The 72,089-nt window shown below is 41.5% G+C and overlaps 1 protein-coding gene across 2 annotated transcripts; it reads right to left on the bottom strand.

Annotated features, from left to right (window-relative positions):
- Positions 1-28,444: 28,444 nt before the first annotated feature.
- Positions 28,445-59,168, bottom strand: rspo1 (R-spondin 1). Of its 2 annotated transcripts, none has more exons than XM_064945437.1 (6): positions 58,716-59,168; positions 44,882-45,604; positions 42,221-42,412; positions 36,410-36,553; positions 35,026-35,232; positions 28,445-30,250 (listed from the first exon to the last, which is right to left on the bottom strand). In XM_064945437.1, exons 2-6 carry the CDS (start codon positions 44,979-44,981, stop codon positions 29,973-29,975), a joined length of 921 nt encoding a protein of 306 aa, XP_064801509.1. In that variant the 5' UTR covers positions 44,982-45,604; positions 58,716-59,168; the 3' UTR covers positions 28,445-29,972. The 2 variants fall into 2 exon arrangements, with proteins under 2 accessions (XP_064801509.1, XP_064801510.1); XM_064945438.1 differs by having other exon boundaries at positions 44,882-45,601.
- Positions 59,169-72,089: the final 12,921 nt, after the last annotated feature.

Genomic DNA, 72,089 nt, shown 5'->3' with positions numbered 1-72,089 from the left:
TGAAGAATGCAAATGTTTAACATATGAGAGGAAGACGGAACAATTACAAATACTCAGATTCCATAATCAATGTGTTTCAATTACTCACAGACCGAGTATAGGAGCTTTCAGATAATGGCATCAGAACGTTTGAATACTGTTTCAGTAACTGTTCACACGTGTTGCTTTGTTACCGTCCCATCCCACTGCATTTCATACATTATGCAGACTTCTAAGTATGCAATAGCCTGGTCTCAGAGCTGTTTATACTGTCTTGGCCACGTCTATGGTGATTGTCACGCGAGTTGACAACACCGCACAAACAGATCTGGGACTAGGCTATGTATGCATGATTTTCCAAGTCAATGCTCTACACAATAAAAACACATGTGTCTAATTAGTACCAGATAGGAGTTATTTGGCTTGTAACCATAGTGGAACCCTTTTTGGTGCTATATAGAACACTTTTTTGAAGGTTCAATAAAGAACCATGCTCATTAGGTTCTGAAGGGAACCTGTATGGTGCTATAAAGACCCCTTTCCTAAGGTTCTATAAAGAACCATTAAAAAAAAGCTTCTGTATAGCATGACAAAATGGTTCTGCTAAGGTTATAACTTCTTTTGTATGGTTCTTAATAGAACCTTTATGGAGAATGGTTCTATAAGGAACCTTTCTCAATCTGAAATCATTTTTGAAGAACAGTACAGGGTTTCTTATTCTGGTCAGCCATATAATACTGTTAAAATCCCATAGGGGTGTTAATATTGTGTTAATTGACAAGTTGAGTCAAGTGAACTACCTCTGAACAGCTGGGGGTCGCTGACAAGAGAATTGAGAACCACTGACTGATTTAGTCAACCGTTCATACGGAAGTCCTTTACAAGACACCATCACTGTTTGGTCATAGTCATATATCATTTTAATGGCATAACATAACACATTTGATCAACTGGAATGACACTCTCACTCACGATTGCACAAAAAGACCTATGAGCCAACCATGCCCCCAAATATTCAAATGAGCCACCTCCCCTACATTTGAATTATCACCAAAAAAGCAAAGAATCCTTTTGTGAACTCAAAAAGTGAATGACTCAAAGGGTTCTTTGTGTCATTATGGTTCCACAAAGAACTCTTGAGGAACCCTTATTTTCTTGTGTATTAGGGTTTTTAGCCACATACAAAGCTAACTATGCTCATTTTCTTGTATTACTACCAAATCCCCAGTTTACCCATAATGTCTTTGATCTCTCCAGTATTCAGTTTCCTCAACAACAAAAAATGCTTACATCAAATTAAGGCCAGCGAGACTTTGAACATGAAACATTATCAACCTGAAACAATTTTGGGGAGGGTGTTGGATTGGTCTGTGGTCTTCACACCTTTTGACTTTTTCCATATTTTGTTGTGATACAGCCTGCATTGAAAAAGGCTTACATTGAGATTTTGTGTTACTGGCCTACACACACAATACCCCATAATGTCAACGTGCAGTTATGTTTTCAGAAATGCTTACAAATTAATTCAAAATGAAAAGCTGAAATGTCTCGAGTCAATACGTGTTCAACCCCTTTGTTATGGCAAGCCTAAATATGTTCAGGAGTAAAACTGTGCTTAACAAGTCACATAATAAGTTGCTTGGACTCACTCTGTGTGCAATAATAGTGTTTAAACATGTTTTATGACTACCTCATCACTGTACCCCACAGTCGAGGTCCCTCAGTCGTGCAGTGAATTTCAAACACAAATTCAACCACAAAGACCAGGGATGATCTTCAATGTCTCGCAAAGAAGGGCACCTATTGGTAGATGGGTAAAAAAAAAAAAGATAAAAGCAGACATTGAATATCCCTTTGAACATGTTGAAGTTATTAATTACACTTTGGATGGTGTATCAGTACACCCAGTCACTACAAAGATACAGGCGTCCTTCCTAACTCAGTTGCCAGAGAGGAAGGAAACCACTCAGGGATTTCACCGTGTGACCAATAGCGACTTTAAAACAGTTACAGATCAATGGATGTGATAGGAGAAAACTGAGGATAGATCAACAACATTGCATTTACTCTACCATACTAACCTAAATGGCAAAGTGAAAAGAATGAAGCATGTACAGAACAAAAAATATTTTGAAACATGCATCCTGTTTGCAATAATACACTAAAGTAAAATTGCCAAAAATGTGGCAAAGAAATTAACTTCATGACATGAATACAAAGTGTTATGTTTGGGGAAAATTGAACACATCACTGAGTACCACTCTTCATATTTTCAATCACGGTGGTGGCTACATCATGTTATGGGTATGTCTGTCATTGTCAAGGACTAGGGAGTTTTTTAGGATATAAAGAAAAGCAATAGAGCCAAGCACAGGCAAAATCATAGAGGAAAACCTGGTTCAGTCTGCTTTCCACCAGACACTGGGAGATGAATTCAGCTTTCAGCAGTTCAATAACCTAAACACAACACCAAATATACACTGGAGTTGCTGACCAAGAAAACATTGAATGTTCCTGAGGGAAGATTGTTGTCTGGCAACAATCAACAACCAATTTGGCAGAGCTTGAAGATTTCTGAAAAGAATAATGGGCAAATGTTGCACATTCCAGGTGTGGAAAGCTCTTAGAGACGTGCCCAGAAAGACCCACTGCCGTAATCACTGTCAAAGGGGATTCTAACATGTATTGACTCAGGGGTGTGAATACTTATTTAAATGAGATATGTCTGTGTTTCATTTTCAATGCATTTGCTAAAATTTCAATAAACATGTTTCCACTTATGTGGTATTGTGTGCAGATGGGTGAGAGAGAAAACCTATTTAATCCATTTTGAATTCAGGCTCTAACACAACAAAATTTGGAATAAGTCAAGGGGTATGAATACTTTCTGAAGGCGCTATAAACCTATATCTCATTTTCGAGGCATGAAAGAACATTAGGTCCAAGAGTAACAGTGTTTCTTCGAGTGCCTGTGACACAAATTAAGACATTTTTAATAACCTTTATTTAACCAGGGGAACCCATTGACACCAGGGTGTCATTTCCAATGGTGCCCTGAGAAGAACAGTTCAAGCAATGTAAGCAACAATTCAAGCAGGATCATTACAAAATTACAGTTACAACATATTAAATAAATCACGTTACACTCCAAAGGGTATTAGAAACAAATATATACAATCAATGAAAACACACATTTAAAAAAAATCTGATCCCTAAATTCACCTTTTGTGACCAAAGAATCAAGATTTAGAGTGACCTGTAGGACCGAGGAGCATAGTAACTGAAAGCAGTTTTCCCTAAATCAGAGGAGACCTGCAGACCCTCTAGAACTAACCAGTCTTGAGAGCGAGTCTTATAGTTGCTAGGTTTTCAATTTAAAAGTGAGGTGAGGTAGTATGGGAGTTTCTGGAGAAGTGCTTTACTGAACATATAAATAATAGCCAACGTTGGGTAGTCAGAGACTACCAGCCAACAGAACTAGATGAAACAATGATGCATATGGAAATTATCACCAGTGATAAAGAGCAAAGCTGAGTAGTAGACTGAATCTATAGGCTTTTAACATAGAGGCTGTCGTGTGCATGTAGATTGAGTCGCAATAGTCATTTACTGGCAGGAGTGTTGCTTGAACAATCAGGAGACAGGATGTATTTCTATACTGAAAACCAATCTTTACTCATAACTTTTTAGTCAGCTTATTGATGTGTGTTTTCAAGTACAGCTTATTGTCAATCCAAATACCTAGATAATTTTAATGGGGGACTAGCTCAATTTAGGGTCTTCTCAAGGCACAGATATGCACGCAGGTCTTTAGGATCAATTTTACGAGACATCTAGAGGTTTTCAGAGAAACCAAAATGATTCATGTAAAAAGTGAACAATAAATGGCCTAGACTGAGCTCCATCAGCAGATATACATTGAGTTCTGTCGTACAGGTCATTTTTTAACCAGACGCAGGCTGCTTGGTCTAGAAATACGTAGCAAGAGTGTACGATCAACCGTATCAAATACTTTCTACAGATCAATATAAAAGGGCAGCGCAATGCTGGTGTTTTTAACTACCTTATGTCATTTATGACTAGAGAAGCAGCTGAGATGGGGCTGTGTCCGAGCCTAAAGGCCTGACTGTTGAGAGTTCAGAATAGAGTTAAGTTTAAAAAAAAGAAAAAAAAAGACTGCAGCTGAAAATTTACCAAGAGTTCTAATATTTTCGCTAGACTTGAACGTTTTGAGATTGGGAGATAATTATTAAGATCACAGGGATGACCGCCTTTATGGATCAAAACAAGGGCCGACCTCCACACCTTGGGTATTATTCCTAAGGTGTGGAGGTCGGCCCTGGTTTTGATCCATAAAGGCGGTGATCCCTGTGATCTTAATGATTATCGTAGAAGACACAGGTCAAGCAAGTCTGCCTCAGTGGGCTTTTTAACATCAACGACAAAGAGAGTGTCCAGAACTTCCCTAGTCGTGACTTGCCAAAGAGAGAACAGTGGGTCACCATTTACAGTAGCAGGTAAGTCTTTGTTTGAACAGGGGTGCATAAGAGATGTGTTTCTGTCATGAAGTCTTTTCAGAGTTGTCCTTATTGCTGCTATTTCCCCTTTCAAAATAAATGGCCTGCTGCAATAAATTGTTGGTTGAATGCGTCAGTTATTTCAGTTTATCCTTTTATAGTACTGGAGTTAAATAGAACCTCCTTGGGCAGAGAGGTGTGGCTGCTTCTTTTTAGTGATTTAATATCCTTCCAAAACTTTGCGGATCACCACAAGGCTCAGAAATGGGATTAATGAAAGAGTGTGACTTAGCCCTTTTTATCGAAGTAGTACATTTGTTTCTAAGACATACTGTTTAAGGAGATAAAAATGTAGGTACATTTGACCGCTAACCAGGTGACACAACGGGGTCACACACGGAGGATTAAATTCAATTAAATGTTATTCAGTCCGATGATTCTATGAAATCTCCTTGTTAGCAGGATCTGATGTAGGTAAATGAGAGCTAGACAGGCACTGCATCTGTGTAATGCCGAGGAACTTAAAACTCCTGACTCTCTCTACAGCGGTCCAGTTGATGTGGATTGGGCTGTGTTCCCTCCTCTGCTTCCTGAAGTCAAAAATCAACTCCTTTGTTTTGCTGATGTTGAGGGAGAGGTTGTCATCCTGGCACCACAATGCCAGTTCACTTACCTTCTCCCTATAGGCTGGCTCATCGTTGTTGGTTATCAGCCTACAGCTGTGGTGTCGTCAGCAAACTTGATGATTGAGTTGGTGTCGTGCAAAACTAAGCTGTCGTAGGTGAACAGGGAGTACAGCAGAGGGCTTAGGACGCACCCCTGGGGGGCCACTGTGTTAAGAGTCAGTGTGGAGGAGGTGCTGTTGCCAATCCTCAGAGCCTGTGGGTCTGCCCGTCTGGAAGTCCAGGATCCAGTTGCTCTGAGCTTGGTGACGAGCTTGGAGGGAACAATAGCGTTGAATGCTGAACTGTAGTCAATGAATAGCATTCTCACATAGGTGTTCCTCTTGTCCAGATGTGTTAGGGCCGTGTGAAAAGCAATGGAAATGGAATCTTCCGTGGATCTGTTGGAGTGGTAGGCAAATTGGATTTGGTCCAGTGTGCTGGCTTTGATGTGGGCCATGACCAGCCTCTCAAAGTACTTCATGATGACAGAGGTGAGTGTGGCGGGGCGATGGTGTCATCAAACACAGAGAATAATCCATCACATGGTGACCTGGTGAGAAGTCACCCTGAAGTATGATCAAGTCTCAGTGTTGTCATGTTGCTAAACAGGGGGCCAACACCAGATCTTCCACAGATGGAAAGAACAAGATGCATATTACTGGTACTTCATCTCCCCCTGCCATTCTGTTTACCTTCTTGTGTGAGGGGTAGAAATGGTGAAGGAACCAGACTACCAAAAAGCACAGCAGGTGGTGATATGGACATGAAAAAAGCTCATTAGTTAATGAAAATCAGGTGGTCAATACAGTTGCATGGTCATCAATATGAATCTCAGAACAACAAAAAGGTTCACAAAAATGTTTATTATATTCTGCCTACCCAGGGTGAGTTCTGCATTACTGACCATGTAATCTGTTTGTTGAAATGATAGACTGAACAATGTATGTCATAAATATTCTGCACAAATATGTCTTTATACTGTGTAATTCAAGTTTACCAGCATTTATCGTAGCAACCATTGAGTAACAATTCGTAGTGACTGTAATGATTCCATGTGGTGTGGGACACTCTAGTGGTTAACTGTAACTTTACACCCATGACAGTAGGACTTCCCTGACAGAGCCATACTGTAATATCACAGAGAGAACAATGACCGTGTGTGAAGCATCCACTTGGCGTTTCCACTCACTGTTTTCTATTGATAGGTCTTTGTATATATCCAGAAAAAAAATATGCTGATTCATGATTTTGACTGGCTGAGAAATGCTGCCAGCCTGTCTGTCTCATCCCTACTCCAGACACGTTCATTACTATGGAACACCTGGAGATCGGATTGAAATATTGAAACAATGTTGCAAATATCGGAGAGCCACAGAGAACACCAGTACCCGCATGCACCTGAAAAACAAAGCAATGAGTTCTCTCAACAGCTGACTGACAACAGAAAACAATGCTAAATCAACGGATAAATCTTATGTGTTGGAATAAAGGCTTTTTTTTACCAAGGGCGCACCGGCAAACAAACAGTGAAAATGAGGAAGTACAAAGTAAATCTTTGCGTTAAGGAGCTCGGCTGAGGCCAAATTTTCACCACTACTGGATGAGAAGCAGCACACAGAAAGAAATGGTTTAAACCACGACAGAGAGGTGGCGGTGTTTCATTGGATGGTTTTACTTAAATATTTACCTCTGTAAAACATATTTACCACTGCATTTTAAACAAATGGGAGAACGGTTAAATTAGCACTATTTAGAGACACCCCCAAAGTTAGACTTTTGTTGCATGTAGGGGAGCTAATTTCTCATTCAGGGGAGCTGAACCCTCCTGGCTCCCCTGTAATTCGCACCATGAATGCTCCTGTGAAACGAGGCCCGCCACATGCATTTATGAAAGCAATTGTTTCCAAAGCTCAAATTATATCTCACTCTTTTTACAGTTCTACTGGATCATGTTAATAAATGTTATGTTTATTGTAGTTTGAACTACTGTGGGCTCGTCACTCTGTTGTGTGTGATATGCGCTGCTCGTTGATAACAACTCTCTTTCCTGCTACAGGCAGTTGGTTGCCTAGTGATGGCAGCATTGTAACTTCGATGTTAATAGTTGGCAACGATGTTTCGTTTCCAAGTGCTACTGACTGAGCCCAACTGAAATGCACCAATTGCACATGATACAGATCATTACTATACTCTAGTTTATCAATCCATTCCAAATCTTTATATACCGAACAAAAATAAAAACGCAACATGTAAGGTGTTGATCCCATGTTTCAAAAGCTTATTTTTCTAAAATCTTGTGGACAAATTTGTTTATATCCCCGTTTGTGAGCATTTCCTCATTTGCCAAGATAATCCATCCACTTGACAGGTGTAGCATATCAAGCAGCGGATTAAACAGCATGATCATTACACAGGTGCACCTTGTGCTGAGGACAATAAAAGGACACTCTAAAATGTGCGGTTTTGTCACACAACACAAATGCTACAGATATCTCAGATATCTACAGATATCTCATACAATTGGCATGCTGACTGCAGGAATGACCACCAGATCTGTTGCCACGCAAGCCCAGGACCTCCACATCAGGTTTCTTCACCTGTGGGATCGTCTGAGACCAGCCACCCGGACAGCTGATGAAACTGGGGATGTACAGCCAAAGAATTTCTGCACAAACTGTCAGAAACCGTTTCAGGGAAGCTCATCTGCATGCTCGTCTTCCTTACCAGGGTCTTGACCTGACTGCAGTTTGCAGTTCGGCGTTGTAACCAACATCAGTGGACAAATGCTCACATTCGATGGCTACTGGCATGCTGGAGAAGTGTGCTCTTCACGGATGAATGGCGTATGGTGTCTTGCGGGCGAGTGGTTTGCTGCTGTCAACGTTGTGAACAGAGTGCCCCATGTTGGCAGTGGGGTTATGTTATGGGCAGACATAAGCTACAGACAACGAACACAGTTGCATTTTATTGATGGCAAATTGAATGCACAGAGATACCATAATGACAACCTAAGGCCCATTGTCGTGCCATTCATCTGCTGCCATCCCATGTTTCAGCATGATAATGCAGGCCCCATGTCTGTACACAATTCCTGGAAGCTGAAAATGCCTCAGTTCTTCCTTGGCCTCCATACTCACCAGACATGTCACCCATTGAGCATTTTTTGGATGCTCTGGATCGACATGTACGACAGTGTGTTCCAGTTCCCATCAATATCCAGCAACTTGAATAGGAGTGGGACAACATTCCACAGGCCACAATCAACAGTCTGTTCAACTCTATGTGAAGGAGATGTGTCGCACTGAATGAGGCAAACACCAGATACTCTGGTTTTCTGGGCGACACCCCTACCATTTTTTAAGGTATATGTGATCAACAGATGCATACTATACATGACAAAATATGTTCATCTTGTCTAGGGCGGCAGCAGAACTGCTTGGACCAGACCTGACAAACACAATAATTTGCCTCTAATTTACTTGTGTTTGCAGTGGACCTTGGCCTTCTCAAAGTGGGCCACTGCTGTTGGGAAGTCAAAACTGTCCAACTCCTTAGAGCAGCTTGCGATGTGCATCGACCTCATTACTTTGTCCTCAAGAAGGAGCGATCTTGTGGCCACCTTTACTCTGTTTTGGAGAAAGAATCCCTTCATGATGGGCACACTGTATATGGGGATAATCAAAACAATCTTTGCCAATTTTGCACAATCGGGGTACACTTAGCTGAAGTCCCTTATGAGGACCTCAAGTCTTTTACATGAGTAAAAATAGAAACACACCGACACTATTTTAGAAGCACTTCAAGGATTTATTAGCCTATGAAGTATATTTTCCTTTGAAGTTTAAGCCCATCGACTGGTATATCCATCAATGAATAAAAAGCCATTTTGAAATAGATTATTTCTCTCTCTCTGACAATTTGGCCAGCAACTATTGTATTTAGCGGTTTTTCCTATTTTGTTGTGGGGTTTGGATCTACTAAGCTAACATATGGAATTGTTTTAAGATGGTCATACTAAGGATCATTTAGCTATTTGATTTGGAGTTTTAGGACCCCTTAAGCTATCCCCCCAAAAATAAAACAATTATTTGACGAAACCTTGAATTTGACCCATAGAAAAACATTGAATAACAGGTTCGTACATGGATAAACAGATAGTAAAAGTGTGTGTGCGTGCTAGACAGATCGGATGTACCAGCTTGTGGAGAACACCATTGTGAACACCATCTGGAGTACACCATCGTGAACACCACCGTGTTCATGTAGAGTCTCATCGTTCCAGACAAGGGCACACTCCAACACTAAGACATAATTTACAAACTTATTATTTGTGTTTAGTGATCAGAGGCAGTAGGGATGACGTGTTATATTGATATGTGTGTGATTTGGACCATAATTCTGTCCTGCCTGAGCATTCAAAATGTAACGAGTGCCTTTTGGTATCAGGGAAAATGTATGGTAGTAAAAAGTACATATTCTTTAGGAATGTAGTGGAATTGTAGTGGTCTGGGTGTAGCTGGTGCAGAGGAGTCAGGCGCAGGACAGCAGAGATGAGTAACACAACTCACTTTACTCAAATATTCCAATAGCATGTCGTAATACCGAGCCCACAATAATGGACCGAACATACATAAAACAATCACGCACAAAAACCATGGGGAAAACAGAGGGTTAACTAATGAACATGTAATTGGGGAATTGAAACCAGGTGTGTAAAACAAAGACAAAACAAATGGAAAATGAAAAGTGGATCAGCAATGGCTAGAAGGCCAGTGACGTTGACCACCGAACGCCGCCCAAACAAGGAGAGGCACGACTTCGGCGGATGTCGTGACAGTACCCCCCTTGACGCACGGCTCCAGCAGCACATCGACACCGACCTCGGGACGACCCGGAGGACGAGGCGCAGGGCGATCCGGATGGAAACAGGGAAACTCCCGCATCAACGAAGGGTCCAAAACGTCCTCCACCAGCACCCAGCATCTCTCCTCCGGACCGTACTGAAGGCACCTCGCCCGACGCCTCGAGTCCTGTATGGCTCGAACAGCATACGCCGGGGCCCCCTCGATGCCCAGAGGGGGCGGAGGAACCTCCCGCACCTCAGACTCCTGGAGTAGACCAGCCACCACCGGCCTGATGAGAGACACATGGAACGAGGGGTTAATACAGTAATCTGGGGGAAGTTGTAACCTGTAATAGAATAGAAATAGAATTTGATTTCTGCAGGGCCACGGACATCTACTCTCATGAAACACTTGGGGGATTTTAAAGTCAATCCTATAGTCGACTAGTAGCCAGTGGAGTTCAGCAAGGATGTTAGGCGTCGTCACGCATGCGGCACTTTGGGGTGGACCCACCTGTCTCAATCAATGAGAGATTTGAAATAGACAAGATTGCGGCATACACATTGTTGGATTACATCATGGATTTATTTATCTATTAATAACGGAGCTTTTTGCAGAAGCCTTGAGAAGAAAAGTTATCCGTATAAATCCATTATATTTTGTAACCCTACACTCATTAAAAACCCACCACCCTATTACAATTTTTAAACCTATCGGATCCTATACCAGGCCAATGGCCTGGGAGAATGGAACACCACCTCTCAACACTCCCTATAACTCTTCTGCAGTAAAATCTCGTAAACCCAAGTACCATAACAGCTATTTTCTGTGACTTACATTCCATACCTGCAGTACTGTTGATAACCGTAGCAATGAACGCTAACCTTTGTACTGGCACAATTCTATTATTCACCAGGTGCCTCTTTGGATCCCTCCCCATTATCACATCTTACTCTACTTTTTTCACTGCCTCAGCATATGACACCTTCTGTACAACTTTAACCCTGGAATCCTCAACGTGCCTCTCTTGTACCGGACACTTCTGATCCCCAGCAACATGGGCACCCCTACAATTAACACATACGGCTTCTTTCACCGATACTACACATTCCTTTGTCTCATGCACTTCTCTCATCTAGGAACCTCTGTCCTACAGAAGCTGCCTCATGCCAATAAGCTTGGCACCTGAAACAACCTAATGGGTTCGGCACAAAAGCCTGTAAGGCATAACTGATATATCCCAACATTACCTTTTCGGGTAAAGACTCAACATCAAAACTCAATAGGATAGACAGTGACTCTTCAGTTTCACTACGCTCACCATCTTGTCTGCGTCGCAAATGATCACAAATCCACTTTGGGTTACTTTCACCGATTCATCAGCACTCAACAGCACCTGAAACGACATATGGATCAGCCAAAAGGAAGGGGTCCACCTTCTCCAAAAATGTCACTCCCACTGGACCAGAACCATCCGCCTCATGACTACCGTTATGAGGCTCGGGCTCAGTAGCCCGAGCCACACCTTCCTTCCTAAGTAATTAATCCTCACCATCATCCAATTCACCTTCAGAGCTACTGGAGTACTGCTCACCCCACTTGTACTTGATGCCCCTCACACACCCACCTCCCTCGGAACTATATTTTTTTCTCAACCATTGCAGCCAGCCGGCCTTTAACCTCGAGCATATCGTCTGAGCCTTCCAACTTATTTTTCTACTTTCGCCCCATCTTTCAGATAGTATTTTCAAAGCTAACATAAAATAGCAAACACTAAATGTTGTTCTTATTATCTGATAAACATTTGCAACCCTCCTTGAGCTGGCTTGTTTCTCCTGCCTCCCCTTGAATTCCCACCCCCCTTGACCAAGACGTTTTGCTCAGATGGGCAGGGCCTCATTTATAAACCATGTGCTCATGTACATAATATACTCCACAATATGTGAGCTCTAGTTTTGAACAAGAGCTGCTGCTCACCAATTTGATAGCGCAAACGTAGACACTCCCAAAATATCAGCTAGGTGGGTGTAGGCTATCGCCAGTTAACACTTGATGTGCTTGAATCTAGGCAATAATTAATGCACGCAAATTACAAATGCAATTTTTCATAGATTTCTTTATTTCAATTTTTTATTTTATTCTTCATGATTGGCTGGTCCCTCTTTTGACGACCCCGACATGACTCCAAGGGCCCTCAATTGCAATGCCCTTGTGAATATGGCCTTTTGGCCACTAGAGGCCTCAGGCGTTCACTTCCCCATATTGCAGGGTGATGACGCAAAGTCACATGGAGCACAACAGTATGGGTCCTATGTACAGCAGCCTATAGACCAACAGCACTGGGAATTGGGTAGGCTCAGAGATCTGTATGTAATGACGAGATGCTTATGTCTCCACCCTAATAATGGGAGTCATTGTCTCACGAGCAGGTGACAAGCATAGGTCCAAAATAAGCTCATAGAAACGCATTGGGCTTATTTTGGAACGATTTTGGCAAGAGTGAAACCTCTCTCTTCCTCTCTTGAAGGCTATAGCACAGATAATAGGCCTACAGTAGGCGACTCTAGGCAATGCCAACGTTTTGTTTTGTATGATTATTGCAATTATGCCAAGGCCTATGCATTATAATGTCTTCTGTGTGCAATGAATTGATTATTCAATTGACAACCAACAGGGGGTGCTATAGGCCTGTGTAATTTCAATCATTTATGCCAGGTCATCAAAGTGATACAATTGGGGATGTTTTCTAGTCAGTTTTTCTGAATATAACTCGCTTGCCTATAACTAACCTGGATACAGATTATTTATCTATCATAATGTTACTATAATTGGGTTTCCTATGCCTAATTCAGAGGCAAACATTACTTCTTCAATATACAGGTAACTGCCAAAATAAAGAAAATTAGTAAACAAGGGATACGAAGAATATTGAAAGCTGGTGCTTCCACACAGGTGTGGTTCCTGAGTTAATTAAGTAATTAACATTCCATCATGCTTGGTAGCTGTTTTATTTTTTTTTTATTTTTTATAATCAATCTCTGTAGCGGGAGCAGCTGTTTTTTTACATCTTGTGTATATTTATTCTGAACACATGTCTGTTTGTTGGCAATGTCAATAGCAAGGCTTTCCTTGGCATAACGTTGTGATAACCATGTTATTCTCTCTCGGACAAGGTGAGTTTTATCAATATATTTGCCTTGATAACATAACATATACAACCTCTCTCTCAATGGGATCAAGACAAAGGAGATGATTGTGGACTACAGGAAAAGGAAGGCCGAGCACGCCCCCATTCCCATCAACGGGGCTGTAGTGGAGCAGGTTGAGAGCTTCAAGTTCCTTGGTGTCCACATCACCAACAAACTATCATGGTCCAAACACACCATCACAGTCGTGAAGAGAGACGGACAAAGCCTATTCCCCCACAGGAGACTGAAAAGATGTATCATGGGTCCTCAAATCCTCAAAACGTTCTACAGCTGCACCATTGAGAGCATCCTGACTGGTTGCATCACTGCCTGGTATGGCAACTGCTCGGCCTCCGACCTCAAGGCACTACAGATGGTTGTGCGTATGGCCCAGTACATCACTGGGGCCAAGCTTCCTGCCATCCAGGACCTCTATACCAGGCAGTGTCAGAGGAAGGCCCTAAAAATTGTACAAGACTCCAGCCACCCCAGTCATAGACTGTTCTCTCAGCTCCTGCATGGCAAGCGGTACCAGAGTGCCAAGTCTAGGTCCAAAAGGCTTGTTAACAGCTTCTACCGTCAACCCATAAGACTCCTGAACCCCCCCACCACCCCTCTTTTACACTGCTGCTACTCTTTGGTTATCTATGCATAGTCACTTTAACTCTATCTATGTACAAATTACCTCAATTATCTCAACAGAAAAGACCTCAGCAAGACTACAAATTCATGCAGGAAGCTCCGGCACGTCATCTCTAGCCGACACTGTCAGCTACCGTTCACCAGCGCGATCAGAGACCTGTGTCCAATCCATGATGAATCCATGTGCTGTATTGAAATTAACTAAATAAACTTCTTTCGTCCCCTTTCTCAGTCTTAGCTAGCCACTGACTACACTTTAGCTAGCTACTTAGCAGAGCAGTAGATCCCCCCCCCCCATTTTTTAAATGTATTACTTAGCCTAGATAATTGTTTGTACAGTATGTCGACGTTGGTGTCTATTTCAGACCTTATGGCATTTTTCAAGGATGAGCATTGAACATTGAAAGGGGAGAAGACCTCTATAAGTCTGTTCATGCAATGAGGGGCAATTTACTGGGTTGGTCAAGGCCAGCATGAGGGATAGTTTATACCATCTCAGCACTACAATTCTACAAGGAAAGAGACACTGAATTAATTATATAATCATTAAGCAGATTACCCCAGATACCAGAGTTAGATGAGCAGTGGCGGCTCGTCATTCAGGGAAGGCCCTTTTCGCATATTATTTTTTACATTAATACGTGTATCATATCAGTTTACAAACTAATAAATAATAATTGAGTTAATAAAGCCACATACAAACTTGGTCTCTTATTTGCCTTCTTAAGGCAGCTCCAAAATGCAGGTGTTTCAGCCTGGCTCAGTGCTTTCTGTGGTGGTGGGGCAGCCAGCGGAAAATAAGGAGCGTAGAGTTTGGTAATGTTCTCTAGTTGCGCCCTGATTGGTTCAGTGTTCTATCACTCATGGGGGCACTACGCCACCGCCAAATCTAAGGTTCTTGGGTGCTGACATAGAGTTACATCAGAAGAGCCCATCCAAGAAGGCTCAAGGTCATTGGCCACAGATAAAATGAGGTCAAATCACATTATATCTACAGGAGCTTTGATTGGACTGATCTTATCCAGCAAGCTAGCAGTCATCCTCATGAATCAAGTCGACAATCTACTGGCAAATGCTTTTTGATCCTTGTCATATGATGAGAAATAATGAAGATAAGTTTTATCGGTGCTCATTGGACATAAACATTACACAAGTTGGAAATCGCAAATTCAACAATGAGTGGTTTGGAAGAAATCAGTGTTTTTTTGTTTGCCGAATCAAGATTTACATCCTAAATTGCCACAGTGATAACTCAGTTCTAGAATGTTGTCAATGATGGCAATGAATCTAAAAATCAATTGACTTTGTTTAGACATCCTGTATTGTAGTTGCATGACCAGAAACACATCTTCAAAGGAACAGTATTTATTTATTCGCAGTGGTACATGCATTCACACACATTTATAGGATCCTTCACACTCTATGATTAATATGTCAAGTGATAAAATCCCAAATGATCAATTCAAAGTTTATGGAAACACCGCACTTTGTGAAAATTACAGTTTATTAAATATCATACAGCTGAAATTTCATCAATCAAATCAAACATTATTTCTAAAGCACATTTCTTACAACAAATACATTTCAAGCTGTTTAAAGTTTCATGCATTGAAAGGCATGTGTCACTTAACATCCTTCCTCTTGGCAGCTCTCTGTAGGTGACCAGGGGATTCTCTCCCCCACATGCAAATGACTCCATGGATCTCATAAATGTACCCATACAGCCTACTTCTGTGGTTCACAATATTGGCCATACGGATATGGAATGCGAGTAGAGGAAGCCAACTACAACCCTCTGTCCCGAGAGACCACAGAGAAGGATTTTCAGTGGCTAAGGAACCATCTCCGGAGCAGGTTCAGTGGAATGGCATGTCTCCTTGAACCTGAACCAGAACAACTGGTACCATCCCTGTATGTACCGGACATTGTTCAAAAAGGCACCTGGGGCCTGCAGGCATCCTGTTGCAGCAGGAGGCTATATGGCAGGCAACAGTTGGACAGAGCACAGAGGGAGGTTGATGGCCAGCAATTTTGGAGCAGTGACTAGGGCCAAGTGCGTGGGGCATATATAATGAAGAGGAGGGCCTCAAAGAATTCCAAATGGCTACAGGGATGGACGTGCTATCAGACCTCAGGATAAGACTCAGATGCAGACCGTTCAAAATAACAGGGGACAGGCAAACAGGTCAAAGGCCGGCAGAGGTCAGTAATCCGGGGCAGAGTCCGAAAGGTACAGAACGGCAGGCTCGGGGTCAGGGCAGGCAGAATGGTCAAAAACCGGGAGAACTAGAAAACAGGAACTAACAAGAAACAGGAGCACGGAAAAAAATGCTGGTAGGCTTGAACGAGTCAAGACAAACTAGCAACAGGGGCTAGAGGGGCAAATGGGTGACACCTGGAGGGGGGGTAGAGACAAGCAGGTGAGCCATGCACCGGGTGATGGGGAAACAGATCAGGCTGTGAGTTGTGCAGGAGTCAGTGCTTTGAGTCATGGAGTCTGTGTTCCTGGGTGGTCTGGTGGCACCATAGCAGCAGTGGAGGTCAAGTGTCCCTATGGTGCAAGGGACCTTACCACTGAAGAGGCAGTGAAATTAAAGGATTTCTATATCCATGAAGACCATCCTTACTGGCATCAGGTCCAAGATCAGCTCCACATCACTGGGAGAGACACCTGCTTCTTCATTGTGTGGACCACCAAAGCTTCCATCACCATCCCAATCCAATGTGATGATCTCCGACAGACTCCTATTGCTCCTCCTGTCAGTTCCTGTTTTCAGTGAAGCCAATGGTCCAAAAATATTCTGCATAGTTCATACACACACACTAGGCTCCCCGAACAGGTTATATTACATACAGGTTTTGTTCAAAGCAGCCAACTAAGTAATGTAGTTAACTTTATCATGTGCACAGTGGGAACGTATCTCTGTAATGATCAAATTATTTATTACATCCTATGTCTTACTTGCTGAAGGCCCCAGTCATCCCTTCCCGTACCTGACAATGTTGAAAAACAAGTGAACAATGAATAACAATTATAGACCCCAACCCCAGCCAACCCCCCACAGCTACTTGCCCAAGCCTCCCCAGCTCCTCCTTCACCCAAATCCAGATAGCTGATGTTCTGAAAGAGCTGCAAAACCTGGACCCGTACAAAGTCTAAAGTCTTTAAAAGCCAAGTTAATTAATAGATCACTTACCATTTCGAATCCCACCCTACCTTCTCCGCTGCGCAATCCAGTTTCCGAGCTGGTCACCGTTGCACCTCAGTAACGCTCAAGGTACTAAACAATATCATAACTGCAATCGATAAAAGACAGTACTGTGCAGCCATCTTCTTCAACCTGGCCAAGGATTTCGACTCTGTCAATCACCTTATTCTTATCGGCAGACTCAATAGCCTTGGATTCTCAAATGACTGCCTTGCCTGGTTCACCAACTACTTCTCAGACAGAGTTCAGTGTGTCAAATCGGAGGGCCTGTTGTCCGGACCTCTGGCAGTCTCTATGGGGGTGCCACAGGGTTCAATTCTTGGGCCGACTCTTCTCTGTATACATCAATGATGTCGCTCTTGCTCCAGGTGATTCCCTGATCCACCTCTATGCAGATGACACCATTCTGTATAAATCTGGCCCTTCTTTGAACACTGGGTTAACTAACCTCCAAACGACCTTCAATGCCATACAACACTCCATCTATGGCCTGCAACTGCTCTTAAATGCTAGTGAAACCAAATGCATGCATCGCTGCAGCTGTACATAGATTGGGTGAGCTATTTACAGATGGGCTATGTACCTCATCCCCATATTGTTTTTATTTACTTTTCTGCTCTTTTGCACAACAGTATTTCAACTTGCACATCTACACACACACACACACACACACAATACCAGTCAAAAGTTTGGACACACCTACTCATTCCAGGGTTATTATTTATTTTTACAATTTTCTACATTATAGAATAATAGTGAAATCAACAAAACTATGAAATAACACATATGGAATCATGTAGTAACCACAAAAGTGTTATACAAATCAAAAATATATTTGATATTTGAGATACTTCAAATTAGCAACCTGTAATGGGTTTCTTCTTCCTCCTCCTCTGAGGAGTAGTAGGAAGGATCGGACGACCAAAATGCAGCGTGGTATGTATCAATAATGTGATTTAATGGAAAACGAATACAAAATACATAGGAACAAGAAAATCTAAATGAAAACCGAAACAGTCCCGAATGGTGCAAACACTGAAACGGAAAAATAATTACCCACAGCTCAAAGGTGAAACCAGGCTACCTATATATGGTTCTCAATTCAGGGACAACGACAGACAGCTGCCTCTGATTGAGAACCATACCAGGCCAAACGCAGAAATCCCAAATTATAGAAAAAATAACATAGACTGCCCACCCCAACTCATGCCCTGACCATACTAAAACAAAGACAAAACAAAGGAACTAAGGTCAGAATGTGACATGACCCTTTGCCTTGATGACAGCTTTGCACACTCTTGGCATTCTCTCAACCAGCTTCATGAGGTAGTCCCCTGAAATGCATTTCAATTAACAAGTGTGCCTTGTTAAAAGTTAATTTGTGGAATGTCTTTCCTTCTTCATGTGTTTTAGTGGTGTTGTGACAAGGTAGGAGTGGTATACAGAAGATAACCCTATTTGGTAAAACACCAGGTCCATATTATGGCAAGAACAGCTCAAGTAAGCAAGGAGAAATGATAGTCCATCATTACTTTAAGACATGAAGGTCATTCAATACGGCACATTTCAAGAACTTTGAACGTTTCTTCAAGTGTAGTCGAAAAACCATCAAGCGCTATGATGAGGACCGCTACAGGAAAGGAAGACCCAGAGTTACGTCTGCTGCAGAGGATAAGTTCATTAGAGTTACCAGCCTCAGAAATTACTGCCCAAATAAAGGCTTTACAGAGTTCAAGTAACAGACACATCTCAATATTATCTGTTCAGAGGAGACTGTGTGAATCAGGCCTTCATGGTCGAATTGCTGCAAAGAAACCTCTACTAAAGGTTACCAATAAGAAGAAGAAACTTGTTTGGGCTAAGAAACACAAGCAATTGACATTAGAATAGTGGAAATCTGTCCTTTGGTCTGATGAGTCCAAATGTGAGATTTTTGGTTACAACTGCTGTGTCTTTATCAGACGCAGAGTAGGTGAACGGATGATCTCCGCATATGTGGTTACCACCGTGAAGCATGGTGGAGATGGTGTGATGGTATGTTGTACTTTGCTGGTGACAATGTCTGTGATTTATTTTGAATTCAAGGCACACTTAACCAGCTTGGCTACCACAGCATTCTGTAGTGATACACGATCCCATCTGGTTTGCGCTTACTGGGACCTTCATTTGTTTTTCAACAGGACAATGACACAACACACCTCCAGGCTGTGTAAGGGCTATTTGATGGAGTGCTGCATCAGATGACCTGGCCTCCACAATCACCCGACCTCAACCTAATTGAGATGGTTTGGGATGAGTTGGACCGCAGAGTGAAGGAAAAGCTGCCAACAAGTGCTCAGTATATGTGGGAAGTTCTTCAAGACGGTTGGAAAAGCATTCCAGGTGAAGCTGGTTGAGAGAATGCCAAGAGTGTGCAGAGCTGCCATCAAGGCAAAGGGTGGAAACTTTGAATAATCTAAAATATAACATGTATTTTGATTTGTTTAACACTTTTTTGTTTACTAAAATGATTTCATATGTGTTATTTCATAGTTTTGATGTCCCACTATTATTCTACAATGTCGAAAATAGTAAAACTAAAGAAAAACCCTTGAATGAGTAGGTGTGTCCAAACTTTTAATTGGTACTAATATATATATATATATATTGGAGTAAACTAATGGACTCTTAGGCTTCTACTTCCAGCTTAAACATACCATATAGATTTTACGGACACAGTATATTTTACAATGTTATCTTTTGTTTGTTTTTAGTCTCATCATTCAGCTCCCTTCAACCCCTCCCATCTATCTCTGAACACCATCCAGTTTTGATTTATTTTTGACATATATATTTTCAACTGTGCTGTGATGTTTCACAAAAGTTCTGAACATTTAATTTCTCATAGATTCTACATATTGTAAATTAAAAATAAGAGTATTATTAATAAGTCACCCAGCACTGCTATTTGCAGAGTTAGCTCCAGGTAAATGTTGCAATTCTTCAGCCATTCCTGAACCTGCGACCAGTTACATATATAGATTGTACCAAAACAAATGATCTAATGATTATGTCTCTTTGCAGCAAAATCTGTAGTGCTGGGATGGTTGTATTCCACATATATATAGCGTTCTATTGGTTGCAAGAATTTTGTATAATTATTTCATTTGAAAAACTCTGTTTTGAATCCATGTGCAATGGAATCGGTACATTGAAAATCTCTTCACTCTCAACTATTTTGCAATCTATATGACACAAGTGTCCATTTTTGGTCCTTAAATGAAACTGGTATACTTTTTTTATCATCATTTTCTTTAGCTAATGTTGGTCTTTCTCCCCCTTTCACGTTCCTTTTCCATTTTTGCGGTATTGCTGCAATTAGTTGGTTGTAATTTTGAGTAGAGCAGACATTTCCATATATTTTTGTTAGTTACATGTGTGACTCCACCAGTCCTATTTATGATATCATGAGCACCTCAAGCTCTAAACCCTCAGTGGTAGTAATCACACCAGTGGGGAGAGTTGCATTCTTCTTACCAAACTACATGACCTTTGCTTTGGAGGTGTTCAGAACTAGGTTAAGGGCAGAGAAAGCTTGTTGGACACTAAGAAAGCTTTGTTGTAGAGCATTTAACACAAAATCCGGGAGGGGCCAGCTGAGTATGACTATCATCTGCATATAAATGGATGAGAGAGCTTCCTACTGCCTGAGCTATGTTGTTAATGTAAAATGAGAAGCGTGTGGGACCTAGGATCGAGCCTTGGGGTACTCCCTTGGTGACAGGCAGCGGCTGAGACAGCAGATGTTCTCACTTTATACACTGCAGTCTTAGAGAGAGGTAGTTAGCAAACCAGGCCAAAGTCCCCTCAGAGACACCAATACTACTTAGCAGGGCCACAAGAATAAAATGGTCTAATGTAACAAAAGATTTAGCCAAGTCAATAAAAAGAGCAGCACAACATTGCTTAGAATCAAGGGCAATGGTGGCAATATTTAGGACCTTTAAGGTTGCAGTGACACATCCATAACCCGAGGGTAAACCAGATTGCATACCATAGAATACTATAGACACCAAGAAAGCCAGTCAGTTGAATATTGCCAAGTTTTTCCAACACTTTTGATAAACAGGGCAAAATAGAAATTAGCCTATAACAGTTAGGATCAGCTTGATCTCACCCTTTAAATAAAGGACGCACCTTGTCTGCCTTCCAAGCACTGGGAACCTCACCAGGGGGAGATACAGGTTAAAAAATGTCAGAGATAGGCAAGGAGGCATGGCTGAGTCAAATAGGAATCCTGACTTACTGAAGTGGTGACTAAAGAGCTCAGCCTTGTGCTTCTTCAGTAACAACCACATCATCAACATTAAGGGACATGGGCAGCTGTGAGGAGGAGGGTTAATTCTCCAGGTCTTTAACTGTTTTCCAGAATTTCCAAAGCAGTGCTTAAAGCATCAGACATGGTCAGTACATACAGTTGATTTAATTAAAACACATAGGATGTCTATATGGAAAAAATACAACAAAAAAAGACTACTATTATTAGACCAATATTTTTTTCTTGTCAGGGACAGCCGTAGTAGAAATGCAGGAAATTAGCTTTAGATGCCCCCAAAAAACTGTGAGGGAGGACCCCCTACCAGGTTATGTCCCCCCACTTCTAAAACTAAAGTTGTGCCACTGGATTTATCACAAAACCGGACAGCAATCTCTATCCAGTGAAGTCCACAAAGCATATTGCATATAATGGAACATAGTTACATGACCATTAAACAACTATTGATTTAAAACCACAGAGAGAGTTACCACAAGTCGCAAAGAAAGCAGGAGCTGCCTCCACTATTACAGCATCATTTGAACTTCAACATTTGAACATCATCAAATCACCTCTGCTTTGTCTAATACAGTGACAACCAAAACAATTTAGTCCAATCAACGTAAGCTAAATATGATGTGGCTGTCCATGATTCTGATTTCTGTGTGTACGTGTGTGTGCATTCGTGCAAGTAGAAAAACATGTTGACTCACACTACTTGTAGAGAAACGTCAATGTCATCCTCCTCTCTTTCATGTTGACAAAATGGCCTATCACTCTGTCATACAGTACACGCTTTTTTTTTAGTTGTCCTAGGCTATCTGGCTAAAATGCTTGCTTGCCTAACTTCCATTCATGGGCAACATTAGCTAGTTAACATTAGCCTTCTACATCTAGCTACATATTGAACTTCCATCCTCTCAGGCCAGGGGCACAACAATGTATGAATTAATGGTTGGATCAGAATTGTCGTTGCTTCCCTTGACATTTTTTTTTGGTGCGCCAGGACCATTCACAGTTGAGCTCGCTTAGTTTAGCTCAACGCTGATTGTATACTTTTCTTGTCAAGGGAGGCCAGATGCTCATTGGCTTCCCTTGCCTTCAATGCTACGGGCAACAACAATGTCTTACTTGTTTGGAACAGACATCATCAGATAGATGGCCTACACACAGTGTAAAGGTTCTGTAACAACAGATGCTGGGAGACGAGAAGCAAGTGCAGGGTGTGGATTTAATAATAACTAGACATGAAACAACACAAGAACAGTGTCTAGACGGGAGAAACATAACATCAATGCTGACTCGGAAATTAAACTGAGGAAGTGAGAGATATAGGGGATGTAAATGACATGATGGAGTCCAGGCAAGTCCCATAATTAAGTGCAGGTGCGTGTAACAATGGTGGCGGGTGTGCGTAATGATGGGTGAACTGGTGAACAGGCTCTTGCTAATTGAAGGAACATTTTGAAACACTTAGAGATTAAATGATTGGTAAACATTTTTGGGAAGCCTGGCTTAAAATAAAATGCTATGGTAGTGCTAAACAAGAATACAGAGAAATACACACTTATTTACACAAGAAACTCAAAAGGCTATAATATCTAAAGTCATGGCCAAAAGGTTTGAGAATGATACAAATATTAATTTCCAAAGTTTGCTGCTTCAGTGTCTTTAGATGTTTTTGTCAAATGTTACTATGGAATACTGAAGCATAATTACAAGCATTTCATAAGTGTCAAAGGCTTTTATTGACAAATACATGAATTTGATGCAAAGTGTCAATATTTGCAGTGTTGACCCTTCTTATTCAAGACTTCTGCAATCCGCCCTGGCATGCTGTCAATTAACTTCTGGGCCACATCCTGACTGATGGCAGCCTATTCTTGCGAAGTGAATGCTTGGATGTAGCTGCTGCCGAACCTGATACTGGCAAACACCCTTCCCTCATCAACCCCGGATTTATCTCGTTATCATTACACACACCTGGTTCCAATCCTCACTCTATCACTGTATATATACTCCCTCTGTCATTTGTCTTTGTCGGTCATTGTAAATGTTGCTTGAGAGGAATCTCCTACTATTTCCTGAGTTCTTTATTATTTTGCGCTTTGTGCTTCGTCACACCTATATATATATATATATATATATATATATAGTGCTTTAATAAACTCAGTAGTTCTAAACCTGCGACTGCCTACTCCTCTCTACACATGTGCCAGCTAGGTTACTTGCCACTTGTCGATGAGAGTTTGCATGGAGAACTGTGTTTTTTCCCAACCTGCGCTTTGAGTGATGACAAAGCTTGTGTAGTTCTGTATTATAGCCACATTAGCGGCGAATTAGCATTTCATTTTTAGGGGATAATTACAGGAAAATATTGATAAGTTACCTTGTCCGAGAGAGATTTGCGCAATTATCAAAATGTCACGCCAGGGTAAGCCTACACGAAACACAGATCTTATTTGAAGTAGTACTAAAATCCCCTATGGAAAAATGAATGGTGGAAAACGATTGGAACAATTTCCGGATCTTACCTCTAGGTTTCATGAGTATTATGACTCATACTGTGATACTCAATTCACCAAGCATGGACTGATTCACTCACCCGTGAGGAGAACCATCCTACTGCAGTTTGAATTGGCCCTGCCATCATCGTTTAGACATTGGACCACATATTGTACGCATTTGCCTGTTGTCATTTCTGAATTTTGTCTTACAGTCTAGTGCATTTTATAGTTGAAGAACACCCACTACAGATACATGTGCTTGTTTGAGCATTGTCTCTCACTTGCCTCCCATGATCTATTCACTAAGTCCTGCAGTTTGAACTAGCCCTGCCGTTCTATTCTGGACATTGAGACCGCAAATGCTTTTGTCTGTTGTCTTTTTCTTCTTTTATTTATCTCCATACCTTATTTTCCAATGCATCCAACATTATGCATGTCCCCCATGGTATTGGGCAGCTGCTATTTGATAACCAGAGTTTGATTTCTAAACCAGATTAGTTATCTTATTGCAGAGCACATTATATAACTGTTTTTAGAAGAATATTGTATTACAAGGTATGTCATATGTGTGGGCTATGTATTGGCTAATATGCATCTGCAGCTGTTAAACCTCCATTCTAGCACACGTGACACACACACATCTTTCCATCTGCATGTTTTTATTGGGTTTCTATGAAAAGTATATGATTGAATGTTTCTTTCAGCCTGCAGCTAGCTGCTATAAATGAGACGTATAATCATGCCGAAACACAAGTCGACATTTGAATTAACTGACAGAGGTAGCTAACGAAACACAAGGTGATATTTACAGAAGCTGGCTAGGCTAGTCTGTGACATTGGCTAGCTTTCAATAAATTGGGTAAATGGTCAATGGAGTTACCTCTACATGTGATCAATACAATTTGTATTGCATGATGCATATTTACGGTGAACTCGAAAACAGATATTTATCTAATTTCAGGCTGGGATCTAGCCAGCTGTATCTGTTCCTCTTCGTCAGAGTGCAGCTGGGTGTTTTCATGAGGCTGTGTTTATATCGCAGATAGAAGCAGGCCATAGGCTGCCTTCATCATACCCACAAGGGGTATGTACTGGAGTTTGATTGGTTTCAAGTTTAGCAGTTTGGCAAATTTGCCTGAACAGCCGAGTATTGAAATGCAATTTAAAAAAAAGATGTGCAAGAATTGAAGGTGCCAACAAATTTTATAGTAAGAATGTTTTACTGTCATATACAAAAAAAATTGCTACTCCCTTGATGGGGAACGATCAACTTCACGTTTTAAGGCTTCGGCCCACCATCTATAGTTTAATGTATAAAAATGCTGGCCATTATTTTTGGCTACCATGGGTAGAAGAAGAGATCTCAATGACTTTGAAAGGGGGCTCTCAAAGGGGCATCGAGGGTTTAAAGTGTGTGTGTGTTTATGTCTCAGTTGCCAGATCTCAACCAAATTGAACACCTATGGGAGATTCTGAAGCAGCGTTTTCCACCACCATCACCAAAACATCAAATTATGGAACTTCTCATGGAAGAATGGTGTCGCATCCCTCCAATATAGTTCCAGACACTTGTAGAATCTATGCCAAGGCGCATTGAAGCTGTTCTGGCCCATGATGGCTCAAGGCCCTATTAAGACACTTATGCTGGTGTTTCCTTTATTTTGGCAGTTACCTGTAGTGTAGATCTACTGTATTTTTATTGGTTTACCCCAAAGGGGGGCAGTATAGTACGTAAAGCAACGAGGATGTATTCAAGACTTTGGGGTTTTCAGTCTTCATCCCTTAGCATAAGTGACTCATCAACAATACAGGCCAACTGGCCTTATAGGCTCAATTGTAATTGTCGTCAGATACATATGTGGACGATGTAATGTTGTCTGTCAGTTTCTTCAGTCAATGAGAGTACCCGCTGTGAGTAGGGCTAAGGCATTGACATTAATGGCATTTAATGATCACAGACATTATGCTCTGTGATACTGTTTCTCAGCTTCAGTGGCGTGGATTCCCTATCGATGGATGGCCATTTCAAAATCAAAAGTGTGGCCTGTCAGTTACTTTCTGGCTTGACACATTTCCAAATATATCTTTTGGAGTAATCGAGGCCTCCCTTTGAATGTTCCCTCTGGCCACTACTGGTCTACCTCTCAGATCTGTAGCCATGAGAGAGAGAGACTGTTGTGCTCCAGAGATGGAAACCATGGATCAGTGTGGTCTCTTGGGGAAAGTCTCAGTGGGTTCATCTTAGGAGAGCTGGATGGAAGCCGCGAGCTCCACTGGATTTTGGGAGAGGCTTTGAATGGAGGACAGCAATGGGTAATTCGTAATAACAGTGTAAACCCTAATGTAGTGCACCGCTGTTGGAGTTGCTGCTGTGACTGAGCCTGTGACTAGCAGTGCAGTGGCCTCATGTGGCCCCAACCCCCCGGTCACCCCCACTGATAGGGGGGTGGGGGCGGCAGTGGCTCAGAAAAGCCCCTGGTCGCTTGCTTCAGTCTATGGGAACTAACCATGGCTCCGGGGACTATTTTTTCAGTGAATGATGAAAATGACAACAGGAAGGATTCCCATCTCTATTATTTGCAGGGGGTTGGTTTGGCAAGCAGGGCCTAATAGGGGTGACAGGTACAGTACAAACAAGGAAAAGTGAGCAAGCACAGACGTGGCGATGAGGTTTCACACACATAGAGACTGTGTCCTAAAAGCTAAGCAAAAGTAATGAGATCAAGTGTTTATGATCCTGGAAAAGCGAGGGCACCTATATACTCTTGAGACTTACCATCAATTTCTCTCCCTGGAAAGGACAGAGGGAGGGAGAGAGAAAAAAGAGAGCTGGAGCTTGAATGTGACGGAGAGCTCAGTCCCATGGAGCCGGAGTTGAGAATTTATGGTCAGGAAGAGGGATGAAAGTGTAATTTACAATCTAAACTCTACCGTCCCCCCCCCCCCCATCTTGTAATGAGAAACGGCTGTCTTTGTTGCACAGGGCGAAGGCCTGGTAGATTAGACCAGAGTAGACCCATCCCCCTGGCTATGACACATCATTAGTTTTTATTTCTGTCCCTGCTTTTACAGCCCCTGCCCAGGCGCCAGCATTTGGCCCAGCGCTCGGAGACTGCCGCCCCACTTGCGCCAGCTGGGCCATTCCCGTTCCACCTCCCAAGATGGTCTCCAGTCACTCCCAGCGGCATGCAGCGCGGAAGCTGACTTCCCATACTGTTGCTCCAAACCGCCATCACGGGATTAACCGGAATTCCCCAACCTGCCCCACATATCAAGCAGTTTTCCCATGCTTCAATGGAAGAAATACAGTATTGTCTCCATATGGCCATTCACAGTCATTTTATACAGCTATGTTAACGGTCCAGCGCTGAATGTACCACCAACACAGCCCAGCATGATTATACTTTATATCAGTTTTGGGCACCTTTGGGGCCACAAAAGAAATCCACACATGCAGTCAGAGCTGGCCCTAGCCTTTTGGGGGCCCGAAGTGAAATGTTGTTAGGGATCTCCCTCTTGACAGCGGAACTTTTTTTCCTGCAATTCTACACATTTTGCCTGGGCCGTAGAGAAAATGTTGCAGTTCTTAAGCGAGTTTACTGCAATGCTACAAATGTAGCCATAAGGTGGGAAAGATTTAGCAATTTTACAACCGATTTCATGCAATTCTACTCATTTTGCCATGGGGCGGAGAGATAAAATGTGCAATTTTACAGCAAATTTCCTACGATTGGACACATTTTGCCATACGGTGGAGAGAAATGTTTGCAATCCTTAATATATCTGAGTGAAAGTGACTAAGAAAATCAGTGGGGGCCCCCACTCGGTAATTCCACCATGATTATTACAAGTTTAGATAGCTGTCTAGACTAACTTACAAATCCAAAACATTTTAGCTGACATAGACTAATTGTGTGACTGTCAGTGACTGACATAACAAGAGAAAAAATGCTGATGCACAACCACATTTTGGAATTGCACCTTGTGTATTATACTATTCTAACTCTCAACAGTAAATTGAGACTCGACTTGATTTCCCCTAAAACATTTTGGGAAATTGATCCCCAGGCCGTGGGCTGCCAGTTGCCCATCCCTGCCGTTGCTCTACTCTTATTGTGACACTGAATGAGATTGACACTGAATGACATTATAATAGAGACATAATAGAGCGGTTGGAGAGATTGACTGAGGGGACTGCGCAATGTTGTCAGATTTATGTCATTTTAATTTGGGCTTGTGCATTGTGGTTCAGTTTTTATGGAGACATCACATGAGCTTTGTGCACTTCCTACAGCAATGACAAACATATGCCGTGAATGTTGAGTTCCTCAGGTGCTGTCATTATACATTTAAAGAGCCTGTGAAAGGCCGTCTTAATATGTGTGTCAATTATTATGGTGACCGTATACTTACTGGTATAGTACACAAATACAGATCATATACAGGCCAAATACTGTACGTGTGACAAGTGAAAACCATTGAGAGACCACGGGAGAACAAACAGGGAATGGGAACATGGATATGGGAAGACCACAGTAATATTTGATTGCACAGGAAGAGACTGACTACCGTAAAAATATACAATGATCATGCTTAGTGTGTCTGCCATGTTTACTGCATCTGCATTTTATTCAAGCTTTCACAGAAGTAATAAGATATACCAATGATATACTGATGTTGACATTTTCAGTACCACTGTCCACAATACGAACGCATATTTAACGTATACCTTCTCACAAAGCTAATATTTTTTTGTTGTTGGTGTAAAGCAAATAGACCCAGGGAAAGCTAAACAAAACGTGACAGCGGTTGCTCAAAGATTAGTGTCAAATGGTACAAAAACCTTTGTCGCTCTTGTCGTATCAGGCTGACAAGTAGCTGTATAATGCAATGATTCTTTCCACTGACCGAGGTGTATATAGTACAGAACACCGATATGTCGGACCCTGTTGCAAACATACATGATTACTGAGCAGCTGTAGAGGGTTTACATGTAACCAGAGCCATATGATTATGGAAATATTGATGCGTTGATATATAACTGTGCCTTTACAATGCTCTCTCTAATCGTCTATATCAAATGTCCCATTCTACCAGATTGATACGTACACACACACATTAAGCTTACGTGCAGAAACACATACAATATACCCACACCCACACAAGTATACATAGGCTTGTGTGACCACTACTTCACAAAAACATTTTGTTGAAATTTTGTAAACATACAGACAGGCACAAATGCACACACAGACACACGCAGACATACACTCACAACACACATACACAACGCCCCAGTTTTCAAATCTAAACTTTTTGTGCTGAAGATACCAAAACATTATTCTACTTGAAATTAAGAACTAAGCTATTAAGTGGGTAACCTTTGTCTAACACCAGATCAGGATTTGAACTAAAGCCGTCTAAACTTTCTCTATATTGTTGCTGGTTTGTTTTGGAGCGGATTCCCTTCAAACCAAAAAATTAATTAAAATATGTTTTCCTTCAAAACCACACATTTGTTCCAGTGCCTTTCTTTTGTTTCATCAAAAAATATAATTAAAATAAAGAATCTTAATACTGTTCATTTTCTTTATATCACTTACAACAACATCTCTTTAGAAATATCTACTTGCTACCGTTCACAAAACATGAGTCAAGTCAACAATGAAAAATAGATTTTGAAAAGCACATCAGGGATTCTAATGGACTGAAGAGATCCTTGATCATTGTGAAGCCTCCATCTTGAAATGCTCATATTCATATTCAATGTCTTCCACTGTTCAGCCACTGGGATCTCCATCTGCCAACTCTAAGATAAACTTGGAAGCGGTGAAATGAAACATGTTGACCCTACTGCAAGGCTTACAGTGGAACCCTCCACAGTGCACATTCCCCCTCTTCCCTCCAAGTCTGATAAGTCCAAGTCCTGTTCCTCATGTATTGCAGCAATCCTCCAGTTCTCTTACAGCATCTTCTAGAATGCATAGCAGCATTAATCCTTTTCTTCATCAGTTTGATATTGTCACCTCAGTCCACTGCCTGTCTCTTAATAATGGCCAATGCAGGTGGGTGTTGCCTAGTTTTTTTGTCCCTCCTTGTCCCCACCAAGTCCCAGCATGACTAAAGCCTAGGCTACAGTGCTAGGGGTAAGACTGGGCGTGGTGGTGGCCTGGTTTTGGCCCTTTTTCCTCCTGCTGCCTCCCTTGCCACCCTCTCTGCCTCCTTTCCCGCCCTCTTTGCCACCCTCTCTGCTTCCTTCTTTTGCTCCCTCTTTGCCCCCCTTCTTGCCACCCTCTTTTCCACCCTCTTTGCCACCCTCTTTGCCCTCGTGGCCATGGCCTCGGGCGTTTTCTTTGTCTTGCCTCCTCTGCGGGTCTCGTCGCTCGCCCTTATTCTTATTCCCATCTGGATAGAGAGAGGAAAATAACAGATTGAAATGCATTATTACACGGACTACGACACCAAAATAACAGGTTAGTTGGGCTCAGCTTTTATAAACAGGGCTTTGATGGCTTTGGTGTGTGTTTTAAGTACAGTAGAGTCAGAATTAGCTTGGTAGACCTTGACATTAGCCCATTAGCCCATATTCACAACATGTTTCTCAGTGGCATTGTGTGGATACCCTGGTTTCTAGCTTCCTAACAGGCCCTTTTAATACTGGCTAATTGCCGCTAAGCCCCAGACATGCAGCTCAGGATCCAGAGCCTTTCATAAATGCCACCATGATGCAACACAGTGCTGCATTTGGCTGACAGGAAACACACAGCAGTGCCATAATGACAGGCCGGAAAACAGCCTTTGTGAGGAGTGTGGCCACGACTCCGAGCCGGACACGTCTTAACACTCGCAGAGACAACGGCTGATGGAACATAATAGTTCATGTAAACAGTTGGGAGCCGGTCGAGGTGAGCTCCTTTCTTAACGTCTGCCTTCCCTCTCCACTCTACCTCCCCCCGCGTCCTCGTCTTTCCCCTCCTCTTCCTCTCACTCTCGCTGTAGGCTGTTGTCTGGACTTCCACCTGTCACACAGTTTAAGTGCATAATTGCTCCCTAAATACAAACATCCATTAAGAGTAGTTTTCCAGGTACTCTGGATGGAAACACCGTTGAGGAAAGGATAAAACAGAGGAATTAAAGTAAATCAACACTGTTGAAGTGGGGTGCAAGAGTCCTTCATGTCCTGTACATGCAGCTATAGATTGTTCAACATACGAGCACTCATTGACATCCTCTTGACATTGTTGATGTAAATTGCGCTATGCCACTACACCACTAAGCCACAATGAGGTTAACACGTCGGAGCTCTCATGACAGCGTGTGTGTCTGTGTGTGTGTGTGCGTGTGTGGCTTGCTCGTGTGTTCGCGCGGGTGTGAACAACCTTTCATGCACATAAACGGGAATGGATGTTTGTGTCAGGTGTCAGACAGTGGTTGTTTATACTCGGCTGATGAGTCCTCCCACGATGAGAGGAAACTAGGAAGTTAGGCTGAGGAATGTTTGCTATGAACTTGTGTGTTGAGTCTCCATGTTCCCTAGAAACAGAGACTCAAAACACTCACTAAGGGGGCTGGAGAGCATTCGCTAAGTCTAACTGTTTGACAACAGGAGGCTCATGGAGCATTCTTGTTCGTTTGCTTTAATAATATAATATAATATTTAAGCAATAAGGCCCGGAAGGGGTGTGTTATACAGCCAATATACCATGGCTAAGAGTTGTGTCCAGGCACTCATTGATGCGTCGTGCCTAAGAACAGCCCTTAGCTGTGGTATATTGGCCATATACAACACCTCCTCGTGTCTTATTGCTTAATTATATAACTGTTGTAATAGGCCTACGTCTATTTCCTCCATTCTGCACCACGTGCTCCTTTTAGCTTGTTTTCTATATAATTTCTTTGTTATTTAAGTGTATTTGAAAGTACGCAAAGACAAAAAGCCTTGCTATTACTCAAATTTGCTCCATAGACATGTATCTCAGTATAAACCAATGAAAATACCTATTTGGCAGTAAACCTGCAAACATTTACGTATTTAATGGCGCATATTTTGAATAAAGAGACCCCTGAAACTAAATGAGTTTCAATAAGCATTCCTATCATTTATTTAACGAGGACCTGGCAGGAGCACAGGTGTGCTGTATCTTTCCCTTTGTTTGGTAGAAAACAGGCAGAGGCAGACACAATACAGTAGTCCACTAACTAGAAGTAGTTGATGTAAATTTTCTTGAGACACGAGGGGCCAAAGTCATTAAAGCATCTGTCACTATAGGGCCCTATTGGCCAGTTGGCTCCTGACATTGGGGGCTGTGTCACATTTCTTAGGGGAGTGTTGACAAGACTTGATTTCTAGCTTTGTAAAGTATGCATGTGTTGCCTGCCTTGAGTAAATAAACAATTTCTGGGGGATTAATTTCTCCCACTAATGAAAACAAAATGGAGACCATTTGAATTTGGAAGACATTTGTTTCTGTTTAGAGTAATATGCTTTAGTCAGTGAACCTGGGGAGTTACAGTAAGGGCCATTTGTTGAGTGTGCACAGCAGGACCTGGGCTGATTCTCTCACTGTGTAAGGACTTAATTAGTCCCCTGACAAGCCCGCTAATGGATCGAGGGGGACTCCATCAATTTATGACAGCCATGATTGCAGCTCCACTCCATCCAAGCTAAACAACTGTGGCCTGACAAAGGCAATCACGCATTTAGCAAATTCTGTTTTCATGTGGGCCCATTTGTAAAAAGCTACAGGAAGAAAAAGGGAGAGCTTGGCCAAATCGACACAAAGCGTGAGATCTGCAGACCAGTAAATCACTTGTGTTATACAAGCACTGCCCCCTGTGTTTTTTTACAGCGGCCCCGTCGGCCAAGTCTTGCAGATGGATTCGCGGCCTCGCTAATTTAGCACATGGCAAGTTTTTTTAAGCACATGAAAAAGGGCTTAGACAAGGTCATGATAACCATCGCTTATGAGTTAATTCACACGAGAAGAAAATGTATTTGTTACGTGCCTTGACAGGAGATCCTTACTCATTTTCACAACGGTGTATTCTGACACCAGAATAAGGAAGATAAGTTGAAGCTAATGGCTATCATCTCTCAAAGTCAAACTGTCAACATTTCACAAATGGAGTCACATCATACGTCTCAATCTCCTTCAAGATGCGGGTGACTCCTGAGTCCTGACACACTACACTCTGTTGCTCCATCACGGCATCCCGTTCCCTAATTTTCCCTCCTTTCACAACACTCGCTAAGTTTAGAAATTTGGCATTCGGCATTACACATTTATGGGTCAGTTTATAATATTTCACCGTTAATTATTCTTCTCAATCCGTTGTGGAAATTCTTTCCAGGATGCAGGCGTCATGCAGTGTAAATTTGCCTCTCATTTATCAAACAGTGCTGTCCTGGTCCTGTCCAGTGTGAAGCAAGTCCACTCCTCCCTGAAGAATTACAAGCAAGAGCTCGTATATATCCTCCCTCGAAGGATTTCTTCATCTAATGTTGTATAATGCTGTTTCTGTGTGCATTTTTACATACTCCATCTGTTACATATTTCATAACTGACATGATTCTTCATTGATTCTTTACAATGGATAAACTGACATTCGTTGAAAGATGTTACTCAAAATAGTAGCAGCCCTGAAATCCAATAAGCGTACCACCCGCTCATAAAGTTTGGGAATATTGCTTGTTTACTGCACACTAAGTCCCTGTAAAGAAATGGAAGCTTCCAACTTTGATTCAACATGTACATGAATTAGCTGCCAAATAAAAGATTCACATGGAGTAAAACCAGGAATTACAGTGGGAAAATTAGGAGATGTGGCCAAATGGGCCCACCGTTGTCAGCCATACAAAACAACTCCTTTTACTTCAAATCAACATTAACAAATCCACTCCAAACCTTTCTCTACCTTTTTATTGGGTCGATCACAAAGCTAAGTATCCCAGCCATGCTGTTCAATAAAGGTTTGACTGGTCCGTTTTATTTTATAAGGCAGAGTTCATTAAAACCTACTGACCGGGCCTCCCAAGTGGCACAGCAATCTAAGGCACTGCATTGCAGAGCTAGAGGCGTCACTACAGACCCAGGTTCCTTCCCTGGCTGTGCCACAACCGGCCGTGGCTGGGAGTCCCACAGGACGGCACAGAATTAGTCCAGTGTCGTCCGGGTTGGGGAAGGGTTTGGCCAGGAGAGCTTTACTTGTCTCATCACGCTCTAGTGACTCCTTGTGGCGGGCCGGGTTCCTGCAGGCTGACCCCCATTGCCAGTTAAATGGTGTTTCCTCCGACACATTGGTGAGGCTCGCTTCTGGGCTAAGCTGGTGGGTGTTTAGGAGCGCGGTTAGGCGGGTCATGTTTCGGAGGACGCATGACCACTTCGGCTCTTCCGAGCCCATTGAGTAGTTGCAGCGATGAGACAAGATTGAAATTGGGGAGAAAAAGGGGGGTAAAATACAAAAAAATAATAAAATAAAAACATTTACTGACCAAAGGAGAGGCCTTTTGGTTTCTCAACTACTTGAATAAACTCCATCTTATAATACCAACTACAACTAGAAATGTGTTATGGGCCAAAGAACTACAACGGAGTAGTACTAATTACAGCATGATTAAGCTGTTATCAAATTGAGTGTTACCGGGCAGATTGCTAGCTTAGCAACATTAGCCAGCTCTGAAACAAGACAGCAGATGAATGATAAGAACCGTGTAAAACTCGCGCCTCGCAGAGCTTCAAAACAAACAGTCCAACTCCAGCTCTTATCGTCATCCAACACTGCAGTGCACTGCATGGCACCCTCCCATCTGTCTTGCCTGTTTGGCTCTTTTGGAATGTTTGTTTGCATGGTTCTCAGTCAGAGACTCCGTGTCCTTACTGAACAAACACCTTTGAGGTGCCAGGTCATGGTCATACAGGGGTTTGGTGTTGTGTATTGCCTTGGACATTTCTAATATTGCAGAGAAAAAAAAATCTTATTTAGTACAGGGAGTTTATGACTTCATCAGAAAAGATGCTGATCACAATATTATTGACTCTGTAGTTGTGTTGAACTGTTGTTTTATCATCTTTCCTCTACTGTCTCATTCCTGTCTTTTATCCATCCATATATTCATTGTCGGTTTCACTCTATTTCCTCTCGTTGCCACTCTCCTAATGTAGGTATGTGTTAGTCCTCACCTCCTTTCCCACATGTTGCCTTCTGCACTGTGCACTTCTGTCTCTCAGTCTGTGGAGCACAGGGCCGGGGGGAGGACGCAGAGACCGTGTCAGGGCTGGGGGCCTGAAGAAGCTCTTGCACTCTGGTCTGTGTGCCTTTCTTAAAGCCACACGTCTTGTTCTTCTTCATACAGGGACCCCATGGGCTCCATTCGCCCAGTTCACATTCTACAGACGGGATAGAAAAGAGGACAGAAGTTAAATACAGTTTTAGATGCACACACATAGAACACACATGCAACAAGCCCAAATTGAAACCCATTAAGTTTTAGATTTCAACAGGTCTTGCATGTTCACAGTGAGAAAGTAATGCAGAGGAACTTATCCAGCCCAAACAGACATCACTCATTTGGCCTTGTCAAGTGCAAAGCCTCTATCTTACCAAGTCTGTCCAGTTTATCTAGAGACCTCAACTGTTTTACCGCTAGTGACATAATGTTGAGCTTAAGTCATGACTCTATCTGTCAAGAGCTGGTTTCCATTGTGGGGGAAATGTCAAACTTTTTCTGGGAAAATATTTTGACTTTTTTGTTAAGGGTTGGGGGGTGGGTGGGGGTGGGGGTGAAGCAAGCAAACTTGATACTGCCAAAAACAATAACAAGGAAATTAGAGAATACATAACAAGAGCGGCTGGAATGAGCACTTTCTCTAAAGTAAGGGAGCAGGGGCAATGCCAGAATGTCAACCTGGGGGTTGACATTCTGAGCAGTCAAGTGGCCTGGAGCAGCCAGCTAGCACTAGACTTGCAGAGTAATGCCATTAGTGCTATATTTGCTTACTTGTGACAGAAATAATTTCAAAAGAAATCAATAAAATGATCTTGCCGGCCTCCCTCCGAAGTTCAGCTGGCTCGCTGGTGATTGAGAAACAGCAGAAAGAGAAAGAAGAAAAAAGGAACAGAGGAGGAAGAGATCTCAACGGAACACAGCTTCTCCACGTCACTGAAGTCTCAAACTGAACTCTCATATGGCAGGCGATATTCATCCGACAGGCAGAACATACTTGGCTGCTGATAGCTGAAGGGTATTTAGTATACCATGTGTGATGGGTTAGGGTGAACTGGGTATGTTATGGGATCAAATATGCAGCCCACACCTGAGAAACATTCAAGACTTTGTGACAGGCTCTCACCACAAAAACTCATCATACTCAACTTCATATGCTTAATACTCAATGTATGGGTAGTGTGGGACTTACAGTAATAGTATTTTATTCAAAAGCTAATATGTGTCAAAAGGCTATGTGCCCTTAAACTCATTGTTCATAATCCAGTTCAGTGTCAGCTGTGAGTGAAGCTGTGGCAGGGGGTGAAAGGAAGAGAGGTCAGAGGTGAGAGGTCACTCACCTACGCACTCCATGGTCCCGTTGGTGGTGCTGAGGCCTTCAGGGCAGCTGGGGTAACATCGCCCTCTGTGTGAATATAAGCCCTCCTTACATTTTGTGCAAAAATTTCGATTGAAACACTCCTCACAATTCTCTATTTTACATTCTGAAAGGAAAAGGGAGACAAAAACATGAGTCAAAGAGAGGAGAGAATGAGGAAAATCAAATCACACTTAGTTTAGTTCATATTCATTGTGTTAACATAGTATACATGTACACTTTGCATTAACTGACAGCATAACACACCACTGTTCATTGTTCTGGCTTCAAGCTTCCGCGTTAATACAGAATGATACAGTATTACCATACAAAAACAGCAAAGTATGTTTAAAAAATGCGAAGCCTTCCTACTGCACTAAGGGATCCTCTTCTCCTCGGGGGAGGACAAGAATGTAGCCTGATTTGTATTTACTATGAGAGATTTATTAGTGATAAAACAATGGGGAGAGACTCTTCGGGGGGATTTTGCATGAATAACACCCATGTCTTAAAAGCATATGCATACCACGGTTATATTTTTTGGAAAGCGGGTGGCCGGGTGCGGGCCAAGAGTAGAGAGCACGTCAGCGGATTTCCACGCACCTTTGCCTCGTTAAAAACACAGCTTCTCCAGTCAAACAAGCAACTACTTTAAATTGAGGGTAATTATGGGCGCGGGAGAATGAAAAACAGACACCTTAGAGGACTACCAAGAGCCCCCCTTTCTCATCCCAACCCTTCTCCTAGCCCCCTTATTTCACGACCATCATTATCTTATTCTGAAATAATAACATTTTCTCTGCCAAAACCAGAGTGTGGAGACAGAGGCACGCTAAGCGAAGGTCACAGATGTAATCCTTACATCTCTGGGTTGGAATATCGCCGAGTATCCAGTTACAAAACACTAGACACCTTTCCCATAAACAACTAAAATAAAGACTGTCTAGTCGGCTGGAGTCTTGCCAGGAGTTCGAAACGAGCCAAATGGAAGAATCCTGGTTGGGATTTTAATGCCCTAACCTCAATTATTACTTTAAGCTCTTGACAGCTAAATTTGACGTTACTGATGTTCGGAGCAAATACTTTGACAAATGTAGCCCTAATGTAAAATACATGTGGCTAACAAGACATCTTGGGGATTACGATATGTCCGAAATTGAAGCGGCTGACTGGATAATAACAGCAGGTTAGCCACGGAGAGGCTTGAGGAGGAGGTTGAGGAGACTAACCAGCATGCTCAGCGGCCTTTCAGGATGCAGTGGACAACATTGAAACAATAAAGACAGAGGTTAAGTTAATTTCAAGTGACAGTAAAACATGAACAAATATGTTGGGATTAGAGTGAGCCAGAACTTTTGTTGTTTTTATCCAAATTGGACTATTTTCCAAAACCGTCTTCCTGAGTACCTAGCAGACAGACATGCTCTGAGGTTATAGCCCTGTGTTTATGTTCACATATTGTACATGTACAAAGTTTGTCAGGCTATTTCAAATAAATATCTTGAAGCAAAGGCCAATATGTTCAGGTGGATCCTCATTATGTATCTTGTAATGTGATTTCAGGTAGCCACATGTGTAAACAACGCTATGTGGGATAATAACTCTTTGTTTAATTGAACAGGCCCCTATATCGGTCCATGTTGCTGGTATGAGGAGTATCACACATACTAGCCCCCCTTATTCCAACCTTATTCCAACCTGCTGATTGACAGTAAGCTCCTCTGCTGCGAAGGCATCCGGACAGTTACAACATGTCCAGGAGGAGCTGTGTAAATCTGTATGCAATCTCACCTTCCACTCAATGTAGGAGCTATAAAATACCAGGGTTAAAGAGTAGGGAAACACTGTTTATTAAAAGAAAGCAATAAGTGCTTCTTATAACTCAGTATGTACAGTACCAGTCAAACGTTTGGACACACCAACTCATTCCAGGGTTTTTCTTTATTTTTACTATTTTCTACATTGTAGAGTACTAGTGAAGACATCAATACTATGAAATAACACATATGGAATCATATGGTAACCAAATAAGTGTTAAACAAATCAAAATATATTTTATATTTGAGATTCTTCAGAGTAGCCAACCTTTGTCTTGATGACAGCTTTGCACACTCTTGGCATTCTCTCAACCAGCTTCACCTGGAATGCATTTCCAACAGTCTTGAAGGACTTCCCACACATGCTGAGCACTTGTCATCTGCTTTTCCTTCACTCTGTGGTCCAACTCATCCCAAACCATCTCAATTGGGTTGAGGTGGGGTGATTGTGGAGGCCAGGTCATTGGATGCAGAACTCCATCACTCTCCTTCTTGGTCATATAGCCCTTACACAGCCTGGAGAAGTGTTGGGTCATTGTCCTGTTGAAAGACAAATGACAGTCCCACTAAGCGCAAACCAGATGGGATTGCGTATCGCTGCAGAATGCTGTGATAGCAATGCTGGTTAAGTGTGCTGTGAATTCTAAATAAATCACAGACAGTGTCACCAGAAAAGCACCCCCACACCATCACACCTCCTTCTCCATGCTTCACAGTGGGAACCACACATGCAGAGATCCTCCGTTCACCTACTCTGCTTCTCACAAAGACACGGCGGTTGTTACCAAACATCTCAAATTTGGACTCATCAGACCAAAGGACAGATTTCCACCAGTCTAATGTCCATTGCTCGTGTTTCTTGGGCCAAGCAAGTCTCTTCTTCTTATTGGTGTCCATTAGCAGTGGTTTCTTTGCAGCAATTCGACCATGAAGGCCTGATTCACACAGTCTCCTCTGAACAGTTGATGTTCAGATGTGTCTGTTACTTGAACTCTGAAGCATTTATTTGGGCTGCAATTTCTGAGGCTGGTAACTCTAATGAACTTAACCTCTGCAGCAGAGGTAACTCTAGTTCTTCCTTTCCTGTGGCGGTCCTCATGAGAGCCAGTTTCATCATAGGGCTTGATGTTTATTGCGACTGTACTTGAAGAAACTTTAAAAGTTCTGGAAATGTTCTGTAGTGACTGACCTTCATGTCTTAAAGTAATGATGGACTATCATTTCTCTTTGCTTACTTGAGCTGTTCTTGCCATAATATGGACTTGGTCTTTTACCAAATAGGGCTATCTTCTGTATACCACCCCTACCTTGTTACAACACAACTGATTGGCTCAAATGAATTAAGAAGGAAATAAATTCCACAAATTAACTTTTAACAAGGCACACCTGTTAATTGAAATGCATTCCAGGTGACTACCTCATGAAGCTGGTTAAGAGACTGCCAAGAGTGTGCAAAGCTGTCATCAAGGCAAAGGGAGGCTAATTTGAAGAATCTCAAATATAAAATATATTCTGAATTGTTTAACCCTTTTTTGGTTACAACATGATTGCATGTGTGTTTTTTCATAGTTTTGATGTCTTCACTATTATTCTACAATGTAGAAAATAGTCAAAATAAAGGAAAACCCTGGAATGAGTAGGTGTGTCCAAACTTTTGACTGGAGAACCACAAGACACTACTGTTTGTGTCGAGACTACTAGTAAATCTTGGTAACGTTCTTTAAAAAAATATATGTTTTGCAACAGAAAACTAAAAGGAGTGTTTCTTATTTGTCCAGGTATTCCCTCCCATTTTCAGTCAGATTTCTTCAGTTTGGTGACAAATGTGACGTGATTCTGTTTTCAAAGATATGTACCTTATGACTTGAGGGAGAAAAACTAAAGGGAAATACCCCTGAACCATTTCAGTTCCATATTTGTATTGCGTCATGAGTTCAGCTTTTAGGAAGTTTGTTTGTAATAGAAAAAACGAAACATTACAGACATCTGGTATTAAATGATGTTGCAACAACCTATCTAACAAAACAACAACTTGCATACACCAAACAGCCTGCGTGTTCTTCCTGTAACAAAATATAATGACTACAAGCTGCCTTGCGCTCTAATTGCCTTGCGCACTTTCCTCAAAAATAAGAAGTTGATCTAATTTACCATTGGAGAGGCAAGTTTAGTTGTATGATTCACAAGGGAACATGCAAAATGAATAACTCAGTTGTGTCCAGAAAATATACATTTACTTTAAAAACATGGATGTTTTGATACATAAATGTTAAAACACAACGGGTATGGACTGTGAACTGGCATGAACCCCTGGCTCGCGAGACAAATGTAAAAAACATAGACATCCTTGAAAAAACAGACAAACAGCAGTGCATCAGAAATGTTTTTGTTTTGAGTTTCTTCCATTCCTGTTTTCCACCCACAAGTAAGAGAAAACAGACCACGAGCCGGGCCCTTGGCACCCCTAGTTCAGAAAAAAAGGTGTTTGTGCCACCAGAACCAACATGGAGGAGTAATGTAAACATTACACATGTATACCAAACCTATTCCACCCTACTTCACCCCACACCCCTTAAAGGAGGGCTGGACCTACTTATTTGTTCTCATTTTTTTTGCTTGCTCATTAAGAAATGCAGCTGCCATGACTGAAGCCAAATGAGAGTTGTCTTATGGGTGTGGTATAATGTGGGTGTGTATTCGCATGTGGGAAGCGTTACTACACTTACTCTGCCAAAACAGTACACAGTAACAGTCACTCTTCGAGATAACTTGAAACAGTCTAACCAGGTCTTGTGTCTGGAATTAGGCAAGGCTAGCTAGTGCTAGTCAACTTCTTTGGCCAATTAGCTTCAGGTGTGCGACTGTTGAAAAAAAAGGTTTGACGGGCTAGTTAGGGATCATCAATAAAGTACACAATGTAAATGGAAATATTTTCATGTTTTAGTTCTCATTAAATGCTTTCAATATTTGTATATTAATTTCTACAATTTATAATCAGTTTAAGGGTTTTTAAGTCATTGACATTTGGAGCCATTGAAATGTTATAATATTGTCCCATGTATATTGTGTAATTTACTGATAGGGATATCCAAAGTCAAACCAAATTTACCATGGAAATTACACCTTAATTCCATGACTTACATTTTCTTCCTTAATCATCTTCCAAATCTCTGTATTGGACGAGACTGACTTTATGATTCCACTTTGTAGTCAATTTTGACAATAGAAGGTCCTTATTTGATTCAGTTGGTCTTTAAAGGTAGACTCGGCAAAATGATGTTACCACGTGCAGCAGCACAGATATTGAGACGAGCGAGATGCAGGACTCCGCTCTCACACAGTCACACACAGTATCTGCCCCTATGCACAGGTTCACTTTCACGCTGTTCACAAAAACAGCGGAGGTTGAGCCTCACGATTCAACGCTCTTAGTTGTCAAGGGAAATTGACCCAATTTGCTGTTTACTTTCTGTATCTGTGTCCTACCGCTGAGTCTAGCTTTAAACTGTCTGAATATTACTGCAACAGAACAATAATGTTCCTGCCATGTCTCAGTTCAAGGCCCATCTCCAGCTTGACAGATGCTATTTGCTGATCTTTATGAGTGTGTTGTTGTGTTGCATGTCATTGCTGTGGCTGTGGTCATGTGGTGAAGACAGCTCCTTCCACACATGGCACAGCAGTTCAAAGTGGAAATTACACCTCACTTACCACTGGACCACATTGGTGCCCATTGTGTGTTTACCATTATGGTGACACATTGTGATGATATGAATGTTGTACTGGGGAATATCTTGAACATCATTGGATGTGGGGTTTTTTGTACAACACCGAAAAATGTCAATACAAATATAGGAAACCTTCTTACTGGGGCTTTCCTGGTCAGTTCACATCATAGTCACGAAAAACGTGTTGCCCTATTTAGGACACAATGCATTTAAAAAAACAAACAACGAAGTCCAAGAATCCAAACTCACGGATGCATCTGTTGGTATCGGGAGTCCGCATGCCGAAGTATCCCTGTGGGCACGAGGCGAGGCACACCCCTATCTGCCGGATGTCGTTGCGCTCCAGGAGAATGAAGAGTTTGGGCTTACATTTTATACAGCCATTGTATTCGGAACATCGCTCACAGCCATTTGAGCAAGATGGTGGCCCCTCAGTGCTAACTGTGGAAATATATGGGGAAAGAGAGAAAGAGAGGGAGAAAGAGAACAGTCAATAAAAAACAGCATATAAGGTCGTTACCACAAAGTGAATACGTATTTATCTGTTGGAGACAAACACTACATTCAACACTGGCAATATCAGTGAGGACATGGCCCTTGTCTATTTTTGCACCACGTAGCCATAAACCTGGCAGTAGTTCATGTTGCAGATAATCTAACTCGGGGCCATGCCAAACATCTTTGTTTGAACTGTTTTCTCACTGTTTACTTGAAACTGCTCGCCGGAGATCCTAAACAGATTTTGGTTGAAGTAGTCCGAGTGTTTCGGACTGACATCCTGCGGTGATCGATTCCACATCATGCCATGACATCACACAGCAGGGGCCCCCCTGGGGTCAACGAAAAGTGACTCAGCCATCGGGATCTCGCCAATTACATGAGCGTGCCGGCCAAAAAGGGAAATGCGCACAAGTGCGTTAAGTCTCTTCCCAAGAGCCGAACGTCTTTTGGTGTTTTAACCATCCGCCCATGAAGCTGAATATAACAATCTAAGAATTGTACTAAGCCACAAAACTCTGTCTCAAAGCACCCCATCTGCATTTGGCTCTCATCCACATATAATCCCATGATCATACTTCATATCTTCATATCCCTATTCCCTCATCTTCCAAAAAGGCTAGAACTCAGAGACTCTGCTCTGCTGCAGCCAGTCATTTAAATGATTTGCTCAGAAAGCGTGTCAATATGCACATCCTGTTTCTAGGGGCCATTTGGTGCCAAAATGGCGGTCATCCCGGGTTGATTTACAGGCCTATGTGGTATCAGCATCTAAATATATACACACTCACACTGCAATCAATCTGCCATCCCTGTCTCCCAGAGATAAGTTGGGATGGTAAAAGCTTTAAAAATGTTCTCCCCGCAAATCAATTACGCCATGGCTGAGTCACGGTGACCTCGCATGGGGATGCAGCCAAAGTAGCTGTCACACAGCCAGACTCTTAACACTTTAATAATGATAAAAAAGTAATAATCACACTGTGCAATAGTTAACCAGAGGTGGGGGGGGGTGTAAGGTGTTTTCGGACAGTATGTTGGGACAGTTTTTGACCCTGCTGCTAGAGGTCATGTACTAGAGCCGTATTACTCCTCTGGATGAGGTGTTGTCAACCCAGGAAAGACCGGCACAGAACATACAGAGATGATGTGATGAAAATATGTTCTGTAAATTCAATGCAGATATGTCAAATTCGAATTTCTAATCTATGAACAGCTTCAGTCCTAACATATAAAGCCTGTTGCGCATGGCAAAGTTGGAGCACCTGTTTCCCTGAACCTAACTCCAACAAGATGAATAACACTAAATCATACACATCAACAACATGATTATCTACCTGCCAGCCAACAGCAGTGGGTAACATAGTCGGTGGGTTAAACCAACTGAAGATTCCTTGCCGTGTCAATCTCACTTTGTGTCTCAGTTTCTATAGAGGGTGTTCTAGTACATTTTAAATAACCAGGAAAATAAACTTTTTAAAATCACTTCAAAATTCAGGGGGAACACTGTTCACCAAGGATAAGCCTCTTAAATGATAATTGACACATGATTCGTAGGTCATTGCTATCTTGCCTTTTACAGTACAGTAAAACACACTTTGCTCATTAGAAATACGTATTTATTGTGCAATTGAAAAGACATGACAATTCTAACAAGACACATCTGATAATGCCTTTCCTCTGGACATCTATAGCCATGCCGAAGCCAAGCTTTATTTACCAAACGCCAAGCTCAATACAATTCTGACCTCTCCTGACTGCTTGGATGTTTTTGTGAGGTGGGGGTGTGTGTGTGTGGGGGGGGGGGGCAAAGGCTGGTATCCTCTAAAAGCTCTTCTGAGGGAAAAGGCATTATATTAAAACCATTGGTAATGCTTGCACTGAGATTCACCCCGCTCTGAGGGCAGACACTGAGGCTGAGAGTAAGCTCTGTATTTGTGGGTGCATGAGGTCAGAAAAGTGTTTATAAAACTGCTTGAAAACCAAACAATGGAACATGGTCCAACAACCATGAGCTGAAGTGTCCGAGAGTTGTTTCCTCTCAGTGCCTCAGAGGCAGACATGGAGAGAACTGTGGTGCTGAAGCTCTCGCCGTAAAACCCAGGGTGAATCCGCCTAAAAACCAGACTATAAACATTCTTAATACCCATAAAAGCTCAACATAAATCAAGAGAGGCGTAAATCATAAAAAGAGGAAGAAAAGAGGGTCATTCAAAGACAGCTGAGGCTACCATAATCCATCTTGGCAAAACAAATAATGAGGATGAAGAAAAAATAAACAACATGTAATCTTTACTGCGGCCGTTAAATGTTTATAAGAAATGTACCACTGTGGCTCTCGGTGGCTGCATGGAAACCAGAGAAAGAGAGAGAGTGAAAGAGGGGAAGGGATTTGAGGATTTGGTAACTCACTCCGTCTCTGCCTCTGTCCCTTTGAGAGCTTGAGGCCGCTGTCGCTGTGACCCATGGATCCGAGAAAGACCATCGCCAGAGCCACCAGTCCCAGCTGCATAGTCCCTGGTGCTGACCGGCCAAGCGGGGTCCCCCCTGCAGGCAGACGGATAAGGCGGGGGGCCCCTTCCACTCTGTGACAGGTGGATCACTCTGCTGCTGTTGCTGCTCCTCCCTGCTGCTTCCCTCCCTCCGCTGCTGCTGTCCGCTGGGTCTCTCTCTCTCACTCGCTCTCTCTCTGTCTCTCACTGTCTCTCTCTCTCTCTCTCTAAGGGCTTCTGTGTCCACAACTCCCTTCAGCGGTGGATTATGCTGCTGCGGCTGCAAATCCAAACATGCCCGGGGCACAAGCCATAATGGTGGTGTGGGGGGGGTCGGTTGACGATGTAATGGAGGAGCGATGCGTGGAGTATGAGAGGAGAGGAGAGGTGGAAAAAGGAGGAGAGGAGAGTGTGGCACTCCTGTTGGTTCAACCCATGAAGACTCGGCGGGGCTAGCAGGGGAGCAGGCAGCCTGTTGGAGGATCGCCAAGGAGCGTTTGGTGTGAATGAGCACCCGAGCCCAGGAGCATGTGTCTTATTAAAGATACTCTGAGGAGGCGTGGGGGGAGGGACAGGAGTGGGGCTGCTAAAAAAAGCTGGAGACTCCTACATGTGACAACGCATCTGTCTGTGCCAGGACCTGCTAGAGAGACAGAGACAGAGACAGAGGCACAGACAGACAGACAGACAGACAGACAGACAGACAGACAGACAGACAGACAGACAGACAGACAGACAGACAGACAGAGGGGAGTTGGGAAGGGGTGTGTGTGATGGGGAGAGAGAAATAATGAGACATGAGCTCTAAAACACCAAGCCATTAAGTTAGCATGTCAAGAGAAAATCCACCTCTTGGCCAAGACTGAAACAGATACAAGGTTTTGTAACAAGAACGGAAATTATATCAATTCCAACCATGTCAACCAACAGTGAACCAATGATAAGTACTGGAATTCAAAAACAGTAACTTGATTCCTCCGTTCTTTAAACTGCTTTGAGGGAAAATGTATTGAAACATTTCCAAAATACACAGTATTATATCTGATAAGTAAAATACTTGTTTAGGGCAATCAGCGTCCATTTGTCTTTTGACCTGAAATCAAAGCATAAGATAATGCAATTCCATTCCAGATTTAAATGGACCGCAGTCATTTCCAAACTTTGAAATCGATGCAGATTCATTCAAAGTATTAGCAGCTATGGCACAATGAAACAAAATACCACAAATAGTTTTGGGTCGTTTGCTACACTTCCAGTTGCCTTTGGAGAAGAGAGTTGATTTAAAAAATATGTTTGCTCCATTCTTAAAGTAAAATAATGAAAAAACACATAATAGTCCTTCTACAAACACTTGGAATGAACAAGTGGTGCAGAGATCTTCTCAGATAGTGTCAAGCTATATTTACAGCTCTTGCATATACGGAAAACATAAGGCATAGCTTGTCTGGAACAGTGCAAACAGGGTCTCCTACCCCAAGGGTGAAACAGCAAAACAGGGTCATATTTGGCTGTTGTACTTATTGTGGCTTGTGAATCATACAGAGTAAGCCTACAAAGACATTTTGGGTGAGTTCTTAAAGCCCCTAAAAAACTGCCCCTAAAAAAAGCAACTTCTCATTCAGAAAACAGCCTATGTGGCATAGACATGAGTCACAAACATTTATTCTACTGTCTAAATGTATTACAAAGTGTAAATAGGATCGTTTTGGTCAGTCAGTCTCGACCAAAACATCGTTTTTTTTTGTGTTTTTTAAACTTGTGTTTGTGACTGCATCACAATGGAAATTAAAGTTGGATTTGTTTCAATCCTGGTCACATGCCGTCAGCTGGCAGCACAATCATCAATTCGGAGTGCAGCTAGCTGCATGGTTGACTTTGGATATCCCTATGGAGCTAGTTAGGGACAATAGGGTAAATTACAAAGTGTACATAGGACAAAATGTAAAAATTCCAATTGCTCCAAATTCCAATGACTTAAAAATGCATATGCAAATAATGAAGGCATTTAAATGAAAAAAACAAAAAAGGCGTGCAACATGAAAATATTGTCTCATTTACATTGTGTAATTTATTGTAATTTATTGACGGTCCCTAAATAGCCTCAGAGATAGGCTATCCAAAGTCAAGCCAATTTTGCCACAGTTTCACACCAGCCAACTGAAGCAAATTGTCTAAATAATTGAGCTATCTCTTCCCACCTGCAAACAAACACGAGACATGCGCATCAATCCACACCACAAAACCAACTTCAGTCATGGCCGCTAGCATTTCTTAATAAACCAAATCGGAAACGAGGCCAAATCAGGAAGTGCAGACACCCTTTAACATTCTATAATGACCTATAATATCCCTACAATACACTATAATGTCCCTAAAACGCATTATATTGTCCCTAAAGAAAGTTTGAATCAAACCTGCAAGAATCCCAGCTAGATCTTACATTACTGCCACAACCCCGCCAGGCAGTTTAGCCTCCAATTCTGACCCTAATCTCAAGTGGCTGTGCAAAGAATCCAGATCAATTAAAACACAGAGTGTAATCCAGTGAACTATGTAAAAAAAATGATTACCTTTAATTAGCTATGCAAGTCAGTTAGGAACAAATTCTTATTTTCAATGACAGCCTAGGAACAGTGGGTTAACTGCCTGTTCAGGGGCAGAATGAAAGATTTGTACCTTGTCAGCTCAGGGGTTTGAACTTGCAACCTCCCGGTTACTAGTCCAACACTCTAACCACTAGGCTACCCTGCCTTAATAACCTGCCCTGCCTTAATAAACTGGAATGAAAAATGACAAACCATACATCCACGTGGCATTAATGCAACTGGGTCCTGGACTTCCTGACGGGCTGCCTCCAGGTGGTGAGGGTAGGAAACAACATCTCCACCCCGCTGATCCGCAACACTGGGGCCCCACAAGGGTGCGTTCTCAGCCCTTTCCTGTACTCCCTGCTCACCCATGACTGCGTGCCCAGGCACGCCTCCAACTCAATCATCAAGTTTGTAGACGACACTACTGTGGTAGGCTTGATTACCAACAACGAGACGGCCTACAGGGAGGAGGTGAGGACCCTCGGAGTGTGGTGTCAGGAAAGTAACCTCACACTCAATGTCAACAAAACAAAGGAGCCTCCTAACCACATTGACGGGACAGTATTGGAGAAGGCGGAAAGTTTTATGTTCCTCGGCGTACACATCACGGACAAACTGAAATGGTCCACCCACACAGACAGCGTGGTGAAGAAGGCGCAGCAGCGCCTTTACAACCTCAGGAGGCTGATGAAATTCGGCTTGTCTCCAAAAACACTCAACCTTTTACAGATGCACAATCGAGAGCATCCTGTCGGGCTGTATCACCGCCTGGTACGGCAACTGCTCCGCCCACAACTGTAAGGCTCTCCAGAGGGTAGTGAGGCCTGCACAACGCATCACCGGGGGCAAACTACCTGCCCTCCAGGACACCTACACCAACCGATGTCACAGGAACGCGAAAAAGATCATCAAGGACAACAACCACCCGAGCCACTGCCTGTTCACCCCACTATCATCTAGAAGGCGAGATTGTGTACAGGTGCATCAAAGCTGGGACCGAGAGACTGAAAAACAGCTTCTATTTCAAGGCCATCAGACTGCTAAACAGCCATCACTAACATTGAGTGGCTGCTGCCAACATACTGACTCATCTCGAGCCACTTTAATAATAAAAATTGGATGTAATAAATGTATCACTAGCCACTTTAAACAATGCCACTTTATATAATGTTTACATACCCTACATTACTCATCTCATATGGATATACTGTACGCTATACCATCTACTGCATCTTGCCTATGTCGTTCGGCCATCGCTCATCCATATATTTTTATGTACATATTCTTATTCATTCCTTTACACTTGTGTGTATAAGGTAGTTGTTGTGAAATTGTTTGATTACTTGTTAGATATTACTGCACGGTCGGATCTAGAAGCACAAGCACTTCGCTACACTCGCATGAACATCTGCTAACCACGTGTATGTGACAAATAACATTGGATTTGATTTGAACTACATGGCAGAACATGAATCCAGATTGATAGCCAGTGTGGCTGAGATCGACCAGACAGCCCCTCCCCAGTGAGCCCATTTGTGTAAAAATGTCTTGCTATTGTAAAACAATATTAATGTGAGCAGGGACAGTATTTAATTAAGGGGTCTCGTCCATCATGATGAATAAGAGTGTCTCTCGGAGGGGAGTCTCTGAGATTAAGGGCCGCTGACTAGGTCCCTCTGTTGCGGCGAGTTAGTATGTGAAGAAGTCACACACACACACACACACACACAAACACACACATTCATGCTATACACACACACACACACACACATCAAAACTGCTGCTACCAGACCCTTATTGTGATTGCTATATACTGCACAATTTAAATACTTGCTCCCCAAAACACGTGTAAATATTGGACTGTAAATTGTGCCCTCTTGTATTATATTTATGCTAAAATATGTATTATATTCTCCTGAGCCATTTACTTTATGTTCATATTCTCATATTTTATTAGTTCTTATTGTTGTAGCATTTTTGAGAAGGAACCTGCAAGTAAGAATTTCGTTGGATGGCGTATACCATGTGTATCCTGTACATACAACTAATACAACGTCAAACTTCAAACACACACACAGTAAAGAAGCTGAAACAGAACAACAACAGGCACACACACTAACACACCACAGCAGCACACAGTATGAAGGCAATTGCGCATACTGTGGTCCACATGCATACAGACAAACAGTTTGACACCCTAAATACTCCATTAGGCAGACTAGCCTTGCCAAGCCATGTCAAAGATCTCAGTTAACCAGCTTAAGGATTTAAAACATTTTTTAAATTATCTCCAAAAACAGCCACACACCCACCTGCACCCCAGCTTTCTCCTCTGCTGCTGCCCGGGTTTATTTGCCTTTTGAGGTGAATATTAGAGACATTTCAACACCTACCCCTATATTTACCATCAAGAGCCAAAAGCGATAAGATTTGTTAATTGAGAGGGATGCTTGGAGAGCAAGGGGGACATGTCCTGGACCAGGGGAATGAACAACCTAGAACAACACGTCCGGACCAGGGCTGAGTCATTTAAGAGATGTTTCAGACCGCACTCCGCCTACGACGCTTTACTACCTGCCAATGAAGCACACTCTGTCCCATCCATCCGTTTCCTACCTTTATATTACGGCGTGGCGATAAGCCTAGAAGTGGCAACGGACGACTGATACTCAGATAGAGAGAGAAGGGGTGCTAGAGAGGAGAGAGAGAGATAACGAGAGAGAGTGCAGCGTGTGAGAAAGCGAGAGAGATATGATACGTAGAGTGATAAGACAGTAAAACAGATGAAGAGCAAGATGGACACAAAACACACAACATGACAACATGAGAGTCATCCTTCCACATGACAGCTGACCTGTCCTCTGGATATGAGGAACATCTCACTGAGCTACTCTGGGGCCACAGTGCCATTTCTTGACAGTTATGTGCTCTGTCTCGGTTCCCTCATCCATTAAACAGACACAAGCACTGTGTCGCCTTCTTCACAGCTGGCTCCATTCATCTGAATGGAACTGAACTCCCTCATCAAATAGTCAGGAGATTCAATTGCCTTGCTTTGTAAGTCCTTTTGATGAATCAATTATTAAATCAGGCAGGCTCCAGTGAAAGGGAGCTCCCGCCCTCTGGGAATTTGTCAAAACTGAGAAAGTGCCACTACACAGAGCTCAGAGTCAGAAACCTAGCCTACCGATGAACCTGTCAAAATAACGTAATTTAGATCTCAGAGGCCTAATTCACTGGCTGATGTGGTAGGAGCAGTACAAGAAAATGTGAGCTCAGTAAAGCAGTAATGGAGTGACACTGTACCATACTCTATTGCATAATGTAAATTAAGTTAATTCAACGACATTCAAGAGACCAAAAGTGCCTTCAAATAGTCCTGATTATTATGGTTAGCCAAAACCAATGTTCTGATTGTGACTCCCAGAACACTGTACATTTTGGGGTCCTAAAATCAGACACTTATGCTCAGTGTTTGACTTGGACTGAAATAGGTTCAGTAACTCAGCAATACTTTTAAGCTAATAATATTATTCTGTAACAGGTGCAAGAACTCAAGCAATAGAAAATCAGAGGTGCCGGTACTAAGTTCCGGTGATCTCCTGCCTAAATCAAGCACTGCTTATACTGTAGAATCATTAAGCCAAAACAGCCATCTCCACTGTCAACTTCTATGTAAATAAAACTCTCTAAAAACTGCACCTAAATCCAACAATATTTTTAAAAGCTGTCTTTAGCTCTCTATCATATTTTTCCATTTTAAAGCTGCAATATGTAACTCTTTGGGCTACCCAACCAAATTCACATAGAAATATGAGTTCTAGCTATCATTCTCATTTAAAGCAAGTCTAAGAAGCGGTGGAACTGTTCTATGTGCGCCATTTCTATGCTTCCTGTTCTTAAGTTTCGCTTATACATCTTTTACTTCAGATAGCTGAAAATACAATATTTTTTGTTACGGAAAATAGATTTCACAGCGGTTTAGATGGTACAATGATTCTCTACACTTGCTTGTTTTGTCACATAAACTGAAATTAGGTGAACTATTAGAATTTTAGCAACAAGGAAATGGCAGAGAGATTTCTACATAGTGCACCTTTAAACCCAGAACACTAGACACTACTTTATGAGGGAAAGATAACTCTGGCAGTTGCAATCAGCAGCAAGTGTGAGTGAGACAATGAAAAAGAGCCGAGCAGTAAACAGGCGATAAACACAACCTGTGTTAAAGCACTGAATAAAGTAAGAGTACACACAAGTGTTTCGTTCCACTCCCAAATTTCAGGCCCTGTCCGCCCCACAAGCTGCCTTGCCTTCCTCTGCTTCCACACAGACACAGGGAAACAACTAAAAACTGTGGCAGCCTACAGAGCCTGCTCTGGTGCTACTTATGGACTCCAACACACCTCCTATTTTTGTAATATAATTAAATTACTGCGAGGTGGTGCCTGCCACATAGGCACCGAATGGAGAGATTGGCTCCAGTGTAAGGGCTTTCAACTGAGCCTTTTTTCTTTTCTTTGGATTCAGATCCAGATTATTTGGTTCAACAACTGCAGGCAGCGAAGAAACAGGGAGGTTATGTGCACTTTCACCCAGGCATACAGTACATCAATGTTTGATTTACTTTTATTTTATTATACTCCCATCTCTGCCTCCGAGCTGTAAGCTCCAGTCGCATTAGCCAAACCCGCCCACAGGTCGATGATAGGGGAGACAAACACAATGGCCAGCTGCCTCAAGACAACAGTCCAGCATAAACAGAGAGAGAGAGGGAGGGAGGGAGGGAGGGAGAGAGAGAGAGAGAGGGAGAGAGAGGAGAGGAGAGAGAGGGAGAGAGAGAGAGAGAGAGAGAGAGAGAGAGAGAGAGAGAGAGAGAGAGAGAAAGGGAGAGAGAGTCCACTGTTTGCTAATGATCTGGTGCTTCTGTCCCCAACCAAGGGGGGCCTACAGCAGCACCTAGAACCTCTGCACAGATTCTGTCAGACCTGGCCCCTGACAGTAAATCTCAGTAAGACAAAAATAATGGTGTTCCAAAAAAGGTCCACTTGCCAGGACAACAAATACAAATTCCATCTAGACAACGTTGCTCTAGAACACACAAAAAATATATACTTACCTTGATCTAAACATTAGCACCACAGGTAACTTCCACAAACACGTGAACGATCTGAAACACCAGGCAAGAAGGGCCTTCTACACCACACCATCAAAACTAACATAACAATTGAATTAGGCCAATACCCGCTAATTATCAAAATCCAGAAAAGAGCTGTTACATTCTACAACCACCTAAAAGGAAGCGATTCCCAAACCTTCCATAACAAAGCCATCACCTACAGAGAGAGAAACCTAGAGAAGTGTCTCCTAAGCAAGCTGGTACTGTTCACAAACACAAACAGACCCCACAGAGCCCCAGGACAGGAACACAATTAGAACAACCGAACCATGAAAAATAAAAAAATTGAATTACTTGACACATTGGAAAGAATTGACCAAAAAGCAAAGCAAACTGGAATGCTATTTGGACCTAAACAGTGAGTACAAAGTGGCAGAATAGCTGACCACTGTGACTGACCCAAAATTGAGGAAAGCATTGACTATGTACAGACTCAGTGAGCATAGCCTTGCTATTGAGAGAGGCTGCCATTGTCAGACCTGGCATTCAAGAGAAGACAATTGGGTGAGAAGGGCAATTGGGTGAGAAGGGCCTTGGTCAGGGAGGTGACCAAGAGCCCGATGGTCACTCTGACAGAGCTCTAGAGTCCCTCTGTGGAGAAGGGAGAACCTTCCAGAAGGACAACCATCTCTGCATCACTCCACCAATCAGGCCTTTATGGTAGAGTGGCCAGAATGAAGCCACTCCTCAGTAAAAGGCATGTGACAGCCCGCTAGGAGTTTGACAAAAGTCACCTAAAGACTATCAGACCATGAGAAACAAGAATCTCTGGTCTGATGAAACCAAGATTGAACTCTTTGGGCTGAATGCCAAAGGTCTGGAGGCAGTGGTGGAAAAAGTACCCAATTGTCATACTTGAGTAAAATTAAAGATACCTTAATAGAAAATGACACAAGTAAAAGTGAAAATCATCCAGTAAAATACTACTTGAGTAAAAGTATTTGGTTTTAAATATACTTAAGTATAAAAAGTAAATGTAATCAATAAAATGTACTTAAGTATCAAAAGTGAAAGTAAAAGTATAAATAATTTCAAATTCCTTATATTACATAAAACAGGCGGCATGATTTTCATTTTTTTTATTTATTTAGGGATAGCCAGGGGCACACCTCAACACTCAGACATAATTTACAAACAAAGTACTTGTGTTTAGTGAATCCTCCAAATCAGGTAGTAGGGATGACCAGTGATGTCCAGTACCAGGGATGTCCAGTACTCCAGTACAAAGCAAAAGTCAAAATAAAAATAGTAGAGTAAAGTAAAGATACCCCCCAAAAATACTTAGGTAGTACTTTAAAGTATTTTTACTTAAGTACTTTACAACACTGCCTGGGGGAAACCTGACACCATCCCTACGGTGAAGCATGGTGGTGGCAGCATCATGCTGTGGGGATGTTTTTCAGCAGCAGGGACTGGAAGACTAGTCAGGACTGAGGCAAAGATGAACAGAGCAAATTACAGAGAGATCCTTGATGAAAACCTGCTCCAGAATGCTCAGGACCTCTGACCGGGTTGAAGGTTCACCTTCCAACAGGACAACAACCCAAAGCACAGAGACAAGACAACGCAGGAGGGGCTTCGGGACATGTCTCTGAATGTCCTTGAGTGGCCCAGCCAGTGCCTGGCCTTAAACCCGATCGAACATCTCTGGAGAGACCTAGAAAATAGCTGTGCAGAAATGCTCCCCATTCAGCCTGACAGAGCTTGAGAAGATCTGCAGAGAAGAATGGTAGAGACTCCCCAAATACTGCTGTGCCAAGCTTGTAGAGTCATACGCAAGAAGACTCAAGACTAATTGCCGCCAAATGTGCTTCAACAAAGTACTGAGTAGAGAGTCTGAATATTTATGTAGATTTGATATTTCAGTTGTTTATTTTTAATAAATTAGAAAAAATGTCTAAAAAACAGTTTTTGCTTTGTCATTATGGGGTATTGTGTCTCGATTAATGAGGGAAAAAACAACTTCATCAATTTTACAATAAGGCTGTAACCTAACAAACTGTGGAAAAAGCCAAGAGGTCTGAATACTTTCCGAAGGCGCTGTATTTCCCTCAGATTACACAGACCCACAAATCATTTAAAAAAAATCAATTTGATAAACTCCCATATCTATTGGGTGAAATACCACAGTGTGCCATCACAGGAGCAAGATTTGTGACCTGTTGCCAAAAGAAAAGAGCAACCAGTGAAGAACAGACAACCCATATTTATGTTTATTTATTTTCTCTTTTGTACTTTAACTATTTGCACATAGTTATAACACTGTACATAGCCGTAATAAGACATTTGAAATGTGTCCTTTTAAATGTATTCCTTTTAAACTATTATGAGTGTAATGTTTGCTGGTAGTTTTTTATTGTTTATTTTTATTGAACCTTTATTTAACCAGGTAGACCAGATGAGAACAAGTTCTCATTTACAACTACGACCTGGCCAAGATAAAGCAAAGCAGTGCGACAAAAAATAACAACACAGAGTTACATGTGGGATAAACAAAAGTACAGTCAATAACACAATAGAAAAATCTATATACTGTGTGTGCAAATGGAGTAAGGAGGTAAGGCAATAAATAGGCCATAGTAGCGAAGTAAATACAATTTAGAAAATTAACACTAGAGTGATAGATGTGCAGATGATGTGCAAGTAGAAATACTGGTGTGCAAAAGAGCAACAAAAAAAGTAAATAAAAACAATATGAGGATGAAGTAGGTAGTTGGATGGGCTATTTACAGATGGGCTGTGTACAGGTGCGTCGATCGGTAAGTTGCTCAGATAGCTGATGCTTAAAGTTAGTGAGGGAGATATAAGTCTCCAAATTCAGCGATATTTGCAATTGGTTCGAGTCATTGGCAGCAGAGAACTGGAAGGAAAGGCGGCCAAAGTAGATGTTGGCTTTGGGGATGACCAGTGAGATATACTTGCTGGAGCGTGTGCTACGGGTGTGTGTTGATATGGTGACCAGTGAGCTGAGATAAGGCGGAGCTTTACCTAGCAAAGACTTATAGATGACCTGGAGCCAGTGTGTTTGGCAATGAATATCTAGCCAGGGCCAGCCAACGAGAGCATACAGTTCACAGTGGTGGGTGGTATATGGGGCTTTGGTGACAAAACGTGGAAATTATATGTGAGTGTGAGTGAGTGAGTGAGTGAGTGAGTGAGTGAGTGAGTGAGTGAGTGAGTGAGTGAGTGAGTGAGTGAGTGAGTGAGTGAGTGAGTGAGTGAGTGAGGAGAGTAGATAGAAAGGAAGAGAGGGAGAGAAGCAATGATAGTGAGGATATAAGGTTGAAGTCGGAAGTTTACGTACACCTTAGCCAAATACATTTAAACTCAATTTTTCACAATTCCTGACATTTAAACCTAGTAAAAATGTCCTGTCTTAGGTCAGTTAGAATAACCACTTTATTTTAAGAATGTTAAAAGTCAGAATAATAGTAGAGAGAATTATTTATTTAAGCTTTTATTTCTTTCATCCCAGTGGGTCAGAAGTTTACATACACTCAATTAGTATTTGGTAGCATTGCCTTGAAATTGTTTAACTTGCGTCAAACATTTTGGGTAGCCTTCCACAAGCTTCCCAAAATAAATTGGGTGAATTTTGGCCAATTCGTCCTGACAGAGCTGGTGTAACTGAGTCAGGTTTGTAGGCCTCCTTGCTCGCACACACTTTTTCAGTTCTGCTCACACATTTTCTGTAGGATTGAGATCAGGGCTTTGTGATGGCTACTCCAATACCTTGACTTTGTTGTCCTTAAGCCATTTTGCTTCAACTTTGGAAGTATGCTTGGGGTCATTGTCTATTTGGAAGACCCATTTGTGACCAAGCTTTAACTTCCTGACTGATGTCTTGAGATGTTGCGTCAATATATCCATATAATTTTCCTACCTCATGATGCCATCTATTTTGTGAAGTGCACCAGTCCCTCCTGCAGCAAAGCACCCCCACAACATGATGCTGCCACCCCCGTGCTTCACAGTTGGGATGGTGTTCTTCGGCTTGCCAGCATCCCCCTTTTTCCTCCAAACATAATGACGGTCATTATGGCCAAACAGTTCTATTTTTGTTTCATCAGATCAGAGGACATTTCTCCAAAAATACGATCTTTGTCCCCATGTGCAGTTGCAAACCATGGTCTGGCTATTTTATGGCATTTTATGAAATACATCCACAGGTACATCTCCAATTACCTCAAATTATGTCAATTAGCTTATCAGAAGCTTCTAAAGCCATGACATATTTTTCTGGAATTTTCCAAGCTATTTAAAGTCACAGTCAATTTAGTGTATGTAAACTTCTAACCCATTGGAATTGTGTTACAGTGAATTATAAGTGAAATAATCTGTCTGTACACAATTGTTGGAAAAATTACTTGTGTCATGCACAAAGTAGATGTCTTAACTGACTTGCCAAAACTATAATTGGTTAACAAGAAATTTGTGGAGTGGTTGAAAAATGAGTTTTAATGACTCCAACCTAAGTGTATGTAACATTCTGACTTCAACTGTGTAGGTGGTAGGAAAGCGTTATCAGTAGTCACTCTTCTTCATGTTCTAGGCCCGAAAGACTGCTCAGCACCATCAACACTCTCTAATCTAAAGCAGCAGGTAGTAGTAGCACCATGCATCTGCATGTGCATGTGTGCCAAAAAACACCTGGCTCTGCCACTGGAATGCTTCAGGAGTCTCCACAGCCCATTTGGGTAATCACTTCCTGTACAGGGAAAGCTGGGTAAAATGTGCTACAGATGTTGACTATAACACTACAGGACTGCCTGCTCTGTACAGTACAGTAGATCTCTCTCCTTCCTTCCTTCCTTCCTTCCTTACTTCCTCCTCCAACTCCTTGTCTGGTAGCTCCCACTGAAAATTCCTCTGTGTTACCAGCACCACCCTGCCCTTTCAAACGCACTCATAGTCTATGGGGCGCCAGCTAGCACACCATGCTGACTTTCAGCTGCCTACAATGGTCTTCTGAGGAGAAAAGAAAATCTATTGGAGATCTCCACCTGCCCCAGTCCACTCCAGCATCTCTCTCTACCATAATCTCAGTCTCCAATTGTCTGTCTCCCACCTTTCCTATCACTCTCTCTTTGAAGCGGAACTCAAGGGGTCAGTGTTTATGTAAGACTGGTGGAGAAGCAGACAGAGACAGACAGATACAGAAAAATGGAGAGAAAGAAAGAGAGGGAGAACGAGGAGAGCAAGAAGGAGAGAGGGAGATAAAAGAGGCCAGTGCTGTTTTAATTAACTGCCAAATTGCTGCTGCCACAGGTGGAGTGCCAAATTAAATGCTCAATTTCTGCGCACTCTATTCCCTAAATATGCTTGAATAGCGACTAGCAGAACCAAAAGCATGCCTCCATACAATCAGGGCACCCCTAATGGATACAAACGGAGGCATTTAGGATGTTTCAAATTTCAGATTTCTTTCCAGAAAAAGTGAGAAATCTATTTTATTAAACATCATGGGGTTCCTCATGCACATAGGTTACTGAAAATTAGATGATTCCTCTTTCGAAAATGCATTTTTTAGTGTTAATAACAGAAAATATATTGTTCAGACAAACACTATTTTTCCTTACACCTGACCTGGTTCTACATAATAACAGCAGACAAAATAAAACAAGATCAAATTCAATGTCACTGACATTTAAAACGTTGAATACTAACATGATTGCCATAATGAAAAAAACATAATAATTATAACACTTCAAAAATACTTTCATTTTGACATTTAAATGAGGGTTGTTTATTAGAGGTAGGCCTATTATTCATTGTTAATTAAAGGCTAATTAAGCCATAGTAAGCTAATAGGCTAGCCTAATAAATATGTAATTTAGATGATGATATAATTTATTTCCCATATTACTTAGAGATCCCATAATATTTCCCATAATTACAGAGATCTAAACTATTCCAAAATGCATTATCAGTATCCAGTCATACAGAATACACAGCGGAATAACATCTTGGAATATTCCACCTACCTGTGCATTGCGAACCTCTTATGGTGTGATCCAGTGAGGTGTCGGGTCTCAATTTCCTATTTTATAAGGGAAAATTCGTAACTTGTTTGGTTTCAAAGAACTCCTCCTACATGACACCTCCACATGAGATGGGAAAGAGATCCATCATCATTATAGAGAGACAAATCATTCCCTTTGTTGTATTTTATCAGTTGGCAATTTATGTTGCCATCAAACATTTGGACTCTCCATGTGCATTATTTATGGAAATTCAAAAATCTGCAACTCATTTCAAATAAAATGAGAACGTAATCTTTCAAATCAATCCACTGAAAAATGTTTGTATGTATTTTGCTATTTCTTTCAGTCAGCGCAGTTATTTATAAGAAGGCTCTTAATGCAATTTCCACATAAATCCACTTTTAAGCGTCGGAAACCTTCCAACTCAGACAAGTCACTCATAATCCTGGGTTATTTGCGTCCAACCCCATCTATTGCCGGAGTCTCCGCATGCATGAAGTTGAGTTGGCCCCACCCCTCAAACTCACACAGACTGCGAGACGAAAAACCAGAGGTGGAACTCAGTTGGAGTGTACTGTTTGTTAATGTCATCAAATCTTGGAAAATCCCATTGGTGCTAATCTGTGTTGTAATGAAGCACGAAAAAATATCCGTAACGTTCGGCCATCAAGCCTTGCCCAGGTGGATTGGTTTACACTTAAAGTGAGAAATTTAAATTAGGCATATTCCGACAACCGATTGGATACAATCTTCGTTTATGGGCCAAACGAATTTTATAACGATAATATTTTCATTCCTAAAACGATAATATATTTTGACTTTACTTTTAAATACATAATCCTTAGTGGTTGTACACAGGCCTAGTCATTTTTACTAACAACTAGACCAACACTAAAAAGATTATTGAATACATTTGATCATTTATATATCTCCTTGACGTCTGTTTTCTGCCAGCGCGTCAAGGTGCAGTTTTGGCGCAAGGTAAGAACGGTGCAAAAAAATGCAAAGGAAATGTAGACTATCCCCAAATCGAAATCACCATTCAAATGTTGAGTTAGCTGTTCGTTTATTTATTTTTTTATATTATTTTTTTAGACTTGGCCATATTTGTGGTTTCTTTTTTAGAATTGGCCATATATGTGGTAGGCTAATATTAACTGCCAATTGGAATTGTTAAATGAAATAGTACTGACTTGAGGTAACAACGTTTGGTTACTAGCTAGGCTATGCCATTACCATGCTATCATCCTACAGTACATACTGGATGAATTTGAGGGGCAACGTTTTCTACTCATAGCCAAAGGCTATACAGGATACAAAAGTTGTAATTTACCAAAAGTGCTACCTTTCTCTTATTATCTAGGATAGTAGCCAAAATATATCGTCCATGGTAGTTGTGCATCTGGTGTATCTGTCATTTTATTTGCAGTAGCTGATAACACTTAACTGTCCCTGACAGGTGCTTGCCACGAGAACTGGGCGTTTTGGCGCCATGTACGAACAAGGTGAAAAATGCCAAGCTAATCTAAGTATGTTTGATTCTTTTGAAGTGTCCAGTTTTGCTAAAGTAATATTGATTGCCAACAGTGTTGGAAAAAGTACCCAATTGTCATATGTGAGTAAAAGTAAAGATACCTTAATAGAAAATGACTCTAGTAAAAGTGAAAGTCACCCAGTATAATACTACTTGAGTAAAAGTCTAATAGTATTAGGTTTTAAATATACTTAAGTATGAAAAGTAAATGTAATTGCCAACATATACTTAACTATCAAAAGTAAAATTATAAATCATTTCACATTCCTTATATTAAGCAAACCAGATGGCACGATATTCTTGTTTTATTTCATTTAAGGATAGCCAGGGGCACACTCCAACACTCAGACGTTATTTACATACTACGCGTTTGTGTTTACGGAGTCTGCCAGATCAGAGGTAGTAGGGATGACCAGGGACCTTCTCTTGATAAGTGTGTGAATTTGACAAATTTCTTGTCTTGCGAAACATTCGAAATGTAACGAGTACTTTTGGGTGTCAGGGAAAATTTATGGAGAAAAAAGTACATTATTTTCTTTAGGAATGTAGTGGAGTTAAAGTAAAAGTAGTCAAACATATAAATAGTAAAGTAAAGTACAGATACCACAAAAAAACTACTTAAGTAGTACCTTAAAGTATTTTTACGTAAGTACTTTACACCACTGATTGCCAATCATTATTTTAAAAGAAGTGTCCTTGTCTTTAGGTAGAAAAGAAAGGCAATGAGAAGGATGGAAGAAACTGTTACATGGGCATGACTCGGACATACAGTATGACTTCGAAGAACAAGGTCAGTTCATTTGTCTCAATTGATAGCCTGTCTGTGATTAGGAGTCCCATAGCACACAATTGGTCCAGCGTCGTCCGGGTTTGGCCGGTGTAGGCCGTCATTGTAAATAAGAATTTGTTCTTAACTGACTTGCCTAGTTAAATAAATAAGTAAAATAAAATACAATTCAAATTATCTGCCCTCTATAATATGGTATAAAAGTACTACCTTTTCTAATGTTCAATAATTTATTTAAAACCACTTGTTTTGCATAAGATTATAGAACTGTGACAGAAGGGGCATTATTAAATGTAGGATATGCTGTGTAGACTAGTAGGGAAAGTGGTCCTGGAGTCATGGCAAGTTGTTGAATAAGCCATTGAGTTCACAAAATGTTGCACTTATTGCCATGAACAATAATCTATCCAGTCAGAGAGCAAAATAAACACAATTTCAACAGAAAAGTTGCAAATATTATATCTACCTCTAAAACCCTGGGCCTTTTTAAAACTAATATGGTGTACTTTGGTCATGTATCTCTTAACGCTCCCCACATATTTCCTTCCTACCACCTCTCCATTTAACAGAGGGGCAAGGTTGAGAGTGCGTGCTATTCACTAATAAGGAGCAGGAAAGTTTTCTAATGAGTTTTGGCCCACCAATCAACCTAAAAGAGATTATGTATTATTTACACCAGAACTGGCCTCATATAAACCAATCTTGCATGACATGGAATGATCATGTTTAAAGTGTTGTTTAGTAATAGGAAACTCATAGTTCCATCAATCTCTCTCACTCTCTCTCTTTCCCAGTGATGAATAATAGTTAGCACACTTGTTTCTCTTGCTTAAGTGTTGCAGAATGTTTAGATACCCATCAAATCAATCAGAGTATTTTTCCCAATAGATTAAGAGGATGAGAGTGAGAGAAGATAGAGAGAAATGACAAGCGTAGTAAGCTTCGGCACTGACAGTATACATTGTGTAGAAAACATTAAGAACACCTTCCAAATATTGAGTTGCCCCCCCCTACCCCCATGTTGACTCCAATGCTTCCCACAGTTGTGTCAAGTTTGCTGGATGTCCTTTGGGTGGTGGACCATTCTTGATAAACATGGGTAACTGTTGAGCATGAAAAACCCAGCAGGGTTGCAGCAGTTCTTGACACAAACCAATGCGTCTGGCACTTACTGTACTACTATACCACGTTCAAAGGCACTTAAATATTTTGTCTTGCCCATTCACCCTCTGAATGGCACATACACAATCCATGTCTCAATTGTCTCAAGGCTTAAAAAATCTTTGTTAACCTGTCTCCTCCCCTTCATCTACAACAGTGGTTCCCAAACGTTTTATAGGCCCGTATCCCTTCAAACATTCAACCTCCAGCTGCGTACCCCCACTAGCACCAGGGTCAGCTCACTCTCAAATGTTGTTTTTTTTGCCATCATTATAAGCCTGCCACACACACACACACACACACACACAATACAATACATTTATTAAACATAAGAATGAGTGTGAGTTTTGTCACAACCCGGCTCGTGGGAAGTGACAAAGAGCTTTTATAGGACCAGGGCACAAATAACAATATAATAATAATCAATACCTTTTGCTCTTTATTTAGCCATCTTTCATATAAAACCTTATTTGTTCATCAAAAATTGTGAATAACTCTCCACTCTCACATAGGTAAGTGGTTGCAAAGGGCATCAGTGTCTTAACAGCATGATTTTCCAAGGCAAGAAACTCTGAGTGCAGCCCTATCCAGAATTCTAGCAGTGTTTTCTGATTAAATTACATTTTCACAGAACCACTTCTTGCAATTTCGATGAGGCTCTCTTGTTCAGATATCAGTAAGTGGACTGGAGGCAGGGCATGAAAGGGATAATGAATCTAGTTGTTTGTGTCGTCTGTTTGGTGAAAGTACCTGTGTAATTGCGCACCCAGCTCACTCAGGTGCTTCGCTATATCCCATTTGACATTGTCCGTAAGCTTGAGTTCATTTGCACACAAAAAATCATACAATGATGGAAAGACCTTTGTGTTGTCCTTGTTAATGCAGACAGAGAAGACATCCAAATTCTTAATCAGCCTAAATTTTGTCCCACACATTGAATATAGTTGCGGAGAGTCCCTGTAATCCTAGATTCAGGTCATTCAGGCGAGAAAAAACATCACCCGGTTAGGCCAGTCGTGTGAGAAACTCGTCATCATGCAAGCAGTCTGACAAGTGAAAATGATGGTCAGTAAAGAAAACTTTAAGCTTGTCTCTCAATTTAAAAAAAAATGGGTCAATACTTTGCCCCTTAATAACCAGCGCGCTTCTGTATGTTGTAAAAACGATACATGGTCCCTGCCCATATCTTTGTATAATGCAGAAAATACACGAGAGTTAGGGGCCTTGCTTTAACAAAGTTAATGATTTTCACTGTAGTATCCAAAACGTCTTTCAAGCTGTCAGCCATTCCCTTGGCAGCAAGAGCCTCTCGGTGGATGCTGCAGTGTATCCAAGTGGCGTCGGGAGCAACTGCTTGCACGCGCGTTACCACTCCACTATGTCTCCCTGTCATGGCTTTTGCGCCATCAGTACAGATACCAACACATCTTGATCACCCATGTCCATTTGATGTCACAAAGCTGTCCAGTACTTTAAAATATCCTCTCATGTTGTCCTGGTTTCCAGTGGTTTGCAAAAGAGGATGTCTTCCTTATTTGACCCCCCATAAACACAACAGACATATACCAGGAGCTGTGCCAGGCCCGCCACGTCTGTTGACTCATCCAGCTGTAACTCATAGAATTCACTGGCTTGTATGCGAAGCTGTAATTGTTTCAAAACATCTCCTGCATGTCACTGATGCGTCGTGAAACAGTGTTGTTTGATGAATGCATTGTCTGTATAGTTTTTTTGTCCTTTTCCCCAGCATTGTCCCAGCCATATACGCGGCAGAAGGAAGAATTAAGTCCTCCACAATAGTATGGGGCTTGTCTGTCCTAGCCACTTGGTAGCTCACCATATAAGACGCTTCTAGACCCTTCTTATTAATGGTATCTGTTGCTTTTATACATGTCTTCTACTCGAAAGTTATCTTTATTCTCGCTCAAAAAACTCCCATGGATTATTTTTCATTTTGTCATGTTTTGTTTCTAAATTTCTGTGCAAGAGTGAAGGTGAAGGCGAGAGAGTAATGGTTCCTGTGATTGGATGTTAATTATTTGACTAGGCTACCTGTATTTGACATTGTGTAGTTATTTCACTGAACACTAGATGGTTATGTTTTATTTTGGGCAGTGAAACGAGGCTACTGTGGTGGGGAAAACCCAAATGTAATAGCCCAGTTGGAAAATATAAATGTACTGTTTGAAAAATTATTTTATATATATATATTTTAAATGTGAATCACATTTATATTGCGCGTACCCCAGTTTGGGAATACCTGATACAGTGATTGTACATTTGACAGGTAAGATCAATAAGGGATCATAGCTTTCGCCTGGATTCACCTGGTCAGTCTATGTCATGGAAAGAGAAGGTATTCTTAATGTTTTGTACACTCAGTGTATGTTAAATTAACATCAATCTCAACACAGTTTCCATTTCCTCATAATCCAACAGGGGGCCATAAACAGCAATTCCTGGAGATTCTTCAGAGCAGTGATCCTTGTAAACTGTGAATTTTGGGCTAGAGGTTCCCTGTCTCCTCTAGCTCAAACCACAATATGTGAGACAACTTACAGTTTATAAATCGCGTTGGTACTATTTTCACAAGTATGTGGTGAATTTTTTAAACTCTTAGTAAAAACTCCAAACTTGTAACACAGCCAGTCTTACATTCAAAACCTTTCATTGTGTATTAATTTTGTTTGTAGACATCTTTCACCACACAACCATTGATCCAAAATGTAAGTGACCATTGATCCAAAATATACTGTGAAATATAATGAGTACATTGGTTAATCGCCAAAACACAACATAATCATATCTTCTCAATCTAGTTATTTTAACAAACAGTTAATCCAGTAGCAAAAGTTGTAAGAGACATTTCAAAATTGCCCTTTGAATGTTGTATGCTACAGTACTGTAAATTACAGTACATTACACTGTTTTCACATTTGGCAATAGACTTACACTACCCATTAAAATGGACCCTGGAGGAGGGTGGTACGCTCATAGGGAATGTCTTGAGCATTTGGCATTAGGTTCTCATCGAAATTGCGATTATTATATTATTTGCGTATCGGTATTGTATTCTATTGATATTGTATTACTGCACTGTAGGAGCAAGAAAGAAAAGCATTTAGCTGCACCTGTTTTAAAATTTGCTAATCTGTGTACGCAACCAATACACTTTGATTTGATTTGTTACATACAGTACATCTCTGATCTTGTTAATATCAAATGTTTAAAAAATGTACTGTTAAGTAAAATCATAATAGTCATCATCATAGTAGTACATTGGAGTATATATCATTTTTTATGTTTCTACTCTACAGGCATACATTTTCATTATGTAGTTCTCCAAATCTGTAGTAGGCAAACAAGTTCACATGCAAAATATACAATTCAGTAATAATTTGTACTGTCGCCAAACCCACTGGCTCCAGGTCATCTACAAGTCTTTCCTAGGTAAAGCCCCGCCTTATCTCAGTTCAATGGTCACCATAGCAGCACCCACCCGTAGCACATGCTCCAGAAGGTATATTTAACTTGTCACCCCCAAAGCCAATTCCTCCTTTGGCCGCCTTTCCTTCCAGTTCTCTGCTGCCAATGAACTGCAAAAATCCCTAAAGCTGGAGACTCATATCTCCCTCACTAACTTTAAGCACCAGCTGACAGAGCAGCTCACAGATCACGCACCTGTACATAGCCTATCTGTAAATATCCCATCCAACTACCTCATCCCCATACTGTATTTATTTATTTATCTTGCTCCTTTGCACCTCAGTATCTCTACTTGCACATTCATCTTCTGCACATCTATCACTCCAGTGTTTAATTGCTATATTGTAATTACTTTGCCACCATGGCCTATTTATTGCCTTACCTCCCTTGTCTTACCTCATTTGCACACACTGTATATACACTTTTTATACTGTATCATTGAATGTATGTTTGTTTATTCCATGTGTAACTCTGTGTTGGTGTATGTGTCAAACTGCTTTGCTTTATCTTGGTCAGGTCGCAGTTGTAAATGAGAACTTGTTCTCAACTAGCCTACCTGGATAAATAAAGGTAAAATTTAAAAAATACATTAAAAAATAAGCATGGAGAAATCCCAACAAGGGGAGCAGTCTTTGAAGAAGGCGAACAGAGGTGATTTAACCTCTTATAAGGCAATTCCAACTCATACAACAGTGCTTGAAAAACGGTCTCAGTTCAAAAATATGATTTTTCTTTTAATACCGTTTTGTATAAGAACTGCACACAGTAATGACTCGTGCAGAAGCAAGCCTGAAGAAAGTGTCCTTTTCTCCTCTAGTTTTCCTCAATGGACCAGGCTGTTCTTTTCAGTCAGTTATGAGTAAATTAATCATCTGTGATTGCTGAAATCCACCCCCCAGGTGTTTAATCCAATGCATTCTGAAAAAAGAGTGTAGCAACAGTGGCCATTATTATGTTGAGGAACATATGGTTGTCCTACAGCATGAGTTTACATATTAATGGCATTCACAGTTTCTGCAAGATAGTAGTGACCCTTCATGTTATCTGAGAGAAGACTGGAGTTCATAAGCTGAACTGATGCCAAACAGAATAATTGCTTTATAACCAATAAAAGAGGCCTTGCACAAAACATTAAAGGTGCATTATGCACAAATCGCTTCGCCATTTCATGGTGCATTAACTTCTAATATTTCACTTAATTTCAGTCAATGTGACAAAACAACCAATGTATAGTGTAAAGAATCATTGCACCATCTAAACCGCTGTGAAATATCTTTTCCATCATCAAAAAATATTATATTTTCAGCTGTTTGAAGCTGATGTGAAATGAAATGAAAGGAAACTTAGGAACAGGAAGCCTAGAAACAGTGCACATTGAACAGATCTATCGCTTCTTAGACTTGCTTCCAAGGAAAACGACAGATCTATAATTCACATTTCTATGACATATTTCAGCTTTAAACAGTAACAGTAACATTCTCCCCAAGGACAACTTTAATACAGTCATCTTCCCCACCTGCCATCTCCTTATTAATGTGTCCTGTGCATCATTTCAAGAGGGTAAACACAAAAGTAGATGGACAGGCAGATGGTAGTTTTGCAACATGTCAATGATATAGAAAGTACAGGAGCAAATACATTTGGGGTAATCAGTTTGAAATATCAAAAACAGTGAGCATAATCTAATATTCAGAGTGAGCTTTGCTTATTTGTGATTTGTGGCATGTGGTTTGAGTTTGAGGGAGCATCTATGCATGTTTATCCTCAGGCCTCTACTTGGCTTGTCTTCCTTCCCTCACTATATAAACCGTAACGAGCTGAGCTTTAGTTACCAGGGGGATTATCATGTGGTAGGGACAGTATGCACTGTGGTGGCGACCAATGATCGGCCATGTAGTAGATTGATTGTATGTACTGTCTGCCACACATTTGTTTGTGATTTATATGTTTTGGATGCAGACACTAGTTGAAGATGATGCAAGTCTGTTTGATTGATGGACTAGATATAATAATTACAGTAGCATGTCTTCACAACATGCTGGGCAATTTGTTGGGTTTTATAACCCTTTTTATGATTTAAGTGTGATTTTGTTTTTGCTATTGTTTTGACTTGGTACTCAACTTAAGTTTCCTGTAACTACTCATTTAGTGTATATAGACAGCATGGGGCACCCTCATGTTCTGTTTTACAGCATCATAGCCCAGCTTTATTGTTGTACTTTCTTTACAGTTGTTCTGTTAAACGTCTACATTTGGAAAACGAGAACTCTGTACACTTTCCAAAGCACAAGTTGGGGGCAAATACTTATTAGGAGCCTTGGGAGAAAAATTTAAAGATTCTTCAATTTACATAAATTTGGTCCTAAATGGCATGCCTATGACTTTTTGGACCCTATTTACAAGTCGTTTGATTTTTTCTGTTTTTGTAATAGGTGATTCTATTATGAACAAAAGCATACATATTGACACTGTATAGCAGAGCCCTAGTAACAAACAACCACCTTGATCAGCTTCTAATCGTTTATTCGACATATTCAAAGCCAACTTTTAATTTTAATGTAATTTGGCACCTTCTATGTCAGATTGTAACATGTCAAAGATTAGAATAAGTTAATGCCATCATTTGAACCCACCAACCCGGCTGTCTGTATATTCTTGATGTGACCACAGTGTTTTTCTTGAGCCTTAAATTTGGTGACCACACAGTCTCTATAAGCCATGTACTTAAGATCTCAGTTGGAGCATCAGAAGGAACGTTACCACTTTCTAGTTAACACGGTTATTTTCACATTATACCAGAAAGAGAGAGGAAATAACAAGCAGCACAAACCATGTGTGATGGGGCCACTTTGACCGGAGATCCCTAAGCACTTTATAAGTCGCTGTTAACGACTGTAATGGTCATTTAGACATACGCACATCCACTGCAATCCCTCTCGAAGTTGGAGTGCCACATCTCGCTCCGCCTGCCAAGAGACGTCCTGAGGGAGCCCTAAAACCGAGTCAGACAGTCTTTTTGGTGTCAGATATGAGATTTTTTTATGCATGCAAATGTTACCAAATAGACTTTATTAAGGTCATAATTTCTGTCAAAGTCTATCAGCCAACGGTAGTTAAGGTCGTCGTAATACCTCCAGGGTAGAGTGCAGCAGAGCCAGTTTAACGAGGGGCCTGGGGATTAATGATGCCTAATGATAGGTTTATGACTCCAAAATCGGACTGTTCGGAACAGCGGGACATGAATGTCAAAATAAAATATATCAATGTGCTTCAAATCCATCACACACAAAGGAATATAATATCAACTTAAGTTGCCAAAGAGAGGAAAGAAATAAATTGTAAAAAATGTATGAAATAAAGCACAATCCCTGTTGTTCACCACGTAATAGCAAAAACATGCCTAGTTCCTAGCATGCAGAATATAAGAACAGCCTTTCTCAGACTACTGTGCTAACATAAGTACTTTAACCTTTTGGGCATGTACAAAGCCTTGCTTGATCATGAGCACTTCAAAACTAATAGATGGGACTGTCTGGGAATAATTGTCGAATGTCATATAAAACACAGATACTGTAGATGGATAAATGTTCTACTGGCTGCAGTTAAGTTGATATTTTTGCCCAAAAAACAGAAAACAGAGGGGGTTGGTTTTACATGTTCTGTTCATATGAGATGCTGCTCAATAAGTCAGAACATCCCAAGTTTATGCTGAAATTGTATACAGCAGTTAACAATCTAGATGTAAGTCAATATAATTGGGAAGAAATTGTGATGTTTTTATTTGGGTGGCGGGAAAAAAGTGTTTTTGGATAAAGTCTTAACTTAAAATGCTATCTTCCAGAATGTCTCATTCTTGTCTGATTGAACTAATGAGTTCAGTGGAGTCTTTAAAAGAAATCTCAGTCAGGCACACTTACTACACTTGCAGCCACTTTAAATTTGCTCAAGGCCCTCTGAAATGAGTTATGTGCTGTTCCACTGCCACATGCAATGAATACAGAGCTCTCATTCAATCAGACACAAACTGGGCTTTCAACTCCCCACCGGAGATGACATCACACTTACTGCTGCTGGAGTTTAGGGGGTTTGTATTGGCTGGGAAATATTTAAAACTGCGACAAAGACAGCTTGGTAGACAATGCATGAGGCAATTTATTGAGAACGGGGACCAATAAAGCATAAGTAATGCGAACATGCACGTCTCTTCAAAGGTCTAATCCTAGCTCACACTTCTTGCCAACCCTGTTCAATATCTTACTAGCTCATTCATTCACATGATGAGTGTATGCATGAGTGGATACATTATTTAACTCCTTCAAAGTTGTAACCATTTTACCATAGTGGCTTGCACTAACCTACACTGTACCCTCCAATGTGGCACATGAGTTTGATGGTTTACCCTAATGTGATGTTATTCTGCATTTGGCTGGCGAAGTGTTAAATGTATGCGCTGCATGATTTTAGGTCCCTTACAGTCTTCTTCCCAAGAGATCAACATTATTTTGTCAGTATTCAATTATTTGCTTATGTCTCCTATTTACAGAAAAAAAACTACAGCTGAGGCTTACGGTGAAGCTAGTTAGCTATCTGCCCAGTCATCTGTGCAAAAATCTTCATGACTCCATGTTATCATATCCAGAGTGCACACAAATAGTATCTCAGTTGCCATGCTCACTTTGAATGACACAGATGCAGTACTGAACTGGCTGGATTAGACACTAATGGATGGCTTAACCTCTACACCAGGCACTGGCATTGCCCATGGGCTTTGTGGGAGGGAAGGTTCTCGTTCTCACAGTACAGCCTATTTACATCGCTCGCTATTTCAACGATACGTGTGACTGTGAAAGCCAGATGCTGGCTATTGTGTGGATTGGTAAAAAAATATTTAAAAAAATACGTCATGAGCATACAATCAATTGGGTTTCGGTGATGGATTTGTTTATACATTGGGGAGAACAAGTATTTGATACACTGCCGATTTTGCAGGTTTTCCTACTTACAAAGCATGTAGAGGTCTGTAATTTTATCATAGGTACACTTCAACTGTGAGAGACGGAATCTAAAACAAAATCCAGAAAATCACATTGTATGATATGTAAGTAATTAATTAGCTTTTTATTGCATGACATACAGTGGGCAAAAAAGTATTTAGTCAGCCACCAATTGTGCAAGTTCTACCACTTAAAAACATGAGAGGGGCCTGTAATTTTCATCATAGGTACACTTCAACTATGACAGACAAAATGTAGGTGATCAAATACTTATTTTCCACCATAATTTGCAAATAAATTCATAGAAAATCCTACAATGTGATTTTCTGAATTTTTTTCTCATTTTGTCTGTCATAGTTGAGTGTACCTATGATGAAAATTACAGGCCTCTCTCATCTTTTTAAGTGGGAGAACTTGCACAATTGGTGACTGACTAAATACTTTTTTGCCCCACTGTAAGTATTTTTTTGCCCCACAACCAGTAAGAATTCCAGCTCTCACAGACCTGTTAGTTTTTCTTTAAGAATCCCTCCTGTTCTCCACTCATTACCTGTATTAACTGCACCTGTTTGAACTCGTTACCTGTATAAAAGACACCTGTCCACACACTCAATCAAACAGACTCCAACCTCTCCACAATGGCCAAGACCAGAGAGCTGTGTAAGGACATCAGGGATAAAATTGTAGACCTGCACAAGGCGGGGATGGGCTACAGGACAATAGGCAAGCAGCTTGGTGAGAAGGCAACAACTGTTGGCGCAATTATTAGAAAATGGAAGAAGTTCAAGATGATGGTCAATCACCCTCGTTCTGGGGCTCCATGCAAGATCTCACCTCGTGGGGCATCAATGATCATGAGGAAGGTGAGGGATCAGCCCAGAACTACACGGCAGGACCTGGTGAATTACCTGAAAAGAGCCGGGACCAAAGTCTCAAAGAAAACCATTAGTAACACACTACGCCGTAATGGATTAAAATCCTGCAGCGCATGCAAGGTCCCCCTGCTCAAGCCAGCGCATGTCCAGGCCCGTCTGAAGTTTGCCAATGACCATCTGGATGATCCAGAGGAGGAATGGGAGAAGGTCATGTGGTCTGATGAGACAAAAAGAGAGCTTTTTGGTCTAAACTCCACTCGACGTGTTTGGAGGAAGAAGAAGAAGGATGAGTACAACCCCAAGAACACCATCCCAACCGTGAAGCATGGAGGTGGAAACATCATTCTTTGGGGATGCTTTTCTGCAAAGGGGACAGGACGACTGCACCGTATTGAGGGGAGGATGGATGGGGCCATGTATCGCGAGATCTTGGCCAACAACCTCCTTCCCTCAGTAAGAGTATTGAAGATGGGTCGTGGCTGGGTCTTCCAGCATGACAATGACCCGAAACACACAGCCAGGGCAACTAAGGAGTGG

This window comes from Oncorhynchus masou, chromosome 29 (genome assembly GCF_036934945.1).
Source record: "Oncorhynchus masou masou isolate Uvic2021 chromosome 29, UVic_Omas_1.1, whole genome shotgun sequence".
NCBI classification, from domain to species: domain Eukaryota; kingdom Metazoa; phylum Chordata; class Actinopteri; order Salmoniformes; family Salmonidae; genus Oncorhynchus; species Oncorhynchus masou.
Note: the sequence above shows the minus strand (reverse complement) of the source record. Positions and strands in the feature narration are given on the sequence as shown.

Bases quoted from the DNA above. Each gene is read 5' to 3' on its own strand.
- rspo1 (XM_064945437.1), bottom strand. From the start codon at position 44,981: ATGCAGCTGGGACTGGTGGCTCTGGCGATGGTCTTTCTCGGATCCATG. The intron at 36,554-42,220 runs GTGAGTTTGGAT...TTTTCCTTTCAG, and splicing joins CGATACCAACAGATGCATCC to AATGTAAAATAGAGAATTGT. The intron at 35,233-36,409 runs GTGAGTGACCTC...TCCCGTCTGTAG, and splicing joins CGGGACCATGGAGTGCGTAG to AATGTGAACTGGGCGAATGG.